This window comes from Diadema antillarum, unplaced genomic scaffold, assembly GCF_040938485.1.
Source record: "Diadema antillarum isolate AM-2024a unplaced genomic scaffold, OU_Dant_1.0 seq00001134_RagTag, whole genome shotgun sequence".
Classification (NCBI taxonomy): Eukaryota; Metazoa; Echinodermata; class Echinoidea; order Diadematoida; family Diadematidae; genus Diadema; species Diadema antillarum.
The window spans coordinates 375,023-433,989 of record NW_027271946.1 but is presented as its reverse complement, the minus strand read 5'-3'; the positions used below and the strand labels follow the sequence as shown (position 1 = coordinate 433,989).

The following is a 58,967-nucleotide window of genomic DNA, read 5'->3' as shown; positions in this document are numbered from 1 at the left end:
AAAGTCTCCAGAGTCGTAATCACACATAATCATCGTTTTTAATATACAAATGTCACTTCCCTCCTTCTCTCCCCCCCCCCCCCCCCCCCATCCATCTTTTCCCTCCTTCCACTTTGCCTTGGCACATGCATGAAATGACTAGCTGTATCTACTCCATGCTTTTCAATGCATGATTCCTAGGATAGCAAATCATTCTTCTTCTTTTTTTGTTGCTATTCTAACCAATTCAGATATTCATCTTACAATTCGTTCATGAAAAGATGAAAAGATTCTGGTGCAGTCAGAATTTAGTATTTGATAGGGTAGGTGTTTCCTGTTGATAGGGTCAGCCCTTGTTTACGATATGTGTGCACAAATTTGAATATGACTATATGGTTACTGTAAAATGAGAAATTTTTGTGTGCATTCTAATTTTGCGAATTTTGTGTGGGCCAATATTTGCAAAATTGAAATGCACGCTGAAGTTTTTGTCTACACTACACGTGCATGGAATGCCAACGGCAATATGCGAAAATTTCATGAAGCCAAAAAGCCTCTTGGCTACAATTTGCAAAAATGTCAAACCGCAAAAATTTCTTGCTTTACAGAAGCTGATCGCAAACAATAGCAGTCACAAGTTCAGGTACACGTAAGCTTAGAATGAAGCGTCTTACGTAGTTTGATAAAAGGAGAAGTGGAACCAACAGGTAGATTGCATAATATCAGCTCTTCATACTTAATGCATGTACATGTGCTTCACTATAACCCTTGAGGTACAGTATTTCATACTCAGTATGTTATCAGTGTTGGAAGGAATATATATATTTTTCAATTGCTTTTTGGCAGCATTTGTACAAGCTAAATACCGAGGACAGCGTCAATAGCTTCTTCACAGCTTGTCAGGTGTATCCAGTGACTTTGCTCTTTTTGATTACTCATGCCCACTTATCACTGTTGTACTGCATTGAGTCAATTGTACACAACACATTTTATACACATATAACACATACAAAGGCATTTTTTGGCGTTATATACCATTCCATGACAGCTGAATATTGTGCATTGCTACGTGTATTAATTGGCAGCCTCAATAAATCTGTAAGCTCAATGCTTTTTTGATCCGCTGACTACAAGCTGTAGAGCTATAGCTGAAATATGTTTCAACATACATCTGTAATCCTAGGCTCTCTACCATAATGAAACTATATTATGTAGCAAATCTTGAAAGTTACAATTCAGAGAATTACCAATAAAATGTATGTACTTCATAACTGCTGGGTGCCCACGGTCAATTGATGTAATGATCCCTTACGTGCACTACGATTGACAATTAGTAGCTGATTGTGGAATTTTTGCTTATGTCTATGACAATTTGTGCCACTATTGAAATTGTGGGTGGTCCGCATCATGGAGTAATCGTGGCGATCACATCAGAGCCCATCAGTGTTTTGATCATTGACAGTTTTAAACAACTCAATTTTTTTTTTTCACGATCATCGTGACTGCCACGACTGACTTCAATATTTGATATGACATACATGTATACTACAGACATTTTAACACATGAGATGTTTGGCTTTTGTTATTGTTGTTGTCACTCATAGGAAGCACACACAGTAGCTCATGGTAAAAAAGAAAACAAAATAAAATCTCAGCCAAAATGAGATTTCATACATGATCTGGTATTAAAATGAAACAAAGCGAACAAACTAAAAATAAAACATACACCGTACGTGTACATGGCACATAGACATATTTTTAAAACTATTAAAGTGTCATAATCATACACATGTATATGTGTGGCTTGCCATGATCCATATAAGTACACAGGTCACAAATTGGCAAACATATTGGACATATGCTTCATACGTACAGTATGTAACTGATATCCTCTGATTTAGGTTGAGGCATCTCAAAAGGAACTGTTGCATACAAAATATAAATTACTTCTCTGATATTCCATTCATCCACACAAATATCTCATTTTTAATAGCACTAAACTACGACGTGGCCCTATACACAGGCTACCAGTCGAACATCATAAGCCTGGCTGGCGACAGCCTATTTTTGGGCCCGTAATGATTTGTACTCTGGAAGCAGTATCTCATAAAGGGCAAGAGTCATTCTTAATCACATGATAATCCATCAACACGTTCCAACATCCACCGTCTATTCCACCAAATCATAAGCCCCAACTTACACGAAAAATTCAAGTGCTTTGAACGCGAGTCCGTCCACGAATGAGATTTGTCGAGGACTTCGTCATCATCGCCGCGAAGCATCGTCGCAATCTGACCTCGCCCGATGCCAAACGGCTCAAGACTTGACCTCTACCCGGATCTCGCGGCCGAAGCGCAGACGGAGTTGCTCGAAGAAGAGGAAGGTGATGATGGTGTGCGGCCCGAGGCGGACAAATGCGGGAATGAATCCCTTGAAGAAACCCATGGGCCCTAGCTTGGCAACGTTCAGGAAGCAGTCTAGTGAATTCTGGGAAATACAGATGAAATTATGTCATGAAGAACAGTGGTGGCATTTAATAGTTTACAAATACTCAATGTTTATGAGTGCACTGGTTCCGAATATTACATGAGCATGTAAGTGTAGCCATTCTATTCAATGACACTTCAAATGTAATATTTGAACTGTTGCACAAATAATAAAACATTGAATATTTGTTTTATACAACACACAATATACACGTACACCTAGTGTAGGCCAAAACAGATCTAACATTAAGCCTATCTAGGAGGAGGACTAACAATTAGGCCTAGATCTAGATCTCTAGATCTAGATCTAGAAACGGGTGTGTGCGTATGCAGTAATGCTTTACGATACACACGAGAAATTCATTGCATCCCAGGATCTATTGCACTGCTGGCCCGGGCCGCTTGGTTTACCGTTCAATAGTCAACTATCGCACTGCTATTGAGAGTGAGCGTGTGGTAGCTGACTCTTCTGAATGTCATGTGACCCACATTCATCCAATCAGATGGCAAGGATCTATACATGTGTTGTATAACAACCTATTGTGATACACTACTAATACTATAGTTTAGCAAAGCACAGTACATAAAGTGAGTCTGTTGGCAGAATTCTTGTGTTAGGATTACAACTTGCAAATTCGAAACAATTATGAAACTGACCTCCTGCTTCATGTTTGGTGAAAACACAAGAAAGTTCACAAGTTATAAACATGCTCTTAATTGCAATCAAAGTCTACATTCAAGTATATGAATATGAAAGAAATACTGCACATTGTCTGTACTGCTATGATTATATATGAATAGTCCTAAAGTGCTTGTAACCCTGTTTGGTATTATCATGGTGTATAATCATGAGAAATGCCCACACTCCTACCTAGAACTGACAATAATATCAATAACTGAAATATTTGCTAACATGAAATTACCGATGCCACTTTTATTATCTCCACCAAGGAAGGAGGTTATGTTTTCATCAACATTTGTTTGATTGTTAATGTTAGTTACATAGTTTGTCTGTGTGCAAAATAACTCAAAGTTGTTCACGGATTTGGATTAAACTTTAATACAAATACAGGAAAGGTTGACAATGACACAAGGAACAGATGATTAGATTTTGGTAGTGATTTAGGAATTATTATGGATTTTATGAAGGATTTTCGATATTTTGGCAGGTGGGGTCAATGAACATACAGGGAGTTCAAGCTGCACATCTTTTGAGGTTTACATACACGCACTAAAGTGCGTGCTCTAGTTTCTGCTACGGCGAGGCACCACGCAGCTGGAAGTTGATAATGTAACAAAAGGCTTCTATATTGGGGAAATTCTACAATTTTCAGCACGCATACGTATGAGTGGATATCCCTGATGTCATTTGGAGAATGAGATCAGTGGTGGAAATGAGCTGCTTGGCGGAGGTCTGCACTCTCAGAGTGCTTTTCTATTTCTTTTTTTTTTTTCAGGGAAGCCTTGAATGAATCAGAAATGGCATGATGTGATATGATTCGCTCCCTGTAATACCTTGTACTGTCCTGGCTTGGCATTCATTAGTCTCGTCTTCATGACGTCCGCTGGTTGGGTCAGCGCTGTGGCACACGTTCCCTGTGGTAAGATTTTAAAAAGAGAACAATCATATATAAGAAGAGCTTCAATGCAGGTCTAGATGCTGGAGAGCAGGGAGAAGACTCTGTTCATATATTTAATACCAGATGTACACATAGTCAGCTGAGAACCAGAAGGGCACTATCATATTCTAAGATTTGAGCGTAAATAAAAACGAAACAATCAGTTTTTGATTTTATGAAATAAAAATCTTATTTAAACAAAAGCACTGTTGCAAATATCGGGTATTAAAGTACATGCAGTACCCTTATGGTTTTGATTTTTAATATTCTATTGAAAAAGAAAACACTTTAAAAATTGACACCATAATGTAGAGGAGATAGAGCTCTGCAACGTGATACCAATAACTTAATTCAGTGTACACCCAAAATTGCAGTAACTCCCTTCTGGTTCTCAGCCACTGTGGGTTTTCATTTGCAGAAGACAGATGGAAAGAAGAATATAATATATGGATGGGTAGGTAGAGGAACAGATAGAGGGATGAAAGGATGGATGGATGGATGGATATAAATGGAGGGAGAGATGGATGGATGAATGCAGTATCGATGGATGTACAAAATGACTACACTTAGAGATGGGTTGGTAGATTGATATACAAAATGTATTCACGCATATCAATATATTTCCTTTAATGCCCTTCACAATGTTCTCCAGTTATAACAGACATGGTTATAATGAAACTCTTGTTACAGTGAGGCAAAAATTCAGGTCCCAAAATTATTGTCTACATAACCTTGTATTTATATTGTTCAGCTATAATGAAATTTTGATATAATGAAACAAAAACTGCTAGTCCCAAGGACTTCATTATAATGGAAGTTGCCAGTAATTATCTAAAATCGACTGCAGTGGACATACACAATGTCTGTATCCTCTTCCAGCTCCTTTGCCTCTTCCTTTTAACTCCTTCATACTTCTGTTTATTCTTCTTCTTTTTTGTCTCTCTCTCTCTCTCTCTAACACACACACACATAAACTCACCCATCCACACACACACACACACATGCACACTCCTGACACAGATGAACAAATATTTGAGGTCATATCCACAGTAAAATCTCTACTGCTGACACTGCAGTCACGTCAGCAAATGGCTATAACAAAGCTACCAGGTTCCAGAGTGCAAGGGGGGTTGCTTATTTTAACTGTGCAAACATGAGCGAACAGCTTGGCACACAGAAACTCTTGATCGCACCTACAGCAAATTTGTGATGAGGAGAGCAAAAAAATATGCTGAACATGGCTTCATATCTGTGTCAATATATGCACAGATTCTATCTTGATGCACTGTTACTGTGTACACATAACATTCCACTTCTGAAAACGACTCCCAAGGCCAGGGTGGGGTTGGTTCCAGTCTGTGCTTTTAATGCAAAGCTTAAACAGGATCACCATACCATGTTCCTGGAATGATGGTAGCGCCTCCTTTTCTGAACCATCTAATCAAGGTTTTTTGACTCCCCCACCCTTTTGCTGCGGCCGTGTGTGAACTGCAATAAAATGTACATTGAGATCAGTGATAGAACTGTACAGAGTTACTTTGGGATCCTTGAATATATCCGCATAGGACCAGCCTTCCCATTATTAAATAAAATGGTATCACCACTCTACCGCATCCTTAAAAAGGGCTGCAAGGATGGGTACACCTCATCCTGGTATGCTTACCGCTAACGTGCTGGCTGTGAAGTGAGTGATGATGTTGTCTTTGAAGTAACCTGAAGCAATCAAGAGTTGTTTGTATTGGTCATATAGAGCCACCTGAAACAGAACAGAAAAACAAGACATGACAAGGACTGCATGTTATAAACCAAAAACACACCAAATGCATACCAATTACATACCAATTACATACCAATTATATACCAATTACATACCAATTACACACCAACTACATATCAATTATATACCAACTATATACCAATTGCATACCAATTACATACCAATTACATACCAATTATATTCCAACTGTATACCAATCATACCTGTCTAATTATATACCATTTAAAATCGCTCACTGAAAATGAAAACGTGTAACTGGCACTAGGAATACAATGTACGTTTTATGACCATCCAGCTCAAAACCCACAAAAAGTAGGTCAAAATAATTTTTCACTTTTCTTCATACACACTGTAGTTTAAAAAGAGTTTAAACCCTAAGCTCTGAGATGATAAAATATAGCTTGTTAGAATTAGACCATCCTAACCCATTCAAAAAGTGATTGAAATAAGAGAGAGTTTAGAAGGTGCAGTTTCATAGCAACGGGAGAAAAGAGAATTTATGGTATTAAACTCAGGCATGCTGTGCAGAAGCACCAATGAAAATCACAGTAAAAGCAGCACCGGTCTGAAAAAAATATGGTCTAGGAAAACTGCACACATCTCAGTTTGGGTTTTGTTTCAAGCCATCAAATTTTGACAGCAGGTAGAGAAGAGATTACTCTCCCAGGTAAGAAAAAACTTTACAAATTTGAGTCGGTCAAACCAAAGACTATTTTGGTCCATTATAGAGAATCCTTATCTGTGACTTTTTGTGAGTTTTGATCTAGGCAGTCACATACGACAAAATATTTTGAGCAAAGTATATCGTTGCTGGGGTGACAAGACCTTGCATCTAACATTTTGATGAAAATTACTTTTTTGGATTAATGGTCAAATAATGGGTGCCTGTCCAAACCCAAACTGTCTTACGGCATAAATGAAGTCACCATGGCATGTCAAAGGAAAGGCTATCCACTTCGCCATAGTGCTTTGGCTGCCATGTTTTTTGGCTCTCCTGAACGTTTGACATTTTGTAGATACGAGGTCTTGTTGCCCCAGCAACGATATGCCCAATTTTATTTTGGTGCTGGCATTGTATTGGGCAAATGTGAAAAATTTCAGTGTTTCAATACTTTTGGTGTGTATGGTACTGTCAGACCAGAAACATTCGCAGCATTAAATTTTTGCAAATTGGAACCAACAGCCTTTTTTGCCACTTGAAATTTTTGCAAATTGTCACTGGTATTCAATGCATAGAAGTGTAGACAAGAACTTTTGTGTGCTTTTCAATTTTCGCGAATTTTTGCTCCTTGCGAAATTTGTGAAAATTTTATGGCATGCAGTACATATTCCTTTTTGGTTCTGGTGTTACAGTACATAATCCTTTCAGCCGGTAGTGCATGGATGTTGCAAAGGTCACGAACCTGTCCGAAGGTCATAAGGAAGCCCCTGATAACAGCCATTGAACATCCATTGAAGAGATTCTTTGGTCCCTCTGGAGAAGCAAACACGGAAACACAACAGATTACTATTAAAGTAACAAACCAGGGGGAATATTCTTTAAAGAAATTACAGAACGTGAGGTCTTCTTTATGATAATTTTATTTCCAATTTGATCAACACTTGACTTTTAACTTGACACTGTTCTTTTCAAAATCTATAAACTTTCCAGGACTGAGAGATTCTGATGCAATGATTGACAGTACAGTTCCCTCTTCTTCTTCTTTTTTTTCGTTCTTTTTTTTTTTTGAGTGCAAAAAAAAAAGATGCAATAGTACATGTATTTCCACACTATCATTTTCCACTGTCATATTCTTAGACAAGAAGGTTGCACAATAGTCCATCAAAACTAAATTTCTCATTCCATAGCTCATTACATGACACTTGAGCCAAACTAATATGGAGTGTACAGAGGGAGAAACTAGCAATACACATAACAAGTGTACATCAAATATGTCGCCACCGTGGTATCACAGTCATGTGCGAGAGAAAGGGAGAAAAGAAAACAAGATTTGATTATTTCAGCAATGTGCGTACCGTGCTTGAGAATCTGCCATAGACCATCAATGGCATGCTTGTAGCTGCAGATAAGAAGAACAACAAAGAGAACAGGGGGAAAGTAATTATTACTGGTACACTAAAAAAGCTGTTCAGATGCTGTTGCCATAGTGACTGTACAATGCAATTTCCAGATGTATGGCAAGCTGGTGACGTTTCAACATATTAGATTTTCTTTCTCTTTCTGTTTGTCTAAATCCAACAGGGTATTTCAATCAATTGAGAAAATAAAATGAAACAAAACAAAACACCAGAAGAATGCTTCCTCTACTCTCACTAGCTCTCTCTCTCTCTCTCTCTCTCTCCTTTCCTCTTTCTATCTCTCATCTCTCTCTTTATCTATATTTCTATATATATATTGTATATCTTTCTATCTATCTTTTGATCTATCTACCTTTCTATCTATCTACCTTTCTGTCTATCTATCTTTCTATTTATCTACATTGTATCTGTCTACCTATCTATCTACATATATCTTTCTATCTCTATTATCTACCTGTACTTACATCTACTCGTACAGTAGGAGGACTTAATCATCAACTAATCATCTTTCTCTGTCATCAGCTTGGCAGATTAATTTTCTCGAGATGACTTGGCATCTTGGCAAGATGCTAACAAGATGGTCATTAAAAGATTTTCATCTACACCAACAACGACTTATAGCCTCAAATATCACTAGTTGAATATCAACCTGAATGCTGGTTAAATTTTCATCTACATGTACGATGTAAATCTGTGATGCATTAAAAGATTTTCATCTAGAATACAGCAATGGATATCACTATTTGAATATCACCACAACCTCTGGTTAAATTTTCATCTACATGTACATGTACAGTATGTTTTCTCTGCTACATAAAACAAATTTTCATCTAGACCAACAATGACCTAGCCATGAATATCACTATTCAAATATCAATACAAATGCTGGTTAGATTTTCATAGTTATGATGTACAAATGTATGTCCCCACCTCCTCCCCCCCTCCCCATCTCACTACAATGAACAAATTATAAAATCAGGAACACACACTGTTCTTCATAAACATGTTACCATCTCAAAACATGTTTTGACTATCTAAAGAAATACTCGGTGAATAGCAAATACAAATAACAGCTTTAAATTAACAGGATGCCTGAGAAAATACAATTAAAACTAATTAAAGTTATAAAAACTCTAAAACCTTGTTGATTCTTGAATGGGTGGTAACAACTTATACGATGATTGATTTAACTTTCATGGGTAAACATGGATAAACAACTTTGGTGATAACCACATGATTTAACATGAGTCAGCTACTGACTGAAAGTATCACTTTTCCTATTCTGCCAAATTTGAAATGATTTTTGATCATGGACAGGTTTTATACTGTTTCATACATGTACAGTAGTTAAAGGGATAGTACAGTATTGGTGGAGATGAAAATTGGGCTTTTAAGTTTTTGCAAGATACCAAGAAAACACTTATTATATAGTACAGAGCATACCATTTTAAGAGGAATTCAAAGTTTATTTGATGAAAATCGGGTTTGGAATGGCTGAAACACCCAAAAACAAAGGAAAACAAAGTGATCGTAATTAAATGTGGGTCCCACACTTTTTTAGAATCGCTCCGGTTTGGATATCTCAGCCATTTCAGAACCAATATTCATCAAATAAACGTTGAATTCCTCATGGATTTACATGCTCTTTCATATTTCATAAGAGGTTTTTCATTATCTCACCAAAAAATGTTAGATACCTGAAATTAGGTCTCAATCAAAACTATACGATCCCTTTAATGTAAAGAGGAGATAGGATACTTTACATACAATACCTTTAAACCCTTTGCTTTTAGAAATTAGGTTAGCGCAGCAATACCTCTATGTGAAATCACCATACACAATACAAAAAGAGTTCAAAGGATGGCTTGAAAAGATTTTGACGGAATAGTGCCATCATGGCAATTCTTCTTGATCTACGATGTGTGCATATACGTACACAACTTTTGTCCTGATCTGCAGAAGGTTTCAATACTACTACTAGGTAAATTGTGAAAACATTACAAAGATCAATGATTATGTAGAGTGGTCAAGCAAAATAAACTGTATCAATGTGCATCTTTTGTGCTTGAGAAGAAAAGCCATATATTCTCTGTTACATTGTACCTCAAACCATGTTAATAATCACACAACCAATGTATTTGTCACAAGACTGCAGCTTTACTGTTATACCAGAGACATTCCACAATAAACAGCAATTTGGCCTTTGTAGTTATTGCTGCTTCTTTTTTGCCAGTGGAACTCAAATCAAATTGGGACTCAGTCAAATGGAGAAATGAAAAGAATTCCTCAGTTTTCGCTCTATTGAAGGGATTCGCAGAGTGCTGCACACTCCAATTACCAGACAGCAATTCAACAATAAATGTAAAATGATGTCTGAGTGGAATACAATTCGATGAGGCCCGTTCACACACAACGAAAATCGAAATTACAATCGCGATCCAAATTTCGATTTTTTTTTTCCGACCGTTCATACACAAGGAAAAATCGCACTTCGCAGCAAGGAAAGAACGATCAGTGGCCGAATTGCGCATGCGCGAATTTTGCATGACCGAAGACTGACCCCACGGTCCCAATAGAGTTTCGCACATGCTCCAAACGATGGGATTAAAAATACCGATTTCTGAATCTCAATCGCGCTCACACACACGACGCTTGGCAAAATAATCACGATTTTTCTGAACAATCACACTATCAGTGCGATTTGGATCGCAATTAGGATTGCGAAAATTAGTGAAATTTTTCTGTCCACACAGGAAAAAGTTTCGAAATTTTGATCGCAATAAGAAAATCGATTTTTAAATCTCACTTTTCCCCTTGTGTGTGAATGGGGCTATTATGTAGGAGGGACCACACAGGTGTTGGTGCACAAATTGGCAGCTTGTACGAACTCACTTTCTTCTCTGTTCTGGAGGTAGTTTGATGTCGTTCTGCATCCTGACGTTAATGAGATCGGCCGGGGTGCCCACCACCCCTCCTGTAGCACCTGTCGAGTGACAATGGGAAAGAGTGATACAGTCAATGCCAATGTTACACTTTAATCACACACTCCATAAAGCTTCATGTGCTTTGCTCTTTTATACAAGTGTACAGTAGGTCTCTATTCATTTTTGTATAGAATGATGAATCCTGAAAAATCTGAAAGAAAAACTTACATCTGAAGCTGGAGAAATGCAATGGCCAATCATTCACTTCTTAACTTCTCATGTACTCGGATATTCAAACTTCTCCACTCTGATTATTATCACTAAACTTCACACTGGTTTCTTGAATATGGGAAATTCATTTTACATTTTCAAAAAAAGAAGTTATACAATTCAGACAGCGCTGTTCATCTACATCTGAACATTCCTGCACATACAACTTGTGGTTGACACTGAGAGTTGTGATTACATCAAACATTGATAACTGTTGTATCCTGTGGTACATAGGCCTATCATGCCGCCACATCTGGCATTACATAATACCACTCCAGCAAAAGTTCAGTTGTCCCAAGCAATTAACCCTTGTTGCTAGATGGCTGCACACATTTGCATGGCGCTAGGTCACTGGTGTACATTACTAGTCTGTATGATACGTCTATCATGTAAATGATGTGATCATGTAAATGATGTGATCATGTACAACAGTTACTGTAGCATGTGTTGCACGGAAAATTTGTCAAGTGACAAGGTGTACAGTTGTGCATTGCACTCGTTATGCTTGTCACAACAAAGATTCATGTCATGTCTGCTATGAGCATCATGATGAGCAATTAATTGATGGGGACTGGCAGATACAGACTGTAATACTGCAGCCAAGCATTTAAACAATATTAAAGCGCACAAATACCTGTACAATGTACAATGTACATACAATGTACAACATACCTGTATACACCTGCACAGTACATTGTATTGTACATTGTATTTACACATCAGTATGAACACATGATGCACAGTATGTCTAAAAAAAAAAATTACAGTCAGATTTTTGCATTGAATACACCCAATATGATTAAACTGTCTATATGTTACTTCAGGGTCTTAAAATATAACATCTTAGCTCTATTTTGCAGAAAACCCCATTCAATTTGGTTAAGCGGTCACAGAGAAATGTGGAATGTTGTACAGCATGTCATGAGTCTGATTCTTCCAAGTTTAGCACTTCGATGCTCTTGTGTGTGAATACAATACCGGTAGACAGAACTTGGAGGGAAGAGATTCCCGACATCCTCTACAAAATTCCTCGTTTCTCTTTGACCACTGAAGCAAATCGAATGGGGTTTTCTTTAAGATGTGGGCAATGAGTTATAGTTTCATACCCTGAATTTGTATTTAGCGTCGATAAATATTGTACGAAACCACTGACTGCGACCAGCAGCGTGCAGCCCATTGAAAGCATATAGCTAACTGCGACCTAGCCCGACCAGACACTGTAATTACGCCGTGCGAATACAGCGTCTGACAAGCGAGGCATATACATAGCTTCAAAGTGAGGAACCTCAACACAACTAAAAAACTTATGAAAATCTATAAAGAATATGTTACTCACGCTAAATGCATGCTTGTATTACAGAAGAATTGTTCACCACAAACATCTTATCCGTTGATGGATTTGAAATTTGTGCGCATGTGATGTGTTCGCATGCACTGGCTGTAGTATTCAGTGTATGTAGCTCTCCCAAGGTCCTCTCGACCGAGTCACATTCAGTCATCAATTCGAACAGAAAGGGACTATAGGCAGAACCAAACGTTGCCCGAAGCCTGTTTTCAATACTTCACCTCAATTGGTAAGTCTTCAAATTGAAGAATTTTTGGGATTTTAAGTTGACATTTATCCTGCGATACTAAATCTGTCATGATCCTGAATGCTACAATGCGAAGCCCGATTACACTATGCGTATGGGACTGCTGGTCGCTATGCGTATGGGGCTGCTGGTCGCAGTTAATTGCATGATTACTATTATGAGAGCACTTTGGGGTGAGTAAGTCTCACAGTGTTAGTTATATGAAAGGTACTTTAACCTGAAACACAAACTAACACAAGGAAATTCAAGGAAACTTATGAGGTACCAAAACTTTTTATTATCTTTAAGCAGGAGAGACTGATGTACATGTACTATTAATGATGAATTGGGTCATGACCTTACATGACCTTTATACAAAGGAAGGGAGGCCAATCCGGAGTAATAACAAGGTGGATCAATCACAATAATGACTGACATTCACACTGTCATCCATCCTTATCTATCTGCACAAGGGGCTATCATTATGTAGATCTATAGATGTCTGTTTGTCAAGTAGAACGATGTAGTGAGGCCACAAGAATGAGGTCTCAAAGCTGTATGTACTGTATGTCCCCCCAAAAAAATTACAACAGGACCCTCCACAATGATAACTTTAAAAATAGTTTATAACCAATCCAAATACAATTTCAGGGTATGAAACTATAACTCATTTGCCACATCTTACGGAAAACCCCATTCAATTTGCTTCAGTGGTAAAAGAGAAATGAGGAGTTTTGTAGAGCATGTCAGGAATCCCTTCCCTCCAAGTTCTGTCCATTGTGTTCACACATACACAATTCCAAGAGCATCCAAGTGCTAAACTTGGAAGAATCAGACTCATGACAAGCTTTACAACAATCCACATTTCTCTGTGACCACTTAACCAAATTGAATGAGGTTTTCCACAAAATAGAGCTATGATGTTCATATATCTTAAGACCCTGGAGTAGCATTTAATTGTACTGTAGGTAGTCTAATCATATTGGCAATATCAATGTGAAAATCTGATTGTTATTTTTGGGGGGACATACATTTGTAGGCCTACTGTAAAGTGTACCAGTAGTCTCTGAAATGCAAAGTAGCAATATCCAGAAGTGTATTGTAATGCAGTGTCATATTAAGAATGCAGACTAATGTTTTTTAAAAGGCTCATGAATGAGGAAAAATAACTTTATACACCACTCTACCACATCTTTCCACAAACTCATGACAGCCCCGTGGTTTGGAAGTGAACACATCTCAGACTCAGGGAACTTTCAGGTGTTAGAGCGTGCACATATTTGACCTTTGACTTTTCACTTCCCAGCAATACACACGGCTGCACTTTTGCAGACACGTGGTGCGAACGTGTACGTGCCCTGGAGTGCATTGAGGCACGACCTGGTGCGTGCAAAAACAACCCTCTCATGAGCATACAGTGTACACTGTAAATGTAGACTGCGTGTGCATGCAGGGAATCACACTGACAGGAATCAAATTCACTATCATCAGATTTAGTGCATTTCCCAACAGAGATCAAGATTGTGTAGTGTACAATATATTCCAACTAATAATGAACATAATACTGCATCCCTCCCTCTCCAAATTCATGCACAATGGAACACTGATGCAGTAGGCCCTACAAGTGTGGCCATTGATATGATCCATTTTTTCCCCTCCCCATCTCCCTCTGTCTTTTTTGAAGGTCTGTCTGTTTGTCTGTCTGTCTCTTTCTCTGACTTTCTATCTATCTATCTGTCTATCTATCTATCTATCTATCTATCTACATTGCATCTATTATCTATCATAGATCTCTCTTCTCTCCTTAAATCTCTCAATTCCTCCAAAAAAAATTTGTTTGTTTGCGCTATTTTTAATAGTTTTAATCATAACTTCTAGAATATTCCTTGTGATGTCACAAGTGAGGTATTACTGGAAAGGTTAAATTGGTTGCTCTTTCTGATGATGGACTTTACCTTAAAATGTTTAAAAATGGCGCTTTTCTCATTTTGAAATAACTCTTCAGTTGTATGCCTACATTTTATGCGAAATATTCTTCCCAACTTGTTTGTCCTTGTTGTCTGTAGTATCAAACAAAGCCCAGAATTAAAGAAAGATTGCCCAGTTATATCCAGTTCCCACTGCTACTGATAATGCCATATTTGCATTTCTGCTATTAAGAGTTCCCTGCAGTCTGCATACAGTGAAGGTACAGATTTGCCGATGCTCATCCTATGCTCCACACATTGCGCCCTGTCAGCACATTTCTCCTGTGATTACGCTGACAAAGTGATTCAAAGTCCCTCACCTAATTACTAGAGCAAATGAAAGAAATCTGTTTTTTTTCTGATAATGTATTCAAAGGCTGTATTAAACTGGATAAACAGAAATCTGCATGATACCCAAACAGCTAGACATTTTGGATTATTTTGATGGCTTGCAATCTACACTGTACCAGTCATCGAGATAGCAAGCTATTTTCGGGCTACAATTGTACCTCATTATCCACTACATTTTGTTTTGTATTTCAAGCAATCCAGACTGAACTGGCCAGACTACTGTACAATCTCTGCTTCAAAATAACAGCAACAAACAAGTATTCATCCTTTATCCCTACACATTATTATCCCTACACATACACTGTACACATAGGAGATGTGAATATACTGTAAGGTTATTACACTTACAGTGTATTCACTGTATAACGACAGTGGCTGGTACTGTATGTGCACACATAGTCTAGTTTCTACCAGATACACTTCTGAACGAGTGCAACCAAATCATGCAATCACTGTAAATCCCCAACTACAAATGTAATATTTACTCTACTTTGTGAATTGTGGTTGCCAATGTGGAAACTCAAAAACTTCAATAGTGCATTTAAATTCAACCAAGCCTAACACACTACATGTACCATGTCAAACTTGAAAAACATAAATCAAGCTTTGTATTCATTTCTTGATCCCTGAAATAATCTGAATACACATGTGTAGTTGCCAAGGAATATACTGTAGATATCTATCATCTGTCATGAAAGTGAAATATTTAATAGTCATTTAGAATGAACAGACTAACTGTAAAACATGTTCGCGGCATGAATTTTTCGCGAATTGGAGCCGACAGCCTTTTTCGAGACATGAAATTTTCGCGAAGTGCCACTGGCGTTCAATGCATAGTGTAAACAAGGACTTTCGCGTGCATTTTAATTTCGCAAATCTTGGCGCTCGCGAAATTCGCGAAATTAAAGTGCACGCGAAAATTCCTCATTTCACAGTATGCAATCAGGAGAAAGATGTACATTGTACATGTTTACAATGTACGATGTAGGATGTAGATACATACAATATATAGCATGCAATGCAAATGCTAAAATACAAAGACATTGAAGGGAAATTCACCCCAAAATATGGATTCAGAGAAAGCAGAACAATTATAGCAGTACATACTGTACATGTAATGCAGTGAAATTTGAGAAATACCAGACATTTCTTGTTTTGTTGTTGTTGTTGTTTTTGTTTTTTTCCAAAGTCCTGATTCTGGTTAATAAATCCGTGAACTGTCATTGCTGAATAAGAAGACTACCGGGTACAGCAATTTGTGATGTCACAGTAATGCAACAATATTAGCAAATATGAAGAGAATTTAACATATTTTCATTTTTCTGGCATAATGACAGAATGTTTGATTTACCTTTTCCAGCAGGCAGGGGGAATTATATTACCATCTATATTTGTCTGTGACAAGTCAAAGAAATATATAACTTTTAAATGAAAAAAATTTCATAATTGTGGAATTCCCTTTATATTTTCTTTATCATTATCCTACTGACATATCCAGAATTGGTGTAATCTTCTATCTAAATCTACATTTTCCTCTTTTTACTATGAGACAATTAAACACTCTGACCACTTGATAACCTAAAAGCCTCCTTCTCAAAACAAAAAAGAATGCTGTACAGGACATTATTAGAAGTCCCATGAACCTGCATATCCGTAAGTTGTTTTTTTTTTCTTTTTGTTTTTTTTTTTTACCTAAACTTTCCATGATTTGCATGATTTTGACATATATATCTTCCTGATTTCACTGGATCTGATGCTTTTATGTGCTCCATCAACCAGTTTCGGTAGGAAGAGAACACGGAATAAGAAATAACAAAATGTTAAAAAATACAATCTATAAAGATCAAATAAGTTATACAAATTGTACGAGGCTTCATTCAAAGTGCACTCCAGATAATCTAAACAAACTCAAACTTTTATCTCATCAGTACATACTTGTACTTGTATTGTACACATGAAATGTCTTATTATTAATTAACCACTGTATGACAAATAGAACAGTGAATTAATTCTCCCACCATCACAGCCATCACTTGAATTGGTATACATGGTGGTAATCTTTTTTTTTTTATTCTTTTTTAGATATAATGTATAAATACCTGTTGCTATTATGGCCTCTCCTTTACATGCATTCTTCATGACACGAATGAATGCATGCAAGCCGTGTATCATGCAAGAGTCAGTGTGTTTATACATCACTTCACATTTGTCTCAATGTTAGCACTTCTTATCACTGAATATAAGTTTATTCAACGATTGCACTTCTTCAATTTACTGCTATTTATACACGGCAAACAGATAGGGGAGTAGTGTATTACAAATTTTGTAGATTGGACTCTTTATGTACCCTGCACTCATATTAGTATGTACAAGCTGTATGATTTGGTTTGTTTTTGTTTTTGTTGTTGTTTTGTTTGGTTTTTTTTATGTTTTTTTTATGTTTTTTTTTAAAGCAAAGAAGCCCAAAGTACATAGAGGATAATTTATGTTTGGTTTATGTACCACTTAGATATGTGTACTTTATCCAAATGTACAAGTACTTAAAAGTCTACTACATGTACATATTACAAATCGAATAAAACTGAAACTATCGTACAGAAATCCAAGAAAAATGTAAATGAATGATATATGTATACATGTGGAGTGTATGTGCTTGACAATCCATTAAAAAAGAAAAGGAAAAAAAAGAGCGCAGTACAGTCTACTGTATGCATGAAAGGAGAAGAGTTTGAAAAAATATACCCAGCTTCATGCCTGGGCTATAAAGATACATCATAAATTATCATACCCATATTTGAAGACCTATTTGTATGTCATTTACAACTTACCATACAAACTGAGAGAAATGGAAATTGCTGTTTTATATCTATAGTTTCATATTTTATCTTTTTTTTTTTTTTTTTTTTTGGGGGGGGGGGGTAATCTACAATGTATGAAAGCAAGTTTTTGGTGTTGGGGTGGTGGGGGTGGGGGGGTTTGGTGGGGTTTTTTTTTTGTTGTTGTTGTTGTAGAAGACAACATTTGGCATTAAAATTACATGTACTAGATTTGAAATAGACCAAAATATCAACGAGGCGTACAGGTTTATACCACAACTTGTTTGGATCAAACATGCACACATACACGTACATGTACAATTGTACGATGAATGTGCAGAGGATATGAAGAGATTTGCCAGTTATTTTGACTGGATAGAACGGTGTACATTATGTTGTTTGCTGTCACTTTTCAGCACTTGTGAGAAAAGTGTCAGGAGTGCGCTGATAACAGTCTGATCAACAAAAGACAAGCGAGGACCGTCTCTCAAATACCTATTGATTAACATCTCCACAAATGACTTTAACAGACACAATAATGCACTACATGTACTAACATCACGTGAGTTGCTGAAAGCCAACTTCAATTAAAAGTGTAACTTCTAGATAGAACTGTGTGAATGTAGGCTTTGGGCTCAGGTGATGCTGCTAGGTTAACCAGTTGAAGACTAGTCCAGAGTATACACAGGCAAGTGTCTATGGGAAATATGTGTTACAGGAAAATCAGCTCTTCCTCATTAGGTCAATGATCTTTTGGTTTGATTTCTTTTTCTCATTAAGGATAAAAACAAATTTTTATATCTTTGATTAAGAAAAAAAAAAATACTGATTATCACAAAATTATACTAGTTGGCGGCTCTGTCCAACTCAGCGAATAAATTTGTATAAATTTCCCAGAACTGAATATTTGTACATCTGTATGATTTGTGCCAAGTTTGGTAAACAACCGTGACTAAAAGGTTTCAAAGAAATTCATGAAAACGTTTACAAGTTCATGAATGATGGGCCATCACAGACAGCACAAAAGATGTGATAAAAATAATCACAAAAGAGCATCACCATGATAGACACCCTCAACAATAGAGCCGACAATAACAGCACATACCTGCAAATCCTGCGATGAGGGTCTTCTGGTAGAATGGAAGCGGTCTGTCAGGGTTGTCTGCCGTTACCCTCTGCTTTATCGTCTCGTAGATGCCGAAACGAGCCATGGAGTAGCTGAGCTGTTGTTGGCGAAGTGTACAGACATGCTCATTGGAAACAGAATTCAAATCATGAGGAATAAAACCAGCAGAGTTGATGGCTTCAATGCCAATTTAAGCTTTGAAGTCACCTTCTGCACACACTGAATCTCTCTAAAATTTACGATTCAGATTACACCCAGTATAAAAAATAAGTGGTTTTTCTACTCTGACCTGGAGAAGTTCTGAAGAGTCTTTCTCTTAAACACACATCATCAACACTCTAACAAACATTATCAACAATGTATACTCGTGACTGCAAAAACATTTTTCATCTACATGTACATTGTAGGCTTGTTTTGTCATTCTATGTCAATTCAAATTTCCCAGACATTACCTCTATGTATGATCTGTCTAACATAAGTTTGAATCTTACTATTAGAGAAATCAATCAAATAGTCTTGGACTGGTATATGGTAACTAGTCACTGCAACATAGATTCCACATGCCTACATACAATTTTATGGAAAAACCTTTTATGTTTTTGGCCCATTCAAATCTGTAACATTCTTGTACATGAATGCTAAACACAGAGATGCATAAATGTTTACTCTTCTGAGAGAAAACATTGTTGTCCCATTTCAATAGCCATATACACTGTATCTGACAACATTTCTATTTGTGCCCAAGCATCAATGCAATTGAAACGTAAACACAAATGTCCTTGCTCGATTTTGATAGGGAATCGATCTCCACAAAGAACTCAAAGCAGATATTGTCATCGCAAATACTATTAGGAATGTGCCAAAAGTTTTTCAACAGATTCAGAAGAGTCCAGACAACAAAGCTACAGTAACAAACATCCTACTAGCAAACAATATCAGTTAAAGGAAGCCATGTAAAGTTGTTAAGACAATTCTGTTCTCTGGATATCAGTGGTCTCATAATGTCATTGTAATTGCATTGTACGAAATTCCCTCATGTAAATATCGCCGTTCTTAATTCATTACGTAATGTTATGTAACCGACCATGACCTGTAACTATTCACCTGTACCTCGGTGAGAAAATACTTTGTCATGATTTACTGATCAGTGATCCAGGTGATCTAACTTCATGTCGACCTTTAGCAAAAGGAGACAGAAATTTCCCTTCCTTTCTCCTTTCTTCTATCCTATCTCTATGCAAGTCATCCCTCCCTCCTATTTTCTTATATGTTATGTATTACATATGTGTATGTACGAGGGCAATGCTTTTTAATTTGGCGGTCTGTGGATTTGACGTACCTGTCGACACAGTGAGGCGCTAAGTCCATTGTAGAGCGCTAGGATGCCATCGTTCCGTACTATGTGTACCGCCATACCAGACGCATTCATTTTCACTTGCTGCTGGGTCTGAAGGTGGACCTGTAAACATGAGGAAGGAAACATACATGCACACGTAGTTGAAAGGTACAATTCTCTGCAAGGGAAACACTATCACATATTGGGTTAGTTTTCATACAACCCTGTGCATGTTTTTCACTGGAAAAAAAAGGGATTAGTCTGTTTGATGAAAATTATAAAAAAATATCTGCTGAGCACAAAACTTGCTAAAATTAAGAAAAACCTGCTACGCAAACAGATCATATGGAAAGCACTTTTGCAAAGTTTGGGGATACCACTGTTTCTTCAAGATTGAGGAAACTGTACCCATGGTATTACTTTAACACAACAGCAATATCTGTTAAACACCAATTAAGTCAAAATACATGTTTATCATAATTGCTTACATATTCAATCATTGTCTCCTCAAGTAAAAAAATATGAATCAGAATAGACATGGCAAAATTCTTTGTTCACTCAGCTTCAAACGACAAAAGCTCAGAGAGAAAAAGTCTACGCCAAACTTTGTCGCACTATAAAAGCTATACCCCCATGCACCCGAAATCATTCTAGATCACCTTCACAAGGTCCAAGGGATGTGTGATGCATGCGGCCCCCGCACCCGCCAGACCACCGAAGTAGAACCGCGCCACCTTCTTGGTGGTGTACTGCTTCTCGCCGCCGACCGAGGACCCCACGGCGCCGCCGGCACCGCCAGCACCACTAGCCAAGGGCGTGGTCACTTTGACAGGGGGTTGCATCCCGACCCCGCCCGCAGCAGGACTGACCACAACTGATGCCTGCCCTGTCATGTCCCTTTCGCTAGTCGTTTATGCGTGGATACCTGTAGTCAGACGAAAGATGGATACAAACATACAGACAGATAGACAGACAGACAAAAAAAAGAGAGAATGAGAAAGAGAGACAGAAAGAGAGAGAGAGAGAGAGAGTGAGAGAGAAAATATAATTAATTATTGGTCAGGTCTGATGCGTGGCAAATAGTCAATGACAATTTGCGGAAGAGTTTATACTCCACCTGCACAAACAGTCCCTAACTCGGCAAAGGCAGAACCACGAATAATGCAAATTTGTGCATGTACTGGTACTATAATCATGAAGGAGGCCAACAACATACAATGTACTTGTAACTGTATGCCATTTAAACTCACAGTGTGCCTACGTAATCTCAACCTGCCATAAAATCTACAGTTTGTATGAAAAGACTCACCTTTACTGTATGATTCACACACTGCCCATAGTATGTTCCATTGATAGAGCAAGTCAAGATTTGGGATCAATAAAATATATTCGCCAAGGTATTTTTATCACTTGATCCAAAGAAGAAGGTCATACAATTGTGATGCTCTTGGATCCAATAAACCCTTCATTCAAACACACACTCCATTTATGCCTGTGGTAATAACATCCAGACTATGAGCAAAGGGCAAAGTATTCATCATTATAAAATTGATATGTACACAAGAAAATACTTAATGACAAACTGAAAATGGAAACTTGCTGGTTACCATAAAGAAGAAAACTGTTGCAATGAAACTCTACACTAACTCCTACAGCACTTCAAAGCAATAAGCAAACATTAAAAAAACAACAACAACTTCCGCCCACTCTTTCCAACAGGAAAACCACATAAAAGGATCAGGACTTTGGAAACAGCTTTATCACTGATAGCACTGATACGAGACTTTAACATTACAAACATGTAATGTAGCTTACATGTACATTCCAAGGATCACATCATTTTTCTTTAATAATTCATCCTCATTTGTTTCTATTTCCTCATTTGTTTCTATTCAATACTCTTCCACAGACATCCTCTCACAGAGAGGGGTTTCACTGCAACAGTTTTCACCTCTGTGATAACCACCAACTTTCCATTTTCAGTTTGTATTAAGTATTTTCTTGTGTACACAATACCATAGGCCCATTTATACTTGCTCGGAAAAATCGTGATTTTTCTAAAATCGCGACATTTCGGTGCAAGTTGCTATAAAGCAACCACACCCAAACGCCCTCGAAACATTGCCAGAAAAATTGTCAGCCGGAGTGCGATTTTTTTTAAACATCGCAATGTTTGAGGCGAAGTTTAGTGAGCGAAACCCAAGTTGCAGAAATATCGCGATTTTTCATCACGTGACTTTTGGTATCAGATTGCACCTGGAGTTTACGCGTGCTCCCAATCCCTACAGAGTACGTCGATCGCTGGCCAGAGTACAGGGTACATGCTGTACAGGTAAACGGCCGATCCTCGGCTCGTGGTATCTCACCTTTCTGATTAAACTATATTGTATATATGGGCATTTCCACGGTAACTCACGTTACATTTTGAACTCAAAATTAGGTTGTTGAGATCAATATCCTTAAAACCTAATTAGTGATATGAGTTACTATATGTGAATGAGTATCATGCACCTCCATCCTACCTCACAGCAACATTACATCCACAGACTCTTATGAGAACTATGAGAAAAAACACTACAAATGTCGGTAACTCACGTTACATAATTTGGACATGCAAAAATTTGGCATGTCTTATATTCAAAAGTTTCCTCAAACAAGAAACAGAGAGACTTTAAAGTCTATTGTGTCAAAGTCATGGACTAACAACATACATCACCGAGTATGGTAAAAATTCAAATTGTCTTACATTCTCCAGGTATCGTCATGTGAAGCGGTAACTCACGTTACGGTAACTCACGTTACAGTTTGTCCACATGATCACAAGACGATTTTTTGTCTTAATAATCCAAAGAAAAGTTACCAAGACAACTTTTTTTCACATACAAACTCTATGAATGAAGAATCTAAATTGATTTGAACATTGATCTGACAGTAATTGATCCCATTTTATCCATGAGATTACCAAAAGGCAGGAAACTTTACATTTAGAATACCAACTTAAAGATAAATTTCATTTTTAATTGAGTCGTTTCCAAGCTTTCATTTCTACTGAGACAAACATTGTATTCAACAAAATGATATGAAACAGAGTCTATTTCATTAAATTACACTCTTTTCCATTTAACAAATGCATCAGAAATTGAGGATTTAATTGAGAATTTGATTTGATTGTTTTTTTATTTTACTAGATTTAAATGGAGTTCAGGCTATCTAGATAAAACAAGTCATCCATAAACTATTCCATTTAATACACTGAGTCACGAGACTAGAGACCTGTACATGTAGTCTGTGGAGAGTTTAAAGGTTCAGAAATGAAATATTTCAATAAATCTTTTCACTTTTAAACAATGCAATTTATATTCCAATTATTTGATAATTGTTTGAATTACTCAATAATCAATTGTTTGTATGTTTGATTTGTTTACAAATTCTTATACGAGACTGGTACAATAATTAGACTTGAATTACAGAAACTGCAGATAAATTTTAGTTATCTGCTACCAGTATTGATCAGTTTAATAAAACATGTTCATAAATGTTTTAGCCTTAAAAAACAATGGCTTTGGTCTATGAAATGTCAAGTAGCCATTATTTAAATTGTACATACATGTAAAAAGTATATACCAGTATTTTCTAGAGTAATCAAGCAGACTGAAGCAGTAAATCCCAATGAAAAACATGAATAGTAAATATTTTGTGATCAGGAGGCTAACTATTAATATCACAAAATGTTGATAGTTTGCTTTAAGGTACATGACTGTCCAGCTCTTAAAGAAAATGTCTGATAATGAGGTTCACATTCAACAAGTTTTTGGTAATAGATCAGCATGTAAAGTAAATTATAGTAAACATGGAAAAGTTTCATTGTAGGATTTTGCAACAATATAGCTAAAACCTCAGAGTAGAATAGTATAAAACACATAATCGTGTCAAATTCACAATGTTCAGTTCTCAAAAATCTCAGAAAAAACAGCAGGAAGCGAGCTCCAATTTTAAAATTCTGTTCATACATGTAAATGTTTCAGCCTCATAAACAATGGCTTTGGTCTATACAGGTAGGTATAAACTATGAAATGTCAAATAGTAATCACTTGAATTACAAAAACAAGAACTTTTCAAGAGTAATCATGCAGTGATTATCCCAATCAGGAGGCTATTAATAGTTATCACAAAATTTTGATAATTTGCTGGAACAAGGTCCATGCAGCTTTAGAAGAAATGTCTTTTAACAACTTTCGTAACAGATCAGTATACATGCACTGTAATATTAAATAGTAAATATGGAACAGTTTCTTTCAGAAGTTAACATGTGATGAACATGTGTAATCAATACATTGTACATGTAGACCAGTTGGTTTGGTGATAGAGAGAGACCAAGAGAATAACAATCTACTGGAAATAGAGTATTAATACAAGAGTTCAGTAATCATGTACTCATTGGTTACTTATAATCACAGCCTTCATATAATTTCTTGGTATTAAAGAAAAATCATGTCGGTAACTCACGTTACATTGTGGTAACTCACGTTACATGGTAACTCACGTTACAATTTTAAGACCTCTGTTATGAGAATTTGAAGCAAAGACTATAAGTCCCATCATATTTCTTGGATGTGTGCTGCATAGTTATTTGATAATCCAAAATACCATGTCTCAGTTGGGCATAGCAAAATTGCTAGGTTAAAAAGTTCATGTTTCGGTAACTCACGTTACAGCAGCTTCTCGAGCTATGTAAGAGCACGCTGGTGTCCGAAGTACATATCTTATATCGAGGTCTCCACTTTATTTTCTGCTAGATTAATATATTTTTTATTTGTAAAACCAAACAAAGTTTGATTTGAGCCTCAAATATAAAAAATAATCACAAAGAGCAACAAAAATGCATTTTTAGGGATTTTTAGGTCAAAAAATGCTTTCTGGCTTCAAAAGGTATAAAAATGCACAAAAGGGAACTTTTCTTAAAGGTACAGTTGGTTTCACACACTTCAAACTATGGCTAACAAAGTAAGATTATCAGTTGTCCTGAAATATGCGGGTAAAATTTTGGTGGTCATGTCGCACAACTCACGGAAATGCCCATATATGAAAACTAGTAACAAACTTGAAGTTCTCCAACTATATATCATCACCCCATAACGACTTTACAAAATAACAAATGTTCTCACAAAAATACGTTGATTTTGGAGTGCCCATACTGCTCTCGGTATACGTTGACTTTGTGGAATACAGGAGTAAATAACAAGTGTCATAAACAATGGTGAATTCTTGCTGACGCCTGATGAAATACCAGTTCTAAAAACGAGCCTAAGATGTACTTCTCACTTTCGTCATATCGGCAAGATTTCATGATCCTCCTGAATGCTATTTCATCAACTTTCCCATACTAAGCTGAAGTTTTACACACCTGCTACGTATGTGATCTAATATAGCAAGCATATAGTTTTACTGTAAGTTTACACTCTCAAGAAACACAAATTTATGTGTGCACTGGACTGATAAAAAGCGCTGACTCAACGTTCCAACCAGCTACACGTAGCAATAGCTGTGAGCAAAATAGACTGCACTGCAGTGAATACGAATAGCCCGTGCTTCCACTCGTCTACCTTGTTGAAGAGAGGTAAATTACACATGCGCACTACCGACCAAAAAATTGCGATGTTTCGTGAAGTTCAAACTTCGTATGCTTTTGCGCAAGTGTAAACGGTGGAACCAAAATATTGCGATATCACGCTGTTAGTAGGTGAAAATGCAGCTCATGATGTATTTGTAGGTATTTGATATTATGGCACATGTGAACTTGTACAGCTGCACTAACTACTTTCATGTGGTACAGGCTGTACTGGTTTTTAGACTGTACCAGGGAGGTGGAACCGCCTCCCTGACTAGATACATTGTAGAGTACACAAAATGTACAAAATACTGTGTGTTCAGTTCAAGCTTTTTCACAGTATTGCACTGTTGTTGTAAATGATAACTTCATTCAATTTTATGACTCTAAAAGCACTACACTATGCATCAAGACTATGGGGAGGAGAAATGTTGCACTTACCCAAAGATGATTAAAGAAAGAAAAAGACAGTCAAATTGCCAAACTGAGCACAGCGTTGTACAAAGAACCATGTGACAGGAGGTATAGAGTGCAAACTAAAATGCTATGTCTGGGCATTAAGAATTCCCCCTCCCCTATCCCCCATCATCTTTATATGTCTGTAAAAAGGGAAGAGAAATCATATTTAAGCTGGTACCTGCTGTAAAGTACAAGGTACGCACATCAGTGCACCATCATTTCAAACTGCACTGCGGAGGCCACAAACATTGTACTGCCCCCCTTGCCAGTATCTTTTTGGGATTTTTTTTTTTCCCCAGACAGGAACTGATCTTGGATGTATTAAAATATATTTGCTGGTAGTGATCTGTGGACAAACGCATGCATGTGTGGATACGTTACTTGTACATCATGTACAAATGTTACATTCCTTTACATTATGTAATCAACCCTCACTCTGAATATGAATGCCTTCATTACAACTTAAATTCACACTCTTGGACAAAGACTACAAGTTTAACAACCTGGACTGGAAAATGCAAGTACTCCAGACTCTCTTTCTCACAAAAATATTGGCCCTGACTTTGACAAAATCAATGATCATGAAAAATTTTGTTGTGCCTTTGGCAGGCATACTAACAAAGTGTACTTTGCAGGATAATTTTGTGATTTGACTGATCATGGCAACAAAAGATATTGGGAGCTCTCCTGGTATTCATTCATGTACTAAAAGTACAGTACATAATTATAGGCATTTGTTGTAGTGACTGAAGTGTTTTCATGAAATATCATGAATGTACTGTGATACATAAAGAGACACTGGCTTTAATTGCTGGTCTGCTATATTGACACAATACATGTGTGTACAAACTGTACTACTGGAAATTGGAAATATTTCAGGATATACTGGTACACTACTTGTACAATTGTATGTATACATTGTACATGGCAATTTTCATGAAACTATACAAGCGTGTATGTAGTACAGTTCTGTACATGTACACTGTACAGTGTACATGTACTACATCAGTATGCACAACTGTACAATATGTTTTATAAACCGAATATCCATACATGTACAAGTGTGTATACCGGTATTCTATACAGTGGACTCCTGTTATTGAACAAAGTCATCAGGACTGGCAGTTTTCTTTCATTACATGTATATCTCAAAATTTTGTTATAACCGAACAAATAATCAATAAAAAAAAGCAAATAATGTTGCTGCCTAAAGTTTTATTTCGTTATAACCATGTTCGTTATAACAGGAGTGCTCTGTACATCTGTCAAGTAATCACTTCCTTTTCATTCAGTACTTCATCTCTGAAAGAGATTGAAGTCAATGCTTTTTATACCATGCCTTAAAAAAAAAAGAAACAGCTTTTCCATCTATATAAACATGGTGCTAAAAATTTACCAACATTACATGTAGTTATAAAAAAACAAACTCAAGAATCAAGACTTAAATACAAGCTCTATTCATGAGAATTGTTTCATTTCGTGCTTGAAGTACATGTACAAGTACTCATCCAGGCAACGTATCAGGGCAATTACCCCCCCCCCCCCCCCCCCAGCTAAATACTTACTGTACACTGGTTAGTGGTACGGTAAGAGTACTGACCAGTAAAGATTAGGGTTAGGGTCAGGGTTAGATTCAGGATTAGGATTAGGATTAGGGACAGGGGAAGGGTCCGGGGCATTGCCCAGGGGGGAATTGCCCTAGTTTATAGACCCCTCAGGCAAACTTGCTGCTAGTACATGTACATGTACCACTGTTTTTCTGCAGTAAGTTTTTAAAATATATTGAGGAGCTCTGTCAGGCCAGGGCCAGGCAGCCCTAACGTACTATTTACCATTCAAACCAAATCAGTCATCGATATGCGTCGATATCGACGTCATCTTTTATGTCATCAATCAGAACAACTTGCTTTTTAGAGTGATCACGGTGGATGCTACAAAATGTACATGTACAGTGTACCTGCGCAATCTGAAACTGAAGTTTATAGCTGTCTTTTAATATCATGCACATATCTTTCAAGTAACTGAGTGCTAAATACAATTTGTATCAATGTACAAATGATTTATCACAAGTTGAATGAAGTCTCATGGCTCCTTTGTATCACACAAGACACACAAGACCATACACAGGCAGACAAACAGATAGACAGACAGACAAGGACAGACACATGGACACACACACATGCATTTCTCAATAACGACTTCTTTCAACTTGCTATTTCTTTGCACATTTATCTTTAGCTCGGGACCGCATTTAGTCCCAATTTACAGCATTCGATATTAAATGGCTAACATCAGTTTTAGATTAGATTGAGGCGTTACACATGCTGCATTCTCTTGCAGAGTGAGTTTGCTTTATGTGAGCAATGCACTTGAAAGTCAATGTCGATATTGACGATTTCCAGCAACTGATTTGGTTCAAATTCATACCTGTAATTGGAAATAAACTAGTACAACTGTAAATATATCCTGTACATGATTTTGATGCAATTTGGCACCATGGCTTGTGCCCTGAACTCCGCGTATGCGCAATTTGCTTCTGCCCTCGCACGCATCACAATGACGTCATTTTTCATTCATGAATTGGGAGCTACACCAAAGCTGCATCATCATTGGCTCTTTACCCCCATCATTTACATATTTTCCCACAACGTTATAACATATGTGTGCGACGATTTCCAGCACGATCGGCCGAACAGTTTGATACTGGTCAAACTCGGCATATTTACATCAAATTTTCGATTTTTGGCAAAATATTTTCCTCCTTCGGTGTAACCATCGTATTCAGTGAAGATATCGTTATGTTTGAGATTCGATAAGTCATATTTTTACATGATTTCAAGGTGTGAATTTGTGAAGTTATTCGATGTGTTTGTTGGTGTGTGTGTATCAATACATGCGATATGTATGGTAGCGACATGTATGGGTGTGGAGCGACACACATAAGAAGCTCAACACCACAATGCAAATTGGTCGCCATATTGTATGGTTTGTGTAGCGTTGTGTACTGACGGGAGCTCTTCAGCGAAGTCACTGTCATAACCGCTACGTAATTGGTTCAGTGCAGTGGAATTTGAGATATCCCATAATGCCACATGTACAACATGGGGTGTGTGTACAACAAAACAACTTCCACAAAATGAAAATCATGTTTACTCTTTCAAATCACAACCGTCAGTTAATTTATCCGTTTACTGCATACCCTTTAACAAGCCTTGTCAGCTTGCCGTTTAATAGTCCAGTCCGACTAGACGCCGTGTGAAGCAGCGACTGGGATGTGTAAGCCAGTTCGTAGTTCAACTTTGCGCATGAGCAGAAAAAGGTCATTTGTAGCAGGACTCGCAGGAGGCACGTTTACTAGTTTTTAAATTCACTGAGATAAGCAGCTGTCATATTTGACCGAAAGATCGGTCTGTATCTGTCCGTCGGGGAATGTTCCGCGGAGACTTCGTCTGGCTTCACGGATCCCCTCCGTATACAGACCGAAGTCAATGATGCCAGCTACTGTGTGGCAGTAGCGCACAGATAAAACGTTACGATAAACCAAATTACAGGCAGCTTTTTTACATTCAAACAAGTTTGACATGATATGACACATTATGCAGCAATATTTGGGGTTAATTTCTCACATTTTGCAATCGAAATACTCACAGTAACGCGGTTATAATGCAGAAATGTTATTCATATCGCAACATCGCCGTTCGCTAGCTGTAGGTCGCCATTTTGAATCTGTAAACCAATCACATGCGAGGTACTTTATTAAGTAAAAAAAACACGTAGAAACTACCTCGCATGTGATTGGCTAATAGATTCATACAGTATGTTTCTGCAGTTTGAACGTGACGACGCGACGGGCTGGTTGATGTGTGTTTTGCGTTGAAAATTCGACCGAAATATTGGATTATTCATTAATCTGGTGAGTGTAGTCTATTCTTGAATAGTTGATTTAACTATTCAAGCTCAAATTTGCCGACCTAGGGCCGTGAATTAGACGCAATCGAGAAGGGTGAGGTACCTCACCCAATTTTCCATAGAGACAGTGGTTAAGAACATCCACACAGCAATGGGTACTACAACCTTCCGTCTGTCTACGGAGGACGGCGTTAATGGTAAAATACAAAAGAGTCCTCCGGACAGACGGATCTTTCTGTCTACTGTCATATATGATTATTCATGCAATCCTTGTAAATGTTGCTTTCCAGTACATCCACTGAAAGCAAGCCTGATATTTGGTAATATAAATAAAACAGGTTTTTAATGCATTCAATGCAACGCAAAACAATGAAATGGATGCTTCCCCCACTACGGTTGATTGACGGACCATTCTGGTCACCTACTTTAGTACTTAGGCTATAGCTAGTCTACACGTATGCAAGTTCATTCATTGTTTGAACACAAATTCCATGAATTGTTACGTCGGGCAAGCTTACGGTAAAGGTAATGTTAGGCATAATGTCATTTTGAAAACAATTTAGATCTACAGTAAGTGCCTTTTAACTTTAAAAACCAACTGAGAAAAAAAGGAAGGTCATTTAATTTTGTACCAATGTGCACTTTTAATAAATTTACATGAGCTAGTTTGTAACACTAGTAATTACAAACTGGCTTAGAGATCTAGACTATATACACTGTACTAAACTTTGAATAGAGGTTGTATGTCCTTCACAACGACATAAAACTGTGAATATGTGATAGAATTCTACAGTGATTTTAAAGGCGATGTCATCGTTAAAACTACACAAAACTGCCAAAACTGCCGCCCCACCCACCCCGTTTAAGTTATCTCTGTGGCAGAGATCACTGCACCGCACCGCCCACCTTCCACTGCTTCCATCCCAATGCAGCCATCCCCAGGCCCCCTCTGCTCTGCGCGCACGTTTGTCATGCGCCACATCCCGAACTCCGTGTTTTGCTACAGACCTCAGACGAAGCAACAACATCCGTTTCAAGTTCACCTATCTCGCGTAGTCCCACTCATACCAAAACATGCAATGCTGACAGCAAACTCACCATCAAAAAGCATCAGCAGCGCTGTTGCATGAATATCACAACGAAGAGGCGATTAATCGTGGCTGCATGAAATTTGCATAAACGAACATAGACGGCTATGAAGATAAACCCATGATGACAAATGAACTTTCAACAGGAACACAAATTTCGCCGTCGATTGCTGTTCGTTTGTTGTTTTGATGTACGCTCAAACGTTGTTGATGGAGGACGCAACACAACTGCCGGCCACGCATTGTGTTTACGGCCATTACGATAATTGATCAATGCAGAGTAGTACTGCCCACGCACGTACCACGCGCGCGCCACACAATATAATTGTCGTACCCACCAGAGTTCTGTGGTCGTACCCACACTAAGAGTTCTGTGGTCGTACCGTACACACGGACTCGTCCAACAACTTAGCTGCTAGTCTACTAATCCAGGCTCAGAGTGGCGTGTCATTTTAAATACAGTTGTGTGGGGTCTGTATCTGCCCTTTTTGGCAAAAGGAAGCAAGTGACATTTTTATGGATATTGACTTTTTTATTGATTTGGCACATTTGAGGCATACTCTATGTAACTAAAAAAATCAAAAAGTTACAATTTTGGCCAATTTCTGAGATATTCGGGTGGCAAAAGGAAGCAAGTGCACTAATTGCATGAAAACAATTGGCTAAAAGGAAGCAAGTTACAACCTCATGACATGATTGTCACTTGCTTCCCTTTGTCAAATCAGTTATATTTACACACAATATAAAATACTTTGGTAAAAGGGAGCAAGTAACATCCTTTTGATTGTCACTTGCTTCCTTTTGCCAATTTTTTTATGTTTGTTACAAATCTATAATACTTTGGCAAAAGGAAACAAGTAACATTCTCATGATATGATTGGCACTTGCTTCATTTTGCCAGATTTTTCATGTTTGCTAAAAATCTGAAATTCTTTGGCAAAGGGAGCAAGATATAGCCTCATGATATGATATTGTCCTGCTTCCTTTTGCCAAATTATTTATATTTGCACGCAATCTGAAATACTTCGGTAAAAGGAAGCAAGTGACATCCTTATGGTATGATTGTCACTTGCTTACTTTTACCAGTTTTTTATGTTTGCTAAAAATCTGAAATATTTTGGCAAAGGGAGCAAGTTATAAACTCATGATATGATGTTGTCCTGCTTCCTTTTGCCAAATTATTTATATTTGCACACAATCTCAAATACTTCGGCAAAAGGAAGCAAGTGACATCCTTATGGTATGATTTTCACTTGCTTCCTTTTGCCAGTTTTTTACGTTTGTTCTAAATCTATTATACTTTGGCAAAAGGAAGCAAGTAACATACTCTGATAAAATATGATTGTCACATACTTCCTTTTGCCAGATTTTTCATGTTTGCTACAAATCTATAATACTTTGGCAAAAGGAAGCAAGTTATAATGATAATGAGTTTCTATGAGAATATCAAAATTCTTCAAATTGTCATAAATGCATCACCATATGACTTGCACGAATACCTACATTATTTCTCATCACAAATTTCCATGTTGAAGGGCCTACTCTAAAACAAATGTTCTTCATTTGTAGCATTTGTACTCCTTTTGCCAAAGTAGGGCAGTCAGTTGTAAGTGAGCAGTAGTTACTCCAAATGATATGTCATATGAATAGAACAATGTATCTTTTCATAGAATAGAATGAATTTTTGTTCATTTTTGAGCAGATTTCAGGTTTTAATGAAGTTGTTAAATGACTGTGAAATAATGATACTCAATAAAGACAATTTAAAAGGTAAGGTATCTTGCAATAGTAAAAAAGAGTGATTAAGAACTAGGTATTACAATTTCTAAGCATTTTAAATTTCATTCCTTTGTTACCACATATATCAACCTCTACTTATGCCTTTTTTTCTTTCTTACGTTCCCTATCTCAAGGCCGTTTCAAATTCGTCAGTTTATTTTCTCCCATCCCACTTCACCCTCTGATCACGCATTCTTTATTTTTCAGACTTCTCAGTTAAGTCTCATTCCTTTCATTTTCTGTCAGCAGCCATCGCACCCTCTACTTAATTGTCTTTTCTTCGTCCTCAATCACATAAACATCTCACATCATCACCCTCTAATTTTTTGTCTCTTCCTCGTTCTCAATCACACAAACACATCTCAAAAACAATGTAAAACCACTTAAACTGAATCAAATTTCAATCACCAGTGATATTCAATGGGGAAAAAAGCTATAAGTTTTCATTCAAACAAACATGTAATTTCACCCTCTGTTTACACACTTGTTTTCTGACATCTCACTGTCATTTTAATACTTTATTTTATTTTATTTCTCCAGCCATAAAACCCTCCACTTAGTTATTTCTTCACCTTCCATCACACAAACACAAATCAAAAACTATGTAAAAATTGTCACATGAAATCCAACTTTCAATCAATCGATTTCCAGTAAAAAAAAAGACATACATGTTCATAAAAACAAATATGTATATTTATTTCGAATTATTTTAGTACATATGTTGCTAAGGTAACATTCCCATACAAGCTATACCTCTTCGGATGGAATTGTCTCAGTGAAAAGTTTTAAAGGGATTGTACAGTTTCGGTTGAGACCAAACTTCAGATTTCTAACATTTTTTTGGTGAGATAATGAAAAACCTCGTATGAAATATGAAAGAGCATGTAATTTTATGAGGAATTCAATGTTTATTTGATGAAAATTGGTTTTGAAATAGCTGAGATATCCAAAAAGAGCGATTCTAATAAAGTGTGGGACCCACACTCTCACACAATCGCTTTGTTTTACCTTGTTTTTGGATGTTTCCGTCATTCCAAACCCGATTTCCATCAAGTAAATTTCGAATTCCCCTTAAAATGGTATGCTCTGTACTATTTCATAAATGTTTTCTTGGTATCTCGCAAAAAGTTAAAAGCCCAATTCTCACCTCCACCAAAACAGTACTATCCCTTTAAGTTTGAATCTCCTATCCAAACTATCGGATAATATTGTCAAATTGAAAGGCATGTACCGTATATCAAGCTTGGGTACTACAACCTGTTCGGATAAGATAATTGTTCCAGTGAAACATGGTAAGATAAGATAACAAATAACTCGGATAAAATTGTCTAAGTGAAAGATGGTTTGGATAAAAGGCTATTATTTGGATAAAATTGTCTCAGTTTGACATGGTACGATAGGATAACATACAAACTATTCAGATGAAATTATCCCAGTGGATAACAAGCTATTCGGATACATGTCCCAGTGTAATAGAAAGATAGGATAACAAGCTATTCGGATAAAATTGTCCCAGTGTAATAGAAAGATAGGATAACAAGCTATTCGGATAAAATTGTCCCAGTGTAATAGAAAGATAGGATAACAAGCTATTCGGATAAAATTGTCCCAGTGAAGCATAGCATAAAAGGCTATTCGGATGATATTGTCCCTGTGTGACATGGTAAGGTAGGATAACATACAAACTGTTTACATGAAAATGTCCCAGTGAAGCATACTACAATATACGATAACAGACTGTTCGGATAAAATTGTCTCTAAGTGAAACATAATAAGATAGGATAACAGACTATTCGGATAAAATTGACCAAGGGAAACATAACCAGATATAGGATAACAAACTATTCCATATAAAATTATCCCATATAGAATACAAACTGTTTGGATAAATATATATACATTGTATATATGTATATGATATATATATATATATATATATATATATATATATATATATATATATATATTGTAGTTGTTCCGCGTATTGGCAGTACTAGAGATTTAATGAATAATCCGAATTTTCGAGGAACCTTCCTCTTCTTCAGGGATGACAGTGCGAATATTCACAATATTCGCACTGTCATCCCTGAAGAAGAGGAAGGTTCCTCGAAAATTCGGATTATTCATTAAATCAAGATTGGCTATTAATGCATTCCCTGCATTCCTCTGTTGTGACTTTATATATATATATATATTATATATATATATATATATATATATATATATATATTGTTTATATATATATATATATATATTTTCTCGAAAAAGAAAATGTAAAAAATCTATTTTCAAATACATGTGGATTCGTTTCCAAGCCCATTTTTCTTTTGCTGCAATTAATATAATTAATATATATTAATTGCAGCGAAAGAAAAATGGGCTTGGAAACGAATCCACATGTATTTGAAAAAGAGTTACATTTTCTGTTTCGAGAAACAATAGTTAGGCCTATCATTATCAGGGCATCCCGAGGGCATCCCAACACAGGCCCAAGGCCAGTTTTAAGGCCTACGTCCCTTCCAGGACATGCCCTCCATAGTCTTATCACTGTCAGGCCTATGGGACCTATAGCTTCCAGGCTCCAGGTAAATGTAAAGGCTATTCTCTTCATGATGTGATTGATTCGACAGCCCAAGATGAATTACACTGTAGCCTATATATACCTGAATTGAATTGAATTAATACACTATAATATACAGTATTGACTGGAAGCATATTTTGTAATTGTGAGACCTATTTGTTGTTCATTTACGGGCCTATACATCCCTTTCCGTCCAGTACGGACCATGTGCATGGGATTTTTCTTAATTACTTCGTCTTCAAAGTTATGAAGAATTTTCAGTCAAATAAATGAAAAATAGAACATTATTACGAAAATGGATCTCTTAACACAGTAGGCCTACATGCAGCAGCACAAAATGTCCATACTCGCACACAATTTGCTTCCCAAAATGCGAAATAATGTTTGATTTCTTCTCTTTTTTTGTAAGATCTAAAAAATAAAAAAACAAAATACAAAAAGCAAAAATTGAGCAGAAATAAGAAAACGCTCACCAAACAAAATTTGATATTCAGATTTCAAGGCAGACAAGCAGGCAGTTTAGTGAGGGCGCTGTTACGATAACCGGCGCAACCGGCGCAGTAAATCTAAAACCCTCTTGCACAAAATAACCCTCATCTGTGAGTCCATCATACATGGAGAAAATGAGCAATATTATTTATTGTCGCATTACCAACATCTGCTCCCGACCGTGGATTTCCTCGATTGTTTTATGACCTGAGTGACAATATAAAGAGTTTATTCTCGCAGCGGGTTAAAGCCATTTTTAAACATTTGAAATTAGTCCGTCATCGCATAAAGCAAAAATTAATAATAAACCCTTTCCAATGATACCTCACTTGTTGCATAACAAGAAATAAAATAAATTCTCAAAGTTACGATAGTTTTATATATATATATATATATATATATATATATATATGTATATATATATATATATACATATATTACTATTTTCCCTGATTTTTTTAAGGAGATTTAAACACGGAAATCTCAAGTTAACAAGAATGGGGTTTGCTTATCTTGCAATCAAACTCCTTCATAATATCAAGTTCGTGTCACTGCCCAACTGAGACATGCATTATCTCTATCTCATTATAAGTATGTATTGTTATGTTGAGATTTCACGTATTGGCTCCACGAAGAAATAAAGAAACAAACTGTTGATGCAGTTTTTACCAATAAAGTAGAAGTTTATTCAAAACGAGTATACCGTATTGGCCCAAATACATTATCAGTTTGTTTCTTTTCCAGCGTTAAAAGAGCTAATAGGGCCTACTCTCGCATGGAATTTAAAAACATTAGGAAAATGGGGGCGATCATTTTATTACGTGAAAATGAGTTAAGCTTTAGTTTATTTCCTTCCAAGCAGTGGCGTATCTAGGGAAAACGGCGCCCGGGGCAAGCGCGAAAATTGCGCCCCTAATTTCAGAAAAAGTGTTCAACCCCGACCCCATCCCGGTAGGGACTTTAAAGAAGGTCCACACGATATACTTTTTCAAGCACTTAAAAGGGGACTTTTGAGGGTGATTTAAATGTAATAAATTTTGATAGATTTTGGCGAGCGAGCCGAAAATTTTGGCATTTCAGCTTACAAACCATGGAATTCTTGTCATTTTTTGCTAATCAATTCTTACAATTCCAATCAAGATATAGTGACGACCTTATAGATAACGATTTATACCAACAAATTGCATGAGGAATTTAAAAAATACTCTAAATTGGTACGAGCGAGTTAGCCGAAATTTACGTCATCATCACGTTTTGTTCTGATCTCTTTTTTTTTTTCCTTTGGATGAATTTTGGCGAGCGAGCGCAGCGAGCGAGCCGAAAATTTTTGTATTTCAGCTTACAAAACATGGAATTCTTGTCATTTTTTGCTTATCAAATCTTACAGTTCTAATCAAGATATATAGTGACGACCTTATAGATAACGATTTACACCAACAAACTGAGGACTTATAATACTATAGTACTCTAAATTAGTACGACCGAGTGAGCCGAAATTTGTATATTTCCGCGTCATCATTACGTTTTGTTCTTATCTTTTTTGATTTGTCTTTTTTTGTGCCCCCCCCATATGTTCCAAACCGTTGGCGTCCTCTCTTGATCCAATCGGCGATCGCTTCAGAACGAATGAAATTGCAGCCGCCGCTCCGTGTAACATTTTTCCTGCTTAATATAAAATGACATGTGTGAACACAATAGACATTGTCATTTTGTGCGCGTCATCGTCACGTTTTGTTCTTATCTTCTTCTTTTGTTTTTTGATAAATTTGGGCGAGCGAGCGCAGCGAGCGAGCCGAAAATTTTTGTATTTCAGCTTACAAAACATTGAATTCTTGTCATTTTTTACTTATCAAACCATACAGTTCTAATCAAGATATAGTGACGACCTTATAGATAACGATTTACACCAACAAACTGAGGACTTATAATACTATAGTACTCTAAATTAGTACGACCGAGTGAGCCGAAATTTGTATATTTCCGCGTCATCATTACGTTTTGTTCTTATCTTTTTTGATTTGTTTTTTTTGTGCCCCCCCCATATGTTCCAAACCGTTGGCGTCCTCTATTGATCCAATCGGTGATCGCTTCAGAACGAATGAAATTGCAGCCCGCTGCTCCGTGTAACATTTTTCCTGCTTAATATAAAATGACATGTGTGAACACAATAGACATTGTCATTTTGTGCGCGTCATCGTCACGTTTTGTTCTTATCTTCTTGTTTTGTTTTTTGATAAATTTGGGCGAGCGAGCGCAGCGAGCGAGCCGAAAATGTTTGTATTTCAGCTTACAAAACATTGAATTCTTGTCATTTTTTGCTTATCAAACCTTACAGTTCTAATCAAGATATAGTGACGACCTTATAGATAACGATTTATACCAACAAACTGAGGACTTATAATACTATAGTACTCTAAATTAGTACGACCGAGTGAGCCGAAATTTGTATATTTCCGCGTCATCATTACGTTTTGTTCTTATCTTTTTTGATTTGTTTTTTTGTGCCCCCCCCCATATGTTCCAAACCGTTGGCGTCCTCTATTGATCCAATCGGCGATCGCTTCAGAACGAATGAAATTGCAGCCGCCGCTCCGTGTAACATTTTTCCTGCTTAATATAAAATGACATGTGTGAACACAATAGACATTGTCATTTTGTGCGCGTCATCGTCACGTTTTGTTCTTATCTTCTTCTTTTGTTTTTTGATAAATTTGGGCGAGCGAGCCGAAAATGTTTGTATTTCAGCTTACAAAACATTGAATTCTTGTCATTTTTTGCTTATCAAACCTTACAGTTCTAATCAAGATATAGTGACGACCTTATAGATAACGATTTATACCAACAAACTGAGGACTTATAATACTATAGTACTCTAAATTAGTACGACCGAGTGAGCCGAAATTTGCATATTTCCGCGTCATCATTACGTTTTGTTCTTATCTTTTTTGATTTGTTTTTTTTTGTGCCCCCCCCCCCCATCGAGATGTTCCAAACCGTTGGCGTCCTCTCTTGATCCAATCGGTGATCGCTTCAGAACGAATGAAATTGCAGCCGCTGCTCCGTGTTACATTTTCCTGCTTAATATAAAATGACATGTGTGAACACAATAGAAATTGTCATTTTGCGCGCGTCATCGTCACGTTTTGTTCTTATCTTCTTCTTTTGTTTTTTGATAAATTTGGGCGAGCGAGCCGAAAATGTTTGTATTTCAGCTTACAAAACATTGAATTCTTGTCATTTTTTGCTTATTTAATCTTACAATCCTAATCAAGATATAGTGACGGCCTTATAGATATCGATTTATACCAACAAACTGTGGACTTGAAAAAAATACTCTAAATTGTACGAGCGAGTGAGCCGAAATTTGCATATTTCCGCGTCATCATTACGTTTTGTTCTTATTTTGCTTGATTTTTTTTGCGCCCCCCCCCCCATATGTTCGAAAACGTTGGCGCCTTCTTTTGATCCAATTGGCGATCGCTTCAGAACGAAAGAAATTGCAGCCGCTCCTCCGTGAAACATTTTACCTGCTAATATGACATGTGTGAACACAATAGACATTGTCATTTTGTCCGCGTCATCATCACGTTTTGTTCTTACCTTCTTTATTCATATAAATGTTGTTGGCGAGCGAACGCAGCGAGCGAGCCGAAAAAATTTGTACATTTGTAATTCAGTTGACAGAACATGGAATTCTTGTGTGAACACAATAAACATTGTCCGCGTCATCATCATGTTTTGTTTTTGTCTTGTTTGATATGGTTTTCTGCCTCCCCCCCCCCCACCATTCTCCCTCCCCCCCCCCCCCCCCCTTTTCCGGGCGAGTTTTTTTTTTTTCTTCTTCTTTTTTTTTTCCTTTTCTCTTCTTCGTTTCGTTTTTCTTTTTCTTCTTCTTTTTTTTTCGTTTTTTCCCGTTTTTTGCGCCCCAAAAAGTGGCGCCCGGGGCACGTGCCCCCCTTGCCCCCCCCCCCCTAGATACGCCACTGCTTCCAAGTTGACTTCAAAGTTGGCCCCTTTATAGAGTAACGATCAGTAGTCTGTTTGACATTTTTTTTCCAAAAAAAAATTGAGGTGGCGTTTTCTTTTTAAAGTGACTCAAAAGAAAGTTGTGGTATACATATATTGTCATGAAAGCCTAGTCAGTCTTGTGAAAGAAAAGAAAAAAATCATTTCAATCCATCATCATCACCATAATCACCACTATCACAAAATCATGATATTGCTTATATTGACTAAAATTGCTTTCAAATCCATGATTTGGATCTGCATAATGGACCTTGTAGTAATTACCACACTTAGGGTGAGAGACTTTAAATGCCATTAATTAAACGGAGGTGATTTTCCTCGACTATTATGTGCTTTGAATACCTCTAATGATGTCTGTTAACAACTTCAGCTGGGAGGTGTCTCTAAACCAGAGTTGTTGATTTTTTTTTTTTTTTTTTGTAGGGCTCCTACATGGGGTTGCAACGTCTATAATTCTCGGCAATGCTGTCTACGTTGCAATCTGTAAATTTCTTTGCTGTAGTATTTCTTTTTGGTCTATACAATATTCCTTTCCACATTTACTTTCTCTGTTTTTGTTTCGTTCAAGGTTGCCTGACACCATAAACGTATAGCGCATATTTACTCAGGGCATCGCCCCCTCCCCCTCCAACCCCCCTTTTTTTTAAAGAAGTGTTATTTTTCGTTTTGTTTTTGCTTGTCAGCTGATGAAACCCGGAAGTGGCGCAGGAATATAAAAGCAACACTTGACTCAAAACAGGTTACATGTATTTTCCAAATTTGTATAAACAGGGTCTAGCTATTGAAGACTAATCGACGGACGGCATGTACTGTGGGTACGACAAGTTCGCGAGAGAACTTTCGGCGAAAGATCTGTAGGGATACACGTTAGAAGGGGCCACTTCCGTTCTGGACTTTTTTGCTGCGGTGTGTGCGTAAGTAGCTATAAATTTACTGTTTTCTGTCATCAGAGGAACAATTCTTCTTACACTACTGACCCATCTGCAATGTTATCAAGGTAAGATACACAATTGTAATACGAAATAGAGCCAGGCATGTGAGAACATAGTTTTAATCAGATTTCTGATTGAAAACTTGCTTTACTTGTGTATGACAAACATGGGAATATATGTGTGGGACTGACATAGTTACGTGATGAACTCGGGCAGACAGTCGCTAAACGCGTTATGCTTTCGTGGTCCGTCCATCCATCCACGTCCAAACCCCTGTGTTGTGAATGCCATGAATTGTGATAAACACTACTCTTACCTCTAAATGAAATTTGTTTATGATACCAGTTGATAGAAAACATGTTGTATTGTTTGTTCTGTTTACGATTATCGAGTCAAAAGGGGCCTGAGCTTTTGATCCTTAGCAGAATCTTCTTCAGAGCAGACAGAGGCAAAATGACAGACAAGTAATACTTTAATAGGATTACTTGTCTAACAAATAAAATGGTTAGTAAGTACCAGTACTGTAGTAGGGAAAGCAATCACATCATTATAAGGACTTCAAACGACAAGAACAGTCAGGGTCAGGCTGGGTACACAGAACAAAGGAAACAAAGGAGAGGGTGGGAGGTCACGGGCAAGGAGCCCAACCAAGTTACAGCCACAGGTCTAAGGAAGGCAAGGTGGATTAGAGTAGGACCATGGTGGACAGACAAAAGGCAGAGGAGGGGGGAGGGTCTGTGACGATCATGAGGATCAAGGGGGCAACGATTGGAGGAAAAGGATGAATAGGGAGGCAACATCAAAGAAGAGGGATAAAGAAAGGGAAAGAGTGAAAAAGCAACAGCTGGGGGGGGGGGGGGGGGGGGGGCTGAGCGAACAGTGAGCCCTGAAAGGTGTGCCAGGAGGAGGTACACCTTTTTTTGCTACAGTTATCGACATACAATTTGTAGTGATTGTACCAACAGCAGATGTGTCCAACTTTTTAATACTGAATTAGGCTAAATTAGTGAATAATAATAAAATCTACCACTAGGATCTAGATAGATACTACTAACTAGTCATGCTAGTAGTAGTAGGACCTAGCTAGAACGCTAAAGTAGTCCACATGATGTTCATTAGCTGTATTTTTTAATGAATGAAGTGCCCCTGTCACAAATAGGCACCCTGCTGCATATCGGGTATTTTACTCCAGCGAGCCAGTAGAATTTGTTCTGTGAGCGTGATACTGCACTGTGTGTTCCTTTGTTTCTCACTTTTAGGCCTGTCGTGCCAAATGCCCAATGCCATACATGGAGGGGAATGAGGAGCTGAAGATTTTCTTTCCTTGCTGCTTGCTGAATTCCAGAAGTGGTCTTTGTATTGGCATCAGAGATGAAAGCGCAAGGCTAGTCTGCATTCTAGGCATACTTCATCATGCGGGGGGACACCAAGATGCACTGTCAAACCTGATAAAGGAGGCTTCTGAATGTAGCAACCTTCGTATTCACGTCATTGGAAAGTTCATCAACAAATCATCGGGAACTGGACCAGATGTGGTTGCAGACTGCGAAGGTTTCTTGGAGCTGGAGCAGAGATACAGCGAGCATCTCTGAGTCTGACGCCTCAGATGATTGATGGTAATGATCGTCACTCACCAGAATCTGAAGCTCCGACTTTGCGCACATCAAGCTCAAGTGACACAGATTCAGGCAATAAGACAGCACGTCAAAGAACATCACATTTCTTTGCAGAATTCTATTGCTTGCAATCAGCAGTCATTCAATTTTCGACTGTGCCTTCAACGGCAATGCTACAAGAAACTCTGTCCATGACATCTGTAAGCTCAGCCGCAGTTGATGGACGTGGAGGTCTCCTGTATCGGGCATGCAAACAGCTTGTTGCACTCATGGTGTCTGCACTAGGACTTATCTTTAGGTTGCCTAAAAATGTCAGTTCATCTAGGTACAACAAGTAAGTGAAATAGCCTGTAGTGTACATGTACGTGTACATTCTGCTGGGGTTGGCAGATTGTGATAGAATGTCACAAATGGTCTTTAGAATCAATCTACAATATACAATGTATCATTGAATTTTTCATGTTTTGTAGAAGCTAGGAGTAAAGTAGGAGTCTGACTGATTGTATATATTCCTTTACTTAATTTTCTTAGGGAATATAAGCTTGTGTATAAAACAAATTTAAATCAGTTTCTCTAGACTCTACATTTAACCAAAGAGGAACCTAAAGAACTGATATCCCTTTGTAGTGCATTTTGAGAATTTGTTAAAGAATCACTTTGTCGACATCACCAATCTTTCTATCAAAATCTTTAACTATCTTCACAAATAAGGGTTAGAACATTCAATGTCAGATTAATTAAAGGTTCATTCTTTGTGTTGTTATGTAACAATATTGAACACTGGCCCACTTTGTGAAGAAATGCATCTTTGTATAAACTGCTGCTATACCAACAAATGTTCATTTTCATTTTTTCTCCTTCCTCTCTGTTCTCTTCTCTTTGATTAGATGGTATAATGAGTCTGTTGTCAAGACAGTACTGACCTATCCTGCCACTGTAGGCCAGCTAGCCAACAAGTCTCAACAAGTTTGTGAACTTTTGAGAGATGGAGTCAAACCAGACACAGAAGAAAAGGCTGATGTGAGTGACATGTCCACAAAGCTGGATTATATCAGGTGAGTGATGATTGTTGTTGTTGTTTACTAAAACATTGAATGAGGATTTTCTTGTGCTTTTTATTTTATTTTTTTGTCTTTTTTTTTTTTTGTACATGACATATGAATACTGAACCTAATGGTGAGTGAGTAGAAGAATGCAAGGAGACAGTCAGTAAATTCCGGGACATTCCAAATGACTTTCATAATTTCACATCATGGAGTACATAAATCAACAGCTCCATGTATAGTTTTGTGGAATTTATTGTGGTTCTTAAGCTGAAAAACAATACTTCGAAAAACCTCGAAACAAATTACACTGAACAAGGATGATGACACAGGAGGCTCACATCTTTCAGAAATGTAGCAGTGTAACTCCATTACAATACTGCTTGCTTGCGAGTTCACCTGTGTATAATCTATACATGCCTTCTTCTTTTGTTCTGCTTCTTTGAGCCCCAACTCATGGATTCTTATGGTGACGCTGCCATGTTATCATCCTTGTTCATTGCAATTTGTTATAAATTTCGAAAATATTCTTATTCTTCATCCCAGTTATCATAGATTCTGAAACTCTGTCCTCAGTATAACAAATTTGTAGTTGTTCAAATGTAAAAATCTGAAAATCATCAGGAGGTTTCCTGTAAGTACAATTGTACTAGTGCTCTTTGTTTTCATGCTGTCATTTCATACGAGCCAGCATACTGAGTTGCCAAAAAATTACTCAGTGTATAAAACCCAAACAGGTTGCACTTCCCAGAGCTAGATCTTATCTGAATAACCTTTTTTTCTCTCTCTCTAGCTCTCTTTTTTAGAGTTTCGAATAGAGGCATACTCTTGAAATTTGTGACCCGCTACAACAAAATGATCCTAAAGTCGGGTGAGGTCGATTATTTGAAAATTGCATGACAAAATTCCCTAATCTTTCTGCTTTAAATTGATATATAACACATCTTATGAAAATAATCGGCTGCGGAGATATCAATGTTTAAAAGAGAGCATGTCGAGACGTATGGGAAATCAATGTTTCGAGAAAAGTTTTCCTTGCGACGCAATCGCGATCAAGGGACACGTAAGTCAGTTCTCACCTCCGGACAATAGAAGGTAGGCCCTAGCAACCCCTGAAATGCTCATTCAAGCACAGCGTCGGCGGTCTCCTCACCGACCAATCAGTGACCAGGATGCCAGGAGAAGCGGCTGGGCATAGCGCACCCCGCCCGCACGCACCAGTCGACTTGGCAGTGTGCGAGCTTCACGCTTCGGTTAGCGGCAAGCAGCAAACTGACCAATGAGATCACTCCGGTCGTAGTTAGGGGCGGAGCCTATCTGTGGCGCTCAATCCAAATTTTCGAACCGGTTTCTGCTTGGTTGAAACGCCAAAAACATGGCCCAGAAAAACGCAATTTTTTTGGTCTTTCCTTTCATCATTTTGCTTCAAAATTTTGACAGATGATAGAAGACATGTCAGACTCCAATAATATGTCAAAATCAGAAAATCGTAAGTTTTGAACAATTATGATGCTCTGACTTCAAACTCGATTTTCACGGCTTCGACCGTGCGCGACTTTAGGACCTTTTTGTTGTAGCGGGTCACATTTACCTTAAATGAAACAGAAATGAGGTGGTAAAAAGGAACTCTACCAGAAATTTGCTGGATTGATGCCTTTTACTTTTTATTCCTTTGTGGTATTGACTGTTTGTGAACTCTTAAATGAGTTGCATTGCCATAAGATCTTTCAGCTCTTTTGGAGGAAAGCCTTGTGTGTTCGTTTATTGCTTTTAAACTGATAGCATATTTTTCCTGTTAATTTCTTAGTATTTATATTAAGTTGTGGTAGGATAACTACTGTATGTGTACATCAAAGATATGAATAAATTTAATGTTGTATTATTTGATAGTACAGCTGTATCTTTTCCACAATGAAAGGGTAATGCTGGAATACAATAGAGTTTGATTGCAATTGCCATGTCATATATCAACTTGTATGGCCAAATCATAAGTATTTTCAGTGATGGTGTTGTTTTCTACGGCTGCTGTGATCTCTTTCAATGCTGAAACAGCTAAGACACAAAGCAAACAGTATGACATTCAATTTATATACATTTATTTTCTTTTAGATTAAAACTTTTTTCCCCTACTTTATATGCTGCAGGGGTGGATCCAGGAATTCTGTAAAGGGGGGGGGGGGGGGGGGCGTGACTATTATTTCTGGTGCCACTTCCGGGTTTCATTTCATTATATTTCTTTTTATTTCTTTTTTTTTTAAATGAAAAATAAAGGGGGGGGGGGCATGCGCCGGTTGCGCCCCCCCTCTGGATCTACCACTGATGCTGTATGCAAAATATAGAACTACAGTGTACTACAAAACCGGTATGTCAGTGTCAATGAATTAACAGCAATTGCTGTTGCTCTATTTATTTGTTCATCCATCCAGGACTGGCAATGTGTTGCTGTCGATATTTGTGGACTTGTTGCTCGGAATTTCGCTCTTCTACTGGATGCATGCCACAGAGTTTCCCGTCGTTTTCGCCAAAGTCATCATATCTTGGGCTGATGTGAGTTGGTGTCCTTGGCCTCTCCTCAGTGCTTTCAGACATACCGACTTATGGTATATTCATACGATGTATGGATATATGATGTGTTGATACGAGTCCATTCAGATGCAACACCCCGTTATTCGGCAATCGTGTGGGAGCATTCAGACCTCGTGCTCAGTTGAACCTTAATGGGAAGCTCATGAATATACATGTACGAGTCTCTCCATTGCGCATTATGAACTTTGTGCGGGCTTTGGGTTTCATGTTTACACTTTGTGCAGCACTCATCTGTAGTAGAGGTCGGGCCCTGAGCGTGGGTTGCGGATAAGCCCCGCCTATTTATATGACGTATGGATATGAGAGTTTTCAGATGCAAACGAGTGTCGTATGGATATAGGATAATCATCCAAAATGGTGCTGAAAACATCGTTTTTAAAAACTTCCTATCTTGAAACAACTTATCGATATGCAGGAATTCAGATGTGAAAAAACGTCCTCTATCCGTACAATGTACATCCTATATCCATTTGTCGTACTATACAAGAACTCTCATGTGAAAGGGGGATCTGCCACAGTAATCGTGCACACTCATCAGAGATGGAGAAAGTGTACATTGTTGCATGATTATATGATGTACTCACAGACAAGGAATACACCCATAGACTGTTAAGTTTTCAAACATAACAGAGGCTGTGTCAGTGCGTTGTGACTAGACCCTCCTGCAGACCTCCCAACCATTCTGAATTTGGAGGGAAGAATCTGAATTTTGACCCTAGCTCTAGTTTCAGGAATAGTTTCCTATTTTTCTTGCTAATTTTACTACACAATCTTATAGAAACTGCTTTTTCTTTTCTAATTTTGAGCCATATCACCCCTATTTTTCAGTCAGAAAGGTTGGGAGGTCTGCTCATGTTTCTCAGACAGGACTGTAACTTAAGGTACATTCAATGGAGCAGTGATTGTCATTGGTGAATTGACCATGTTAAAGGACAAGTCCACCTTCATATACATAAGGATCGAGAGAATGCAGCAATATTAGTAGAACACATCAGTGAAAGTTTGAGGGAAATTGGACAATTCGTTCAAAAGTTACGAATATCTTAAGTATCTGCACAGTAACTGCTGGAAGAGAAGACTACTACAGTGTATGATGTCACATGCGTACAACTACATGTATATAAGGAAAATAAAAAGAGAATTTCAAAAAAACTTACTTTTTGAATAAAGTGCACATTTCTTCGACTTGCTACTGACGTATGTTAAGGGTAAAATTATTCCCCCGGCCTTCTGAAAGAGAGAAGTCGAGTGTTCTTTTGTTCTGCGAGAAAAATGGAAATATGTTGAATTTTCTTTATTCTTTCTTTATATCGTTGTACTCATGTGACATCACAAGCTATAGTAGTCTTTTCATCCAGCCGTGACTGAGCAGAAACTTCAAATATTCATAACTTTTTAACGGATTATCCGATTTTGCTCAAACTCTCACTGATGTGTTCTACTAATATTGCTGCATTCACTCAACTAACGTGTCTATGAAGGTGAACTTGTCCTTTAAGGCACAGTGTAAAAGGTGAATCTTCTATTCATTATTAAAGATACATTTAAACAATAAAACATCATCATTATTGTCGGTGCTTTATTATCACTGCAATTATTTAGTAGTATTCAGATATCAGTGGGAATATAGTTTGTAGATTGTCGTGTTGAGTTGGTACTAATTCTCACTGTGATGTGTTTGTGTTGAATCCCCCGACCTGCAGCAAACAGGCATCGCACTCCAACAGCTCTTACACTGGTTGATGGGTGCACCAGCTGGCCTCAAACTCAACACATCGCTTGCCCATTTCCTGGGGAATTTCTTCCTGTACCATGTTTATCTCTGGCTTGGTAAGGAGTGCTGCTGTAGATGTATTTGCCACACAAAGTTTACCCGTGTCCCTTTGTTTTAACATAGCAGGTTCATGATTAAAGGGAATGGCTAGTAACTGATCAGTGGGAATCAGTGGGAATGCTGGGGGATGATTGTTCCAATCCTTGTGAGATTCATTTAAGAGTACATTGTTGTTTGAAAATTATTTGTGTCAGAACGGTCTCATATTCAAGTAATATGCAGTTTAATGCCCCGTCACTGTACAGGCATGCTATCCTGGAAACGTTAAACTGCGCATTACTTGAATATGAGACCATTCTGAAGCAAATAATTTTCACACAACAATAGATACATAATGTACTCTTAAATGAATCCCACAAGAATATGAACAATCATCCCCCAGCATTCCCACTGATTCCCACTGATCAGTCAATACTAGCCATCCCCTTTAATAACTTTTTTCTCCCTGTCCTTATTCATTATAAACAAGAACAGGTTCAGCTTTCTGTATGTGTTAATCCATTGAGGATGAGTTGATTTTGCTACAAAACATGTTTTCTATAGACACCTAGGCTGCCTGAGTATACTCAGGTCTAGTCTTCAATTGGTTAAGTAAATGGGCCTGTTTCATGAAGACATTTTTAATGGTATAGTGCTATAGTAACTGCATGTGTCCCCGCATGAAAACACACACACACACACACACACACACACACACACACACAAACACCAACAAGTTGCCAGATATGGAGTTTCAGTTAAGGACAGAATCTGAAAAAGCATACTCTATGCCTCAAAATGACATATAAATCAAAACAAATTAACTTTTCATACATATTAAAATTTCACAGTGTAAATAATGGAAAGTACATTCTGAATGTACCTGGGGTACACCTTCTGGAAAAGTGTTAACTATAAAGGAGGCTTTGAAGTTTAGGTTCGATTCAAGTGCTTAATCTCGCCAAGCTGAGATGTGTGCAATGAATGGGACCAAGAACAACAGAAAAAGCAGGATGTAACACCCTGCAGCAACCACAATGAAGGGGTTATTAGATTAAGCTGACACGCTCATTGATCACATTCTATTCATGACTGATGCTAACTTGAAATGCAGTAGCATCATCCTTTCAAAAGTTACTTGTGTTGAAAGTGAAGAGCATGTAGAGGGCTGCTAAGAAAATAAAAAGGCTCCTTTTGACACATGCCTCTTCACACTATTTGAGGGGGAAAAAGTGTTCTAGAAAAACTGCACTCCCATTATAACGAAGTCCTCAGGATCGGCAGTTTTCTTTTGTTATATCAGAATTTCATTATAATTGACAGGATCTTATGCACCATAGATGCAAGTGATAATAAGTTTGGTAACTTTAATTTTTCCCCTTGTATCGAAACTTCATTATAACCATGTTCATTGTAAAGGACACATCCTGTTTGCAGCACTAACCCACAAAAATGTCATTTCTGGGACTTATGGGATGATGATTGTATCAATCTACTTCATGATTTAATTCTCGCTATCGCCAATGACGTAAAAAGTACCCGGATGTGGCTTTTTCGTCAAGATGTAGTACACTTGGTAGCAAGGGCACTTCCGGCGCGGAGCATAATTTGCACAACGCTAGCGTGCGCGTACGTGTACCTTACCTATAGCGCAGCGCCGACCACGGGTACTAGTACAGTAGGCCCCTGTACCGCCCGAGCCAGCGAGTGGCCAGGCCTGTCATACTCGTACACTGTAGTCCCCTCCGGCGGCCGGCCGGCCTTGCAGCATTTTAGCATGCACCACTCTGCACGCAGCGCATAAGCTAACACATACCGGTAGCGTACTGCTTGATCATGCGATCGATGTGCACATCACAGATCAGTCATCTCTGCATACGCTGAAAATATGCTGGAAAATATTCACCCACCTGGATATACATCGTCATGGAATGCCCATCTTTTTTTTTTTTTTTGTTCTCTGTCGAAATGTCGCGAACACAATCGGGAACGAACAGTGATCTCGAACTTATCCTGTCTCCGAAGCAACTTCTTCCAAGTAAGTACATGTACGTACAATGTACACGTTGTACGTAGGCACTAGGCGTACTACTGAGTACATACTACCACTACTAGTAAGTCGCGCGTGCACGTACTGCGCCGTGGAGTCACCCGCAAACTTACCCACGCGGCCATGTCACGTCTCGCATGCCAGTAAGGGTCCTATTTCTGCAGATTTTTTTCATTTATTGTCGTGCGAACAACACATGGCAGCTTCGCAGCAACAACCAAAAGTCGTATTAAGAGCAATTTCTTAAGAATGGAGAAATTTCAAATCATATTAAAGCTGTAATTCAAGTCGAGAAAACCGGAAGTACACGTAGAATACAGTCGGTTGTGTGTGTAAATAGCATTAGTCACGTATCACGCGCGTACGAACGGAAGTGATTTTGCTACCGGACTATCCCATAATGCACCGTAAATGACGCTTAAATCAACATCCGGGTGCTTTTTACGTCATTGGCGATAGCGAGAATTGAGCTTGCTTTAATTGTTTGCATCCTTTCACAGGGTACCTGGGACTCATGTGGCCCTTGCTGCTTTCCCTCCTGTGGTGCATTGCTGGCTCAGGGGCCCTGGGTCTCTCGGTCCTCCTGGCCCAGACCTCGGATCTCATCTCAGTACTCACCTTCCACATCTACTGCTTCTACGTCTACGCTGCCAGGTGAGGAGGGCTAGAGGTCATGACCTCTGTTAGGCAAAATAAACAAAACAAAACAAAGCAAGGCAAATAGGAATGAAATGCAGTCATAGATGAAAGAAAAAAAAAGCAACTATATTCTATTTGCTGTGTTCACCTTCTACTTTTGTTTCTACAATGTGTGTGTGTGTGTGTGTGTGCTGTAAGATGGGGTTGGGGCAATGGCCTGTGTAAGATAAAATAAAGCAAAAGCCTTATAACATAAGGATTTGTCTACGAAATGAATGTACAAGGGGAACACATTTTATTCGCTTTTATGTTTACCCTCCACATTTCTTATCTCTTAACCTGTGGAAGACGGGCTGATTTTGCTACACTTTAACACGCATTTCCCATAGACACTTGCCGAAGTATACTCTTGACTCGTCCTCAACAGGTTAATGCACATTTTATGTGTAAGTTTCCAAGTGGTCTGGTGACAAACGGCCATTAAAAAGACATAAGACAAGATTATCAGTTAAATCAAAACCAAAAAGAAAACAGTTCCAAGTGAACGTACATGAAGTATAGAGAAACAAACCACATCCCTCTGTTCATTGAGGTCGTCTGCCAAGTCTTCTTCTCTAGTTATGTGTATACTGTCAGGTGATGGGAACAAGGGTGTTTGCTAGGCAAAAATAAAACAAAACATTTTAAAAAATCATGAAAATAGATTAATGCATAAACTGGAGTACGTTCTGTTCATTATTTTCTATTTCCACTACAAGTATTGATGCAAAATCTGAGCTGGAGTGTAAGATGGCAACAGAGCTGTTAATCACAAGACAAACCATTGAAACTTACATTTGGTATGGCGATGAATGAACCAAATACAGCTGTACATTCAATTTACTATGGTTACTGTGAGCATCTTTTGTTCTTACCTCCACAGTAGCTTGTAAAGGGTAGTGGAGCAATAGAACAAAAATACAACGAATCAGAATAAAGCAATTTTAGAATAAACAAAAACAGATTAAACAAACAAACCCTAGATGTAAAAATGCAGGTGTGAAACATTAGTTGATTTTGGCATCTCCTACTCTTGTAAAGTAATTTTATCTAACAGGGTGTGGAGGGTAAGGACCTTTTAAGTGTAAAATTTGGATTTTATATTTGTTGGTGTCCTGAGCCCTGTTCCAGATCATTTTCAGTTGGGAAGGACATGTAGGCATTCTATAACTTTGGTTGGGTTGGGGGGGGGGGGCAAGATAGTGTTCCCACATGGCCTAGTAAAACATTTCCTAATTTTTGAGAACTGATTGATCTCAGAATTGCTCCTATGATCAGTTGAATTGAACTAAGGATTGGATTTAGAGCTTTACAGTGAAACTGCCCCCTGTTGTATGAAATTCAAATCTGAAGTGTTACTACTGTAAAAGTGGAAATTTTCGCGCATTTTGTGCAACCAGAAACTAGTGCGAAGATAAAAACACACAAATATCTTTGTTTGCTATATGTTCCTGTAGTTGATGTCTTGATCCCGCAGAATTAAAAAAACGCAAAACTCTTATTACTTTGCCAAGCGCAAAAAATTACTAGTAGTCGCACAAAAATATCCACTTTTGCAGTACACTGTATCCCCATTTTCTCTGTGCGACAGGCTGTACAGACTGCAGATTTCTGCTCTCCTGTCCCTGGCGCGCCTCTTCCAGGGTAAAAAGTGGAACGTCCTTCGGCAGCGTGTCGACTCATGTTCGTACGACGTCGACCAGCTCTTCATCGGTACCCTCCTCTTCACCATGCTGCTGTTTATGCTGCCAACCACGGCTCTGTTCTACATCGTCTTCACTCTGGTAAGCATCAAAAGACCTCTGTATGTGACCCTGCATCACAAAACCAACAAAAAAGTCGCCTGTCATGGATTTTTAGTTAAGAGCAGATTCTGAAAGAGGAGACTTTAAGCTTTAAAACGATATATATAACTTAAAGATAATATAAAGTTTTGGTACCTCAAAAGTTTCCCTGAATTTCCTTGTTTTAGTTGGTGTTTCAGGTTAAAGTACCTTTCATAAACTAACACTGTGAGACTTACTCACCCCACAGTGCTCTCATGTCTTAGTAATCATGCAATAATGGTTTCGTACCAGAGCCGCCGCCGTACGGCGGCGAGGTAGTACACATATTGTGCGAAACCATTATTGCATGATAACTGCAACCAGCAGCGTGCAGCCCCATACAAAACACGTGTACGCATAGCTCACTGCGACCAGCAGCCCCATACGCATAGCGTAATGGGGCTTTGCATTGTAGCATCTAGGATCATGACAGATTTAGTATCGCGGGTAAATATCAACTTGAAATCCAAAATTTTCTTCAATTTGAAGACTTACCAATTAAGTCGAAGTATTGAGAACAGGCTTCGGGCAACGTTTGGTTCTGCCAATAGTCCCTTTCTGTTCAAATTGATGACTGAATGTGACTCGGTTGAGAGGACCTTGGGAGAGCTACATACACTGAATACTACGGCCAGCACATGCGCACACATCACATGCGCACAAATTTCAAATCCATGAACGGATAAGATGTTTGTGTGCGCATGCGCTGGCCGTAGTATTCAGTGTACGTAGCTCTCCCAAGGTCCTCTCGACCGAGTCACATTCAGTCATCAATTCGAACAGAAAGGGACTATTGGCAGAATCAAACGTTGCTCGAAGCCTGTTTTCAAAAATTCAACTTAATTGGTAAGTCTTCAAATTGAAGAAATTTTTGGATTTTAAGTTGATATTTACCCGCGATACTAAATCTGTCATGATCCTGAATGCTACAATGCGAAGTCCCATTACGCTATGCGTATGGGGCTGCTGGTCGCAGTTAATTGCATGATTACTGAGACATGAAAGCACTTTGGGGCGAGTAAGTCTCACAGTGTCAGTTATATGAAAGGTACCTTAACCTGAAACACAAAAATTAAGGGAAGCTTTTGAGGTACCAAAACTTTATATTATCTTTAAGTCAAATGGACTCTCCTAAAAAATGTTGGAAATTAAGCACACACTCTTGAAAGTGTGACCTGAGAAAAGAGGCTCTGAAGTACAGTGTCTATTCAGGCGCTTAATCTTTACCAAGCCATGCTAGCTGTGCAATGAATGGAACAAAAAAACAGGATGTAAACCACAGGAGAAACAACAATGAAGGGATTATCAGATTAAGCTGAAATTAAGCATGCTTTATTGACACATTCTGTAGATGATTAAAGCCAACTTTCAAAGCAGTAGTGGGTTTCTAAAGTTATTAGAGTTGGATGTGAAGAGTGTGGACAGAGTTTTTAAGAAATGAAAAGGTTAGTCTATATTAAAGACACACCTTAACACACCATTCTGCCAAAACATGTTCAAGTAAAACTGCTAAATAAAATTCCTGTTCATTTTATGATCCCTAAGTTCAATGTAATGTAGAAGAACACTTGCCCTTCCAGAAGATATAAAAAACTCCAGATTGGCTGGGTTGACCCATTTCACCTATTTTCAGTCCCAACGCAAAACTTTTTGTTCGTTTTGTGATGCACAGTCACGTATAATACTCGTGAAACAAATACAGGCAACTCAGGTGACTCCTATTATAACAAAGTCCTTGCCACTGACATTTTTCTGTCATTACATCAAAATTTCATCATAGCTGAACAGTCAAGTACAGTAGAAGCTGTTATTTTCATAATGGTTTAATTTTTGTGAATTTTTCAAATCACTGTTGAACCCTGAATCTAACAGCATGCAATATTGTTGCCAGGCACAAAGGCAATAGTGCACTTACGATAGCCTTAGTGTCAATTCACAAAAAGAACATCTCGCAAAAATGTCCGCAGTTTCCTCATTCACGAAAATAATGTGTAAGTGAAAATAACAGCTTATACAGTATATGCACATGGGTAAAGATATGGACAATGATTTTAGAACCTGCATTTTTGTTTTGTTGTAATAAAGTGAACATTTGTATTCAGATTTTAATAACTTCCATGTTTAATGTAGCAGCTCTGAAAAGTCTACTTTCATTAGTCTTAAAGATGTTTTGTATGTGCACTGTCTGGACCTATGCAGAATATATTGACTGGACAGTTTAATTAATGAGATTTTGAAGACTTTATCAACATATTGAATATTAATGATAATAGAATACTTTAAAATACATACCGTTATGAACTGTACTTCCGTGTTCAAAAAGATACATGTAAGTATCATACATAACACCTGTCATAGCCGGGTATACTGGTAACATAACCCGGTGAGGACTGTTTGATTTTGCTACAACACATATTTCCCATAGACGCTTGCCCGAGTATACTCAGGACTCATCCTCAGCAATATAACATAATCCCCTCGCTCAATGTCAAAAAAAGGTCAAGAAGCTTTAAAGTAGTTTTGTGTCTACTTTTTATTTGAGTGTACAGTATAAATAGAGGCATGTATACCTGAATTCATGTCAGATCAGTGAAGTGTTGAATGAATGATTAATGAAAAGAACCAAAAAGGAGAGTAATGTAGAAATTTTCAGACCAGAAAGAGTAACTTACAGTGTAATTTTCTCTCCATATCTTTATATTGTCTGGAAAAAGAGACAATTCTAGAGACTCTGTTGAGGGACATATCAGCATACAGTTATCAATTTTCTCTTTAAATGTCGAGGGAAAGACAGCCAGTAGTAATAAAGTGATCAAGTCAATACCAGGAGGTCTCTCCCTTTCCAAATGTGCAATGATTTGTGGCACACCAGATATTGTGTCAGAAGATATTCAGATCAGATCACAGCAGATCACAGCTAAAAGGTGGCCAAGTGCATGTATTCCACCAACCATTGCAATGGATCCATGTACAGAGCACTCCCGTTATAACGAACACGGTTATAACAAAATTCTGGTTACAACGAAGTAAAAATTCAGGCCACAACATTACCTCTCTATGTACATGTAGTTTTATTGTTTATTTGTTTGGTTATAACGAAATTTTGATATAATGAAAGAAAACTGCTAATCCCGAGGACTTTGTTATAACGGGAGTCCACTGTATTGTATGTGTTTTTTTAATGTTTTAGCTGCGAGTGGTTGTCCTGGTGGTGCAAAGCTTCCTGACGTTGCTGAGGGATGTTCTCTCCACGTTTCCCTGGTTCTCTCTCCTCCTCTGGGTCTGCGGGTCAGACTCGCTCAACGACGGCGTCCAGTTTCGGGTGCTGCAACCGTCGCCAGGGCAACCAACCTCTCTTCTCCTCCAGGTGAGTGTACAGAGCCCCGTTGAGATGTATGTTGTGTGCCTTACCTGCATTTCCCTCTAACTTGCCAGGTTATTTCATTAGCATGTTTTTGAATAATCCTGCCACCCAGAATTGTCTTTATTTCAAGGTACATTGTAGGCAATCCACTCCTGCTTATAGGCAATGCCTGAGGCCACAGGGAGGTTGTGGAAATATAATAGGAATGAGGAAAGTTTGGGTAATCATTGTTTATTAGTGGTAAGTTCCCAGGCAACCATGCCAATTGGCAAAGGAAGCAGTGTAAGGGTTAATTCACCTGAAGTAAAGCTTTTTTGTTCTTTCTTTTTTGCGATTCTAAATCCCCAAACTGGACATACCTTCTTTTAGTACAGTACTCTCCACTTAAATGGGCACCGCTTAATGGGGGTACTGTGCTTAATTGACTTACAAGCCGAAAAACTTTTTCTGATGCCTGTTATACTTAACGGATAATCGGGTAGGCATTCTGGATAAATGGGTAAGAATTTTCCTGATTACCCTTAACTGTTTCCATATTTTGCCGCAGAAAGCCTTTAAAATTTACATGAATGTGAATGACGAAAAAAACTGTAAGGTGCTGAAAGTAGATAGAGAGCTTAGGTTTATATTTAGATGTATTAAATCATATGCAGTGTACGACTGACTCGCCATAACACTGGTACAAGTAGACGCATTTGTTAATGCTGTATACGAACCCTTGTACCAGCACCATGCACGCTACCAACACACACTCACACACAGCGACACAGTAATCACTATATATGTGCCTATAGCTAGCTCTCAAGAAAAACAAAGAATATTATAAAGTAACTCCATCACCCTTTCTTCAGGCTGTTATTTGAAAATAAACTTATGGTTGCCAAAAAACACATGGGGATGCAGCAGAATTCGTTGCAGCATTTGGATGCATATAATGTTTTGGAATCTAGCTTCAAATGACGCATGTTTAGAAGCGCACATGTGGCCTGATGAGGACTTGGGAAATTTGCAATGCAGTTGTTTGCAAATTTATGCTACAGACACTATCTAAGGTTGTTGTGTGGCTTTAGATGAACTGTGCCTGTTAGTGACATACTGTGGTGTGTCTGATACAGAGAGGTGTGTGAGTAATATATGGTGCTTGTGATGTGAATGAAGTAACATGCTTTCTCATTAGTGGGGTACTCCGCATAATCAAGTAAAAAATGCTCTGCCAGACACTACCTGAATAAGCGGAGACTACTGTAATGGCATTTTACAAATTAAAGAAAACTAAACCTAAAGAGAAATGCGGATTGAATGAAAGCAGCAACATTAGTAGAACACATCAGTGAAAGTTTGAGGAAAATCGGACAATCGATACAAAAGTTATGAATATTTAAAGTTTTGGTGTTGGAACCGCTGGATGAGGAGACTATTAGAGGTTATGATGTCATGTATGGACAACAATATAAAGAAAATATAAAGGGACTTCCACAAATATCTTCATGAAAATTACACATTCCATCAACTTGATACTGACATATGTTAAGGATAGTAATTATTCCCCCTGCTTTCTGTTTGCAGCTAGTCAAGTGCTCTTTCATTGTGCTAGAAAAGTGAAAGCTTAACTTTTTCATCGATTGTCCGATTTCCTCAAACTTTCACTTATGTGTTCTACAAATGTTGCTGCTTTCACTCAATCCACATTTCTCTTTTGGTTTTAGTTTGCTTTAACAATCTGTTCCTTCTGCTGGCCTCTTCATACCATCTTGATGAACTCTTGGTGAGTTTGAAGATGAATGTTTTTTAGGAGACAAGCCTTGGAGAAATATGTTGTAGACAAGAAATATTATTCATTGACATCAGCATAGATCATCAACAAGTCAACCTGCTTTATATAATGGCTTTGCTGAGCCTATTCAAACAACGTATTTCACTTCAGGCCATCAAACTATTTCAACTTTGTATGAAATGTAATCATAATTTCAGTGGCATAACTGTACAAAAGAAAACTTGTTACATTGTAGGACTACAGTATTCTCCACTTAATTGGGGTCCGCTTAATTGGGTACTCGCCTTATTGACTTTCAAGCTAAAAAGCAAAAACCAGGGGAGCATTTCATGAAGCATTTTGTCTGATTTTTTTTTTCCAAACAAACTGTTATAAGCTACTGCAGTCCTTACACTTGATCGGCTGAGAGCAAATTTGTCAGAAAAAAAAAGGCAACAAAACACTTTATGAAATCCCCCCTGTTATGATGCGTGGTATATTTACCAGATAACCAGGTAGGCCTGTGGATTAAAATTGGTAGGAGTTTCTGCATGAATATGATGTACGATTGTATTTGCATAGTTTTCCAGAAAAAGTCTTCAGAATTTGTGAAAATTTCAATTCAGAAGAAACTGAGGTGCTGAGATTTGAAAGAGTGCTGAGCTTTATTTTTTAATACACTGTAAAATGTGCAGTTTATGACCGATTCACCATAGCTTTATCTGTAGTTGGCGCATTTGGGGCTGTGCATGCCGTGTACAGACCCTCGCACCAGCATATCATATGATACCGACATACACACTGCATGCTTATAGACAAGCTGTAGAGACCTACCGTGCTGTGTGTCTGTGATGCAATGAGGCGTGTGATTAGTATACAAATAGTGAATGGTCACAAGTGCAATGGTACAAGATTTTGCAGGAGGTGAAAGATAGAGGCGCTCTATTCAACGAGGCAAAGCCGAGTTGAATAGTGCGCCTCATCTTTCACCGAGTGCGAAATCTGGTTCTATTGCACAGGTAAAGACCATACACTATTTGTTTAATACAACACCTCGAACGTCAAC

At 37.9% G+C, this 58,967-nt stretch overlaps 2 protein-coding genes across 2 annotated transcripts in view; one reads left to right on the top strand and one right to left on the bottom strand.

Moving 5' to 3' along the window:
- Nucleotides 1–1,436: 1,436 nt before the first annotated feature.
- LOC139744074 (mitochondrial dicarboxylate carrier-like) lies at nt 1,437–31,572 on the bottom strand. The gene is made up of 10 exons (XM_071654530.1): nt 31,376–31,572; nt 20,961–21,226; nt 20,305–20,424; nt 18,945–19,062; nt 10,833–10,923; nt 7,878–7,921; nt 7,265–7,335; nt 5,748–5,840; nt 3,981–4,061; nt 1,437–2,466 (listed from the first exon to the last, which is right to left on the bottom strand). Exons 2-10 carry the CDS (start codon nt 21,192–21,194, stop codon nt 2,296–2,298), a joined length of 1,023 nt encoding a protein of 340 aa, XP_071510631.1. The 5' UTR covers nt 21,195–21,226; nt 31,376–31,572; the 3' UTR covers nt 1,437–2,295.
- Nucleotides 31,573–42,824: 11,252 nt separating this feature from the next.
- The window catches only part of LOC139744073 (phosphatidylinositol N-acetylglucosaminyltransferase subunit Q-like), an 18,739-nt gene continuing 2,596 nt past the window's right edge, over nt 42,825–58,967 (top strand). Inside the window, exons 1-7 of the mRNA XM_071654529.1 lie at nt 42,825–43,122; nt 43,676–43,843; nt 46,258–46,378; nt 48,121–48,247; nt 50,781–50,934; nt 52,550–52,742; nt 55,975–56,151. Of these exons, the coding sequence (XP_071510630.1) occupies nt 42,959–43,122; nt 43,676–43,843; nt 46,258–46,378; nt 48,121–48,247; nt 50,781–50,934; nt 52,550–52,742; nt 55,975–56,151 (1,104 nt within the window). The 5' untranslated portion in view covers nt 42,825–42,958. The remainder of the gene's footprint in view (nt 43,123–43,675; nt 43,844–46,257; nt 46,379–48,120; nt 48,248–50,780; nt 50,935–52,549; nt 52,743–55,974; nt 56,152–58,967) is intronic.

Coding starts and splice junctions, on each gene's coding strand:
- LOC139744074 (XM_071654530.1), bottom strand. CDS start 21,194: ATGACAGGGCAGGCATCAGTTGTGGTCAGTCCTGCTGCGGGCGGGGTC. Junction 10,924..18,944: donor CCTCATCGCAGGATTTGCAG/GTATGTGCTGTT, acceptor GTCACTCGACAG/GTGCTACAGGAGGGGTGGTG. Junction 2,467..3,980: donor CCAAGCCAGGACAGTACAAG/GTATTACAGGGA, acceptor TGTATTTCCCAG/AATTCACTAGACTGCTTCCT.